This window comes from Barbus barbus (assembly GCF_936440315.1).
Source record: "Barbus barbus genome assembly, chromosome: 8".
In the NCBI taxonomy this organism is placed as follows: Eukaryota; Metazoa; Chordata; class Actinopteri; order Cypriniformes; family Cyprinidae; genus Barbus; species Barbus barbus.
Genome location: NC_136736.1, coordinates 30,887,839 through 30,943,998, shown reverse-complemented (window position 1 = coordinate 30,943,998; position 56,160 = coordinate 30,887,839). Strand labels below are relative to the sequence as shown.

The 56,160-nt window shown below is 35.8% G+C and overlaps 1 protein-coding gene across 2 annotated transcripts; it reads left to right on the top strand.

Moving 5' to 3' along the window:
- Nucleotides 1-16,737: 16,737 nt before the first annotated feature.
- On the top strand, nt 16,738-54,166 carry LOC306874396 (E3 ubiquitin-protein ligase HECW2-like; the record flags this gene model as incomplete). Of its 2 annotated transcripts, none has more annotated exons than XM_079424413.1 (29): nt 16,738-17,071; nt 21,499-21,606; nt 22,869-22,963; nt 25,299-25,374; nt 25,901-26,070; nt 26,567-26,709; nt 27,029-27,129; nt 28,062-28,741; nt 29,406-29,721; nt 30,745-30,846; nt 31,011-31,161; nt 32,252-32,352; nt 32,494-32,618; nt 32,863-33,048; nt 35,745-35,879; nt 44,248-44,347; nt 44,524-44,620; nt 44,700-44,783; nt 45,700-45,809; nt 46,832-46,952; nt 47,033-47,146; nt 47,410-47,562; nt 48,027-48,125; nt 48,336-48,465; nt 48,570-48,716; nt 50,145-50,259; nt 50,476-50,561; nt 50,654-50,766; nt 51,839-54,166. In XM_079424413.1, 29 exons carry the CDS (start codon nt 16,738-16,740, stop codon nt 51,948-51,950), a joined length of 4,404 nt encoding a protein of 1,467 aa, XP_079280539.1. In that variant the 3' UTR covers nt 51,951-54,166. The 2 variants fall into 2 exon arrangements, with proteins under 2 accessions (XP_079280539.1, XP_079280538.1); XM_079424412.1 differs by having other exon boundaries at nt 35,745-35,897.
- Nucleotides 54,167-56,160: the final 1,994 nt, after the last annotated feature.

Sequence of the window (56,160 nt, the reverse complement as noted above, 5' to 3'; positions counted from 1 at the left end):
AGTTTTGAAATTTTGTTTTATGCATTTGTCATTTTTATTTAATTTCTTTATTTTTTAAATGTGTATATGTAGTATTTATTAAGTTTTTGCTTTTAGTTTTGGATCTGTTTTTAGTTGTTTTAATACTACTATTGTTTGCTTCTGTTGTCCTCATTTGTAAATCGCTTTGGATAAAAGTGTCTGCTAAATGACTAAATAATAATAATAATAATAATAAAATGAGCCAGTTGCCTCATGAGATGATTTATTCTGCTTTGAAACCAATATCTGGTAGATTTGATTTAAGAAGGCAAAATAGGCCATTGAATATAAAATGATCTACAATTGACATATTTTGTGTTCTGTTGTCATTTTATGAAACATCCCGTTTGTTCTAAAGACATTATAGTTAACTAGAAGCATAAAAATGCATTTTCATGACATGAAATAAAATAAACGTTAACTGAAAGTTATATAAACATATGTAATTTCAGCTAGTTGCCAAAAAATAACATTTCTTATTTTCATTTAGTTTAGCTTGATTTACTAAAATCACAAAAACTAAAACAAACTATATAGACATAAAAAAGTAAAAGCTATTAAAGTATCTCAGTTATACTAAACACTGCTGTTCACATTGATTTGGGAGTAAAATGCATGTTTGTCTGTTTGGTTTACTGGGTGGACGTCTTGTTTGCATCACCACGAAAGTGTGTGTAAGTTAGACGTTCCTTGCTTCAAATGCATTGCAAGTTGGTTTCTAATTTTGTGCATTTCTATGTTTACATGATCCGGTTTGCTGTTGAATCCTGGGAAGGACGTATGTGATTGTTCCTGCGTCATTGTGCTAACCACGTAAGCTTAATTTGTGTGTTTTATTTTTGACTGTGTGTGTTTTTGTGCACAGAGCAATCACAGGAAGAAGTCAAGGCTCTTTCCTGGTGTTTCCTTGAGCAGAATGCATAGCGCACACACACTTAGACACAACTTACATCACTCTGTACCCGAAATAGAGTATGCATCATGGCCTATTGTTCATCCAAACAGTGCGGTCACACTGATGTGGCATTTCTCAGCCTTATTTGTGAATACGGGCCGAAATGTTTGTCTGATAAACCTAGATGACCTTTATTGATTTATTAGTCAAAAGTCAGAATGCCTTTGGGATTATTCTACAGCCAGATGGCTTTTGCACAATAAATCAGCTTTGGGAAATTTTGCTGCTCGGAAGTAACTCTTAGACTTACAATGTTTCAGTTAAGTATGAGCTTTGTCTCAGATTGCCAGATGTGCCCAATTGAGCCTTCACAAAGAGCTTGTTTGACAGGCGGTCTGCCATCTTGCCTGACAAACAAATCAGACAGGAGAATAGATTAACTTCAGTGGACTTGAGATTGAAAAATGTTGTGTGTATTTCTGTGGTTCCTCCTGATGTTCATTCATGTTTATTTCGTGCTATAAGTAAATATGTGACCCTGAACCACAAAACCGGTCATAAGGGTCAATTTTTTTTTTTAAATTGAGATTTATACATCATCTGAAAGCTGAATAAATAATCTTTCCATTGATGTATGGTTTGTTACGACAATATTTGACCAAGATACAACTATATGAACATCTGGAATCTGAGGGTACAAAAAAATCAATTTTAAAGTTGTCCGAATGAAGTTCTTAGCAGTGCATATTACTAATCAAAAATTAAGTTTTGATATATTTACAGTAGGAAATTTACTAAATATTTTCTTGGAACATGAGCTTTACTTAATGACCCAATGATTTTTGTTATAAAATAAAAATCAATAATTTTGACCCATTTAATGTATTGTTGGCTATTGCTACAAATATACCCCAGCGACTGGTTTTGTGGTCCAGGGTCACATATGAAAAGATGATTGGCTTACATGCCGCTTGAACTGAGGCATTACAGCAATCTATCACGACACATTAAAGAGCCACAAAACTGTATTTATTGTTTGAATTTCTTAAAAAAATGTCAAAATGTGTCCGTTTCGTACCAGAAGAAACCTGCTCTGTCTTGTCTGTCGGCGTTTCCAATTTGCTCCGCAATGTATTTTTTGCAACGTGAGAATGTGTAGTGTGAGAGCGGCATGGCTTATCGGGCATAGCAACACTAAAGGTCCTTGCACAATGAGTCCAAAATTTTCATATGCATGTTTTCGTATTCGTCATCCTTTCATATCAAAATGAACCTGGTCAGAATTTTTTTATGACGGACGAAAGTTTCGGAGGCTGTGTGTAAATGCGATTGACACAACAGGAAAAAAAATGTCAGATGAGAATTTCAGACTCAGTGTGCAAAGACCTTAACTAAGAAGGGGCAATTGGCTGTTGTTATTGCCTTGCAAAATAATATGTTCTACTTTGAAACAAATATATATTTGATTTACAGAGGGTAAAAAAAAAAAAATAGGTCATTGAATATATAATAAACCACAATTGAAATTGCAGGTTGTAATTTTTTTAAACATCCAGTTTAAGTGACTTAAGTGCTTTACAAAGGTAAAGATTCATAATCTGTACGATAGGCTATAATTCATAGTCTGGTGTTTTTATTGGAAAACACAAACAAGACAACTGTGGACAGTAAAAGTATGGCGCTATAAAATAAACGTGGATAACATCTCCTAGATAATAGGATTTGTAAAATATAATTAGAAATGTTTGAGTAGATATTGAAATCTTCCTTTTTTTCTTGGCAAATCTGAGCACAGTTTAAGACATTTTTGACTGAAAATGACTCTTTTCTGAAACTCTAACGGCGACAAATATGTGAGATGATTTGTTTCTGAGAAGCAAAAGTCTCTTGTTTTCTCTATTTCTGATCAGTGTTAATTTAGTATAATTGAGGTACTGTTACAGTTTGTAATAATATTTTGAGTTGGTTTTCATTTTTATATTTTGTGTTTTTGTTTTCTAGTTCTAGTAATTTTGTTGTGTTTTTGTCATTATTAAATACAAATATTTTCTATTAATTTTTATTTCAGCTTTTGCTTTAGTTATTCCAGTGCATCAAGTTAAACAAAATAAAAATGATAAATGTTGCATTGGCAACTAGCTAAAATATAAGTTTAATGTTTTTATCTTTCATTTTACTTAATTTAAACGTTATTACTGCAAATGACAAATTAAAGAGCTCTCATTTGTGTATTTTTACCCTCTTTTCTCATTCTTTGTCTTTTGCCAATTCACAGTTACTCTGAGGTTTTGTTGTAGCAGTAGATAGAAATCTGTAAAAATCTTACAAAACGAGTTAAATCCATTCTGTCCTGCAGTATGGTGACTCATAATAACAGTATGCATTAATAAACGGACATTAGTACCACTAGGAAGTGTGTTAACATGCTACATTACCTATTGTTTGGCTGTGAATGCCAGTTGGCATGCCGAAACCCTTCTCAGATATGGGTCAGTGCTTTGGCATGTGAGTGGCCGGGATGTGCTGGCTCATCTATAAATAGTGTCACCCTCAACGCTGTATAAATAAACAGTGAAATGATACGAGGTGTTGCAGTGCGGGGGCTAGTCTGCTTTGAGGGAATGTTTGCTCCTAAAACTCGAGCTTATCTACACTTGACCTGAGAAATGTAAATACAGACAGGAAATGTGACGCTAAAGCATCAGTAGCTGTTTTTCTGTGTAGTTTTAAGATGAGTTTATTTGAATAACTATACAGTGATTGCTCTCATTGCTGTAATATGACTTGATAACAGGTGAAAAATATGTACGTTCTATTGATTTAGTAGTTATTTTGGTAATTTTGGAGGCCATGTTTTTATTTGTTGTGATTAAGCTATAGGTTCACCCTAACACTTGTGAAAAAGAAGTACACATTAGCATACTTTTAAAAAAGTGGACTTATTATAAAAAATTATGTACTGTACATTTAACAACACATTCAAGTGCAAACTATATGTCATGTTTTTGGTCACTTAATTGCATGTTGTATATATTGTAATGTGTTATAGTTTCAAGTTCTATTAAATGCTGACAAATGAACTTTAGTGTGTTTTTTTTTTTACCTAGGACTTAAGTACATCTTCATATGTAATTTCATAATTCTATTTTTACCGCTAGGGTATTTGCATAAGGCAATCTGATTGGCAATCTGATTGGCTGACGCCTGCGTTCCTATGGAAGCCTATGGGAGTTTCTCAATGGCTCTGGTGCTGACCATGGTGCTGACGCGCCGTCATAACAGCCAATCACATACTTTTCTGGTGCTGCATGAACGGGATTGGTTAGCGTCTGCACTAGGGTATTTGCATAAGGCGATCTGATTGGCTGACGCCTGCGTTGGCGCTTGAAAAGTTTAAAAGTCTTCAACTTCTGCCGCGTGCAACGCCAGTGAAGCGACGCGAGGGACCCACAATTCAGTTTGGCAACGCTTGACGTCACTCCATTCAAAGTAAACGAGAGGCGTTGACGCCGATGCCCTGTGTGAATGTGAATATTTTTATTTATTATTGTTAATGTTCTCTTATGCTCAACAACTTAAAGCTTTAAAATTATTCACTTTAAGGGGTCTAAAATAAAGAAAAGAGACATTTAATAAATTATAATAAAGTGCTGGACATTTTTTGTTACTCCTTTATTATACTGAATGTCCTGTGGGTTTTTTTTTGTGTTTTTTTTGTACTTGAGTGCAATACATTTTGGTTGAAAAAATGAGAATCGTGTAAGAGAATCGTGATCTCAATTCCCATGGAGAAAAATCGTGATTCACATTTTAGCAAGAATCGTGCAGTCCTATTTAATGGTAAACTAAAGTATGCTTAAATCAGAATCAGAATGAACTTTATTGCCAGGTACTGTATGTTTGCACATACGAGGAATTTGTTTTAGTGACAGTAGCTCTACAGTGCGACAGAATGACAGCGACAGGACAGGACACAGATAATAAATAATAATAATGTACAAATATACAAAATGGACAATATGCAAAATAAATAATTTTGAGTTTCATGTTTATTGTTAAGAGTTCAAGTGTTCATGAGATGGATTGCCCGAGGGAAGAAACTATTCCTGTGTCTGGTCGTTCTGGCTCTCAGAGCTCTGTAGCGTCGACCAGACGGTAACAGATCAAAGAGGGAGTGTGCTGGATGTGAGGGGTCCAGAGTGATTTTACCAGCCCTTTTGCTCACTCTGGATAAGTACAGTTCTTGGAGAGTGGGGAGGGTTGTACCACTGATTTGCTCAGCAGTCCGGACTACCCTCCATAGTCTTCTGAGGTCAGATTTGGTAGCTGAGCTGAACTAGACTGTTATTGAAGTACAGAGGATGGATTCAATGATGGCGGAGTACAACTGTTTCAGCAAGTCCTGTGGCAGGTTGAACTTCCTCAGCTGGCGAAGAAAGTACAACCTCTGCTGGGCCTTTTTGACAATAGAGTCAATGGAGTCAATGTGAATGTCCCACTTCAGGTCCTGAGAGATGGTGGTGCCCAGGAATCTGAATGACTTCACTGCAGTCACAGTGCTGTTCATGATGATGAGTGGGGGGAGGGGGGTTTCTCCTGAAGTCCACGATCATCTCCACTGTTTTGAGCGTGTTAAGCTCCAGGTTGTTAAGACTGCACCAGACAGCCAGCTCCTTAACCTCCTGTCTGTAAGCAGACTCGTCACCGTCCTGGATGAGGCCAATGACTGTGGTGTCATCTGCAAACTTCAGGAGCTTGACAGAGGGGTCTTTAGATGTGCAGTCGTTGGTGTAGAGGGAGAAGAGCAGTGGGGAGAGAACGCAGCCCTGAGGAGCTCCAGTGCTGATGGTTCGGGTGCTGGATGTGTATTTTCCCAGCCTCACTAGCTGCTGCCTGTCTGTCAGGAAGCTGTTGATCCACTGACAGACAGAGGTGGGGACAGAGAGCGGAGTTAGTTTGGGCAGGAGGAGGTTTGGAATGATAGTGTTAAAGGCTGAGCTGAAGTCCACAAACAGGATCCTCGCATAAGTCCCTGGTCTGTCCAGGTGTTGCAGTATGTAATGCAGTCCCATGTTGACGGCATCATCCACAGACCTGTTTGCTCTGTAGGCTCATTTTGTGGTGTGTTCTGCCGAATGTTCAGAAGTTCTTCCCTGGTGAAACTGATCTTGTTTGACAAACATAAAACAGGAAAAACTAACAAAAACACTAAAACAACTGGAGAGCCAAGCACAATGGCTGCCATGTGTGGCACCATCTTGAGATAACTCATTTCTAATGTAATTTTAATTAAAAATTTGCCTTTGTGTATTTACATTTGTAATGATGAAGTTGCAATTTAGTAACAATTTAAATATTTTAACTCTCAATGTCATATCTACTGACTTACTACAGTTAAAATTATAATCAATACTTAAGTATGTTGTTCAACACATCAAAATAAGTGTACTTTTTTAAAGCATGACAAGATTATTAAAATTGCTATAAACTGCACTTTAAAGTAAAACTTATTTTTTAAAGCAAATTATTACAAAATGCACTTTTTAAAATGTTTACTCAAGTGTGTCAAGGAACATCTTTAAGTACACTTAAGTGGCCTTTTGTTTCCTTAATATTATATTACCTGCAAGTACAGTTTTTTTTTTTTTTTAAATATACTTTTAAGATTTGAAGTCCACTTCAAGTGCACATTCAGTATAATTAAGTGAATTTGTTTCTAACGATGTTCTCCATGGTCAAGTTAATTTAAGTTAAGTTAGTTAAAGGGATAGTTCACCCAAAAAAGAAAATTCTGTCATTAATTACTCACCCTCATGTTGTTCTAAACCCGTAAGACCTTCGTTCATCTTCGGAACACAAATTAAGATATTTTTGATGCATTCTGAGCTCTCTGACCCTCCCATAGACAGCAGTGTAATTTACACAATCAACGTCCAGAAACGTAGCAAGGAGATCGGTAAAATAATCCAGGTGACATCAGGGGTTGAACCGTAATTTTACGAAGCTACGAGAATACTTTTTGTATGCATAGAAAACAAAAATAACGACTTTATTCAACAATTCGTCTCTGCATCACCCTAGTAATTTTAATTTAATTTAATTTTAATTGTTTTAATAATTTTAATTTACTTATTTATTTTATTTAAACTGTAATATCAGTGACTTAATTTAACTGTAATATTTTGGTGGACAATGTATGGTTACAATGGTAAATTTTGAAGTTTATGTGGCCATTCGCTCTGCTGAAGCCAAAAAAATATTTCTGAAATGACTCACGACATCTGTATACATTGCCATTTTCTGCTGCATAAATGCGAACCTTTCTGCAGGAAAGCAGAACACATGCAAATAATGAAGCCTGTATATTGATGATCAATTAGCGTGGTGCTTGTGTCGTCCCATCTGGCCAGCGTTTGGCCTGAGTGCTCTGAGGTTCAAAGGTAAGGTCTTTCAGTGGAGGCATTAGGCAAGATTTAGCCGTGCTGCCTCAGACCGGGAGCGCTGAGTCAGTCATCCGCTTCCTGAACGGCTTCGGGAGGAAGTGCTCCGAGGAGGGGACAGGATGTAAGATCATTAGCTAATACATCTTAGGTGAGCTGACTGTTCCTGGCAGAGTAACAGCCACAGGCGTCGGCGCCACAGACAGATATCGCCCTCCCCATTACCTTAGGCGTGTTGGCGCGTTCCAGTTCCCAGCAGTTGAAGTTGTATGGGCCGTACTAACTGGACAGATGAAGGGGTACGGTTTATGGTTACTTGTTCAATTGTTTATTTGGTTGTCAATGGTCTCTTTCGCCTGTGATGCTGGACAAAAAAATAAAAAGTAGCTGTTTGAAAGGCTTTATCTCATACTGAATTTATAGAGAAAACGATCTGTTGTATTCATCCTTTCCCCAATTCCTAATGGCTTGCTTATAGTGGACATCTTTGACTAATCTCTACTCTCAGTGATTGAGAGCGATTTGTTGGTTGATTTTGAGCCAAATCTGGATTAGTTCAGCAGGGCTTCAGACCACAAAACAATGGACTTTTGTCATTGTGAATGACAAAACTGAAATTCATGGATATATATATATATATATATATATATATATATATATATATATATATATATATATATATATATATATAATATTTATTTTTTTTATATTTGACTTACCTTTTTTTTATATATTTTCTGTTTTAATTTTAGTAATTAATAATTTTAGTTTTAGCACAATAAATTTAGTTTTAGTTGTTTTTTTTCAATAAGCTTTTGTCATTTTATTGTTTTTTTTTTTTTTTTTGTATTTCTATATAGCTTTGCCATTTTATTTTTATTTTTGTAATTTTAGTACTTTTTTCAGTTACTTGCCATGGCAATGTTATCTCTGATTTTATTCTATTATTTTTTTGTTTGTTTTTTTTGTTTAGTTTTTTATGATATATTTATATAGATTTTTTTCTCTGAGGTTAATTTCAATTACTTAAAATGATTTTAATAGTTTTTGTTTTAAATTAACTGTAACACTACCCCTAGCTTCATCACATCATGTTTTACAAGTACAAACTATTTTTAGCAATTTATAGCTCTTACAACTCAGAATTTGGATGCATATGGTATATTTAGACATATACTCCTAAAATTTCCAATAGTAATGCACAAAAAGCATAAAAAAGAGGATATTCTGTTTATTATTTGAGAAAGATAAAGTGAATTGTAATCCAGAAAGATAAGAGAGACATATGCTGTGTAGTCTTGGAAAAACATGTTAGGAAGAAATTACAGCGTAATGAAAAATCTCAGTAGTACAGGTGGAGGAGGCAGAGATAAAATATGAGATGGCTGCAGACTGGAGTCTGTGCAGTTGTGTTTGTGAAGAGAGATCAGGCCACTGAAATGAGATGAGACTGGCGTGGTAATACAGGGATTAATAGAAGAGTTCTGTCACCGCTAAATCCACCCATTCATCCGCTAATCCTCGCCCAGCGTTCAGACACACACCTACTGTATGTGTGCCAGCTAGCATAGCCTATAGCTTCACATGTGGAAGCAGACATGTTGTCAATGAGCTGAAGTATACACTGATTTGTTTATCAGAAACTAATCAGAAGTCGTGGGGAGATTGACCTTTGTTCTTGTTTTCATTATTGGGCAAACTACTGAAAGGTTTTATGGTTTTTGTTTTCTGCTGAAGGCAAATATTGCCCCCCCATTAATTTAGGCATGTTTGCGCAGTCCAGTGACCAGCAATTGAAATTGTATATGGCCTGTGCTTACTGAATGGATTGAGGGGTAAGGTGTAAGCATAGATAACAATAGCAGAGATAGACCTATGCTATGTGCATATGTATTTTGAGACTTTGGCCTATCCATATTATATCTGCAGACTTAGTTTTAATTATCCCAAGTCGTCTGCCTGAGGGTAAAGGGATAAAAAGATCTGGCCGGATGTGTGGAATCTCGAAGAATTGTTGAGCCTTTTCTCTGCAAACGCGAGACATAGATGTCATCAATGGTGGGCAGATCACAACCTATAATATTTGAGGCAGTCCGCACTATATTACGAATCTGACTTTTTTGTTGAACTGTGGAGCTGCCAAACCACACTATTATTGAGAATTATTATCATGACTGAGAAATCATTAATAATAAGATCAGTCAATAAAATAGCTTTGATATCTGTAGCAACACTGCTTGTTTTTCACCAACAGTCGTGTTTAAAGCAAATCCAGGGACTTTTGTAAATGTGGCATGTTTTTAAATAGATTCAAAGTCCTGCTCTGTGTAGTTTTGGTATGTGTGGGACATCAGGAAAATGACTGACCTAGTTTTCCCTTAAAACGTCACCCTTTTGATGGTATCCCAGCCATCTCAGCGTGGAGCGCTCTGGTGTGAAGATATCCTGCTGACCATCACATAAAGCGCTCACATCAGAGGAGTATAATGAATGAGATATTCCGGTCAGCTCCTCTGGTAGTGTGAAACTCCTCTTGATCCTATTTAGTTTCACCTGCTACCAACACCTACTGTGATGCTCTCAGCTATCTGAGACTAACTGATGAGTTCAAGAGGAAAGGAAAGGCACCACGGGAGGGACAATGGAACTGCATCAGAATTTTGGAAGGCTCTCTTTCTGTATTTCATCAGTACTCATTAGTAGCCTAAGTGTATTTGTAAAGTGAACTTTTGCGTTTTAATGCACATATTGGATATTTTGTAATGTATTATATATATATATAATGGATATTTTGCTTCCCTAGCGTCTTCTTTCAGACTAAAAAACATTCAAATTACAAATTTAAGTGTTTATTTAATTAGAGGATTCTAATTCGAGTTGCATCTTTAAAGGAATAGTTCACCCAAAAATGAATCAGACTTTTCTAGCTTTTTGTTTTTGCCTTTGGTTAGGTTTCTGGCATGTCTTCCTGCTCAGAAAAGCTGAAAAGAAAACACGCTGCCAGTTTGTTATGGACTGTCTGAGTCTGAAACTGTGTCATCCAGGAAACTGTTTCAATTTGTAACCAGTTTCTACTTAGATAGCTAACTATTTGAATGAGACCACCTCCAAGCCATATATGGAGTCCAAGGCAGCAATTCACGTGTCTTATGTTGAAATGCCCATGGAAGAGAGGGGCTGGCGATAGCTCATTATCATTTAAAGAGCCATGCACCGAAACGGCTCGCTGCGAACAGAGGGGTTTTTGACAAGGTTAAAAAAGGTATTTTAAAACGACCATTTAGGAATGTTAACAGAAGTGTTAACAACGTATGTTACAGACATTTCATGAAGACTCTAAAGAGTCATACCAACTTGTGGGTATCCAATGCCCCCTTTCAAAATAAAATAAAACTTGTTTGAGGGCCCTGTGCCAAAATTAAATGTTGCATCATAGCCAGCTCTATTATGCTTCAACGGCGTGTTTTATTCCCCTGTTTCTTCCTTCCTCTTGTGATATGGCATTGCAGGCCAAATCTATGGTCATCACTGGCCAACTTTGGCTAACAGGCCCTGGTTTCAGATTTTCTGCCATAGCAGAATCATTTTGTTTTCCCAAAGAACAATATCGAAGAACATTTTAAGCATGAAAAGAACTCTTTTCCACTATAGGGAACCTTTTGTGAAATGTAAAGCTTCCATGGATGTTAAAGTGAGTGTAGTTGATTTTGAAATTATGCAGTGCACATCCCTTCTTGCAACAATGGGCATTTTGAAAACAAAATAGCTGCTGAATTTAAAAAGTTCATATGTTTTGTAACAGTAGTTCCCATTGCTTTGCAGAGAGTGCTTCACCATTTGAATAAGCTGCCACTTTGTTGTATATTATTGTGGTATCATCGATTTTAGATTGTGTTGAGCATTTAAGATGTTAGTCATGCTCTTACTGGACATCTAATCGGGCAGTTCTTGACCACTGTTCACCAGACCTGAAATGCTGTTTACACCAGCTTTCCAGAACAATAAATGTCTAATATTTGGTTTCCCAACAGTTTAACTAACCAACGGCCAGGTAATTTGATTAATTTATCTTTAACATGCCATTTGAATGCGTATGAGATACGAGTAACAATGCATTCCACTGTCTGCTGTTGCTGTTGTAAAATAGAGCAGTCGCTCCTCTGAGGATTTGCTCTGACAGCAGCGTACAGATGAGCTGTTGAAGTAATGATGAAAAGTTTCATTGGAAGCTTTGCATAACTGTGACGAGGGCTAATTGTAGCCGTAAAAAAGGTGAGAACAGAAAAAACCCTGAAATATCTGATGCTGTCGGGGAGTACAACACATCGCAAGCGCGTTAATGTGACGTCTGAAAAGCTGTGGTGAATGTAATCTGTATCTATATTAAAAATAAAAATAAAAAAATCATTAATACACCCTCAAGTTGTTCCAAACCTGTATATAGATATACGAAAGAATGTGGGTAACCAAACAGTTCAACTAACAGTTATAGTAACCAAAAGAATACTGTGGAAGTATTATTTAGTTACCAACATTCTTCAAAATATCATCTTTTGTGTTCAGCAGAAGAAAGAAGCTCATTCAGGCTTGGAGAGGGTGGAAAATGTTGTTTAAAATTACATTTGCTGCTTTTTTGATGTACAAGAAATTTGTAATTGAATCATTGTTGACTGATGATTAGGTAAATACAACAGATAGTCATCATGAAAATATAATTGAAATAAAAGAGAGATTTTTAAGGTCTTTAACCATCGTTTGAATGTCACCACATCCAGCCAAGTGTACTGCAGCACATTTAGACTGGCTTGCGTGTTGTGTTTGACTGCATGAGCGATCCTGCGCTCTTGAGAGTAAGAGTACAAACGCGCATGCTTCACTGAAAGGTAAACATACTTCACCTGTCACCCCTCAACCTCCCCTCTTCCCGTTTTCATTGATAGTGACATTTCCCAGGAACGTTCCTTGCTGTCACACATTTAAACAATGCAGCAGAGATGTGTGGGAGAGTGAGTGAACAGCATGGCATTTATATAAGCACCAGACCGCCCAGTGGGACCTTCTCAACTCCTGCTCAACAGCCTCCCTTGTCCATTTTTTTGTTTATTGCTCACACTAAGTCACATTTACAACTTTGTATTCACATGGTTAACTAAACTGCCTGTCGAAACAGTATTACACTTCTGTTCATAATTTTTTTGACTGTCTTTAAAAGAAGTTTATTTACAAAACATACAGTGAAAATGGTAATATTGTGAAATATTATTACACTTTAAAATAACTGTTTTCAATCTTTATATATTTTAAAATGTAAATTATTATTCAAAGCTTAATTTTCAGCATTACTCCATTCTTCAGTGTCACATGATCATGTAAAACATTTATTTTTAATATCCATGTTGAAAACCGTTGACAGTTGTGCTGCAATATTTATGTGAAAACTTGTTTCATGATATTTTGATTAATTGAAAGTTCAAACTAACAGCATTTTTTAAAATAGAAATCTTTGGTAGCATTATACATGTATTTTTACTTTTTATCAATTAAATGCATCCTTTGCTAAATAAAAAATAATAATTTATAAAAAAAAATATATAAAAATATATATATTTTTTTATATTTGCCTGTGCCTTCCTGTCTGCTCTGATCTTTATCAAAATAAAGGCAAAACAATATTTTTATTTATTTGTATATTTGTACAGATTGAAAGAGAGAAATATGTGCACATCTGCACATGAGATTAAGGGGGAAAAAGCAGCTCAGGAGATATTTTAGTGTACAGCATCTGAAATGTGACTATTTTTGGCATGCTTCAGTATCACCGAGCTTGGAGTTTTCTCTCCAGAGTATTTAGAATGGCTGTGTAATATTCGCCAATAATGTTTTTGTCATGATTTACTCACTCTCTTGCCTTTACAATCCCTTGTGACTCTTTTTATCTATAACCCGAAATAAGAAAAGGAACATTTGTTGAATGCCGTTACAATATAACAGGAATAAAGCTTCAAAAAGACAGAAAAACACCATAGAAGTGTCATACGAGTATTGGAAATATAATTTTTTTGCACTCAAAATTTGTGAACAAATCGTGATAACCAGTTCTGTACACTTAATGAGTAATTTACAAGAACAAGTCTTAAAAGAATAATTTGTTTACAAATCACATCTTTCTTGAACAATCATGAATGCACCAAGAGCAAAGGCGAGTGTGTAAAATTTCAGTGAATAATGACCATTTGAAGCTTGACATTGCCAGTCTTCATGTGCTTTCATTATATCTAAAATGTTCAAACATCCTTTTGTGTTTCACAGAAAAAAAGGTTTGAAACAACATGAGTAAATGATGTCTAAATAATGCCATCTCTCTGCACCAGACTCACCATGTAAACAGAATTTGGCTGCAGATGTCATTAAAGTGTGATGTTTATGATCTAATGCCTTGCTTGTGTTCTTATGTCATATCTGATATATGGTTTTCATTTTCTCTCTCTCTTGTTCTGTCTCCACTGTTATGTAACTTCCACTACACCGTCTGATCTCGATCACACTTTCTCTCCCGAGTTTCATCGCTTTCTCTTCTGTTTCTTAGTTGCTCCATCTGTCTCTGTTTCTTTTCATTTCTGTAGATCTGGGTAATTGGATCCATATTAAGCCAGTGCACAGCGATTTATCACAATGGCTTCACTCTGTCAAAAGCAAATGACTTGTGGTGTATTTGAAAACATAAAGAAATTAAACATTTTCATTGTTTAGAAATAAGCCAGAGCATCTTTGGTTCTTTTTATTGGCAGAATTTAACTGATCCCCTCGTGAAAAAAAAAAAAAAGCAGTGGTGTATTATGGTATTAGATGCAATACCTTTGATATACCATGGTATTGATTTATCACCACATTCACATATAATGGTATTTACTTCAGAGGTTGGGATGAGGTAGTGACTGTAGTCTGGTCTACAGACACGGAGAGGCAGCTCGTGGATGATTTTGGCAGTAGTATAGAAGGCTCTTGTGTTTGGTCGTTGGCCAGGACGTGCTGAGGTAAGCTGGGCAGGTCGCATCGCTCTGTTTCACACCCTTTTTGAAATTTGCACCGACAACTTGAGCAGAAACATCTAATTTAGGAGCCGCTGGGGAGATGCACGCTTATCTACGCTTTTAGAAAGCAGGACTGAGATAGATAAAGGAAGGTAGTGTAATCTGCGAAGTATAAAAAAAGGATTACCCAGTGATGCTCCTGGGCAGTTTTATGAGATTTTTGATTTTTTTGCTGTTGCTGTGGATTTTAATATGAAGTTCAAACTCATCCATCCATTCTCCAAACTGCTTATCCCATGTAGTGTTGCAGAAGTTAATTCAGCACAATTAATTTATTGTTGACTTTTAAAATATATTTTATATTTTTAGAGTTAGAGACATGCAAACTTTAGAAAAATAATATTTTTGGGACTCAGACAGTTATGTTCTATGCAATTGTGTTGATTGAAAATCACGAGATACATTTCTAGTTTTAACATTATTTGTTCTTCAGATATTACTCATTAAAAGAAAAAAAAAGTATCCGCTGAATGCAGAGTGACCCACATTTGGTTTTTGACCACTGAAAATGTGTGCAATTGTCCAGTTTGCTCATGGAGCCACATTGAGATCTCCATATCTCTGGGAATAAACCATTGAGGGCCTTTAAAATGAAGATACCAAAAGGAAAGCTTGTTAAGAAACAGAATCTAGAAGGGTATGAAGATATCTTTAAAACTTTTTGAGTTACAGGCATGCAAACAAAGCAAAATAAGTGCTTTTTGCCATTTTTGAGGTGTCACCGTTGACATATAACGAAAGAAAAATGGCTGAAGTCAACAGATTTTACAAATAGAACGACCAATCTCTGTGTAAAAATAAAATAATGATGCTGTCAGCTTTCTAAAGTCATTTTTACACCCCTGTAAATTGGTTCAAAATGGATTTGAGTAAATTCATAAACAAAATCTGTATTTTTTACCTATTCACAACATTCCTTTTCTCCTGTTTCTTTTAGGGATCACTCATCCTGCCTTTCTGTCCGCTGGTACCTGCCCCATTGACCAAAACCCAGTGTGGAATTGTCTCAAACAATCTCCTGGACCTGAAGGCAAAGTGAAGATCAGATTCCTTGCATCCCAAATCCAATTTGTATTCCACTCTTGGCTACTACAAATGGACAGGAACAATCCAGCCTGCATTAAACCAAAGGAAGCAGTAATGTCCATAGCAGATGATTTGGACAGAAACTGTTATGATACTGAGAAAGATTTTATATTCAGTTCATTTTTGTTTTGCAATGCTTTAGTCCCTCTGAGACTCTGAATATGGACCTTTGTTAGTCCTGACTGGTATCCGATAGCCTTTGAGTGGGGTTTTCTTTTCTGGATTGGATGCTTATTTGATACCTCAATGGCATAAACGCAAGGCTGTTGGGTATTTCAGAAGTGGGTTATATAATCGTCTGTTTAGTTGCCAAACCCCAATTCCAGAGAACTTGGAAAAGGAGAAAACCTCATCAACTAGTGCTGTGAGTGGGTTTTGTTGGCCTATTTGGGCCTAAACCCAAATCTCAACCTTGATTTAAGGCCACTTGGCATCCAAAAACAACCTCTGCATGACTTCCACGATAAAGACTTTGAAAATGAACTTTGAGAGACCTAACTGGTATTAGATGTTCTTTGAGGCCCCAAAAAACCCACAATCTTCTGAATTAGTTGTGTTTAAGATACCTCGTTAGGAATTTCAGAAGTCAAATGCATATACTCATGATATTGGATGCCACTTTCAGAGAACTTAAGGAAGGAGAAAACTTCTGCTAACTTGGGCTTTTGCCAACAGGCCAGTCTTGGGACAGAACCCAAATCTCAGACTTGTTTTAAGACCATTTGACGCCCAGAAACAACCTCTGTATGACTTCAAAGACTTCAAAAATGAAGCTTTGAGTGATCTGGCTGGGATTGGATTCGCTTTGAGGTGGGTTTTGGAGGCCCAGCAAACTTTCAGTCTTCTGGATTAGTTGTGTTTAAGATACCTAGAGATCATAAACCCAAGATTATTAGGAATTTCGGAAATCAAGTATATATACTCATCATTTCAAATGACACCGCCACTTCCAGTGAACTTAAGGAAGGAGAATCCTTCCGCCGACTAGGGCTTGTTGGTGCTTATTGGTCCAAATCCCTACCCCTTTCCCCCTTGTTTTGGCCGTTTGGCACCTATTTCTTACCTCCATCTTATCCCGACCTCCACCATTCGTCCCTCGCTGGCCACGGCAGTCCTCCCTCCCCGTTCCCGCCCCCACCCTCCCCCTCCTCATCACTCAACCCCTTCCCCACACCACACATCCCACCCCTCCACCCAAGTCACCATGGCCACCGGTACTACCACCACCGCCCGTGAACATCTCCTGGTGGTGCGGAGGCGCACCCCACACATGCGCTACACGCTGAGCCCGGAAAACCTCCGCAGCCTTTCGGCGCAAGATGGCTCTGGGAATGGGGGAAGCTCTAGAGGAGGAGCTTCCGAACTGATGGGCCTGCAGCGGGCCAACAGTGACACGGACCTGGTGACATCGGATAGCCGTTCCTCCTTAACGGCCTCTACGTACCAGTTCACGCTTGGGCGAGGGCAAAACCTGGTCATCTCCTGGGACATCAAGGAGGAGGTGGATGCCACTGACTGGATTGGGCTGTACCACATTGGTAAGATGTTTTGAGGTGTGGGAAAACTCTCTATTGAACGTAATTCCTTTAAATGGAAGGTAAACGTATATTTACTTACTGTTACTTAGTTTTGTATTAATTTTTATCACTGTATCACCGGTTCTTTCTCTTCAGTAATGGAAAACAATCTTTTATAATGCACAATGCATAATTTCAGAATGTAATTCTTACTAATATATATATATATATATATATATATATATATATATCACTTGATTGGACTTAAACCAAAATATGATGGATGCAATCAAAATATAAGACTATTTCTAAAAGTGAACACTGAACAACTAAATCACTCCCATTATAATCAACAAAGTAATATAAACCAGACATTTCTATGCACAGTAAATACTGTTATACCACCCAGCCCAACTGTGACCTACTGTGTGGGTTTAATATGTTGATGAAGCAACAAAGTGATTGCAAATTAATGAGCAAATGAAAACAGATGAACTGCTGACTCTGATTTAATTGCATTGTGTCATTAGCTACGTTTTATCTCGTCCTCTCCTCCGCACTTGCGCTGATGGTTGAATCTAGTTACTCAGCACTATTTCTGATGGCTTTGAGAGCCCATAACTGCCGTAGTTTTGATTTGTAGAGGAGAGGTGGGAGGATGAGCAAATGTGTCCCATGACACACCAACCAACCATGAACAAACTCAACCCACCAGTATCCCTAGATGCATATAACAGCAACTACAATACAATTAACCATTCACTGACTTGCAGTGAATTATACACACATTTGTTATGTTCAGAGACATCATTTAGAGTAATTGCAGGTAAAGTGCGACACTATTGTGTTTGATATTTCTTCCTATTTCCTCTGTATGTAGTGATATAGCTATTTAAAGATCTTTAATTAATTAAAATAGTATTGTGTGATGGGCTAATCCATTTGGCATCAAAAGTTTCTTTAGAAAATACAATTTAAAATTAATTTTGCAATATTTCTTTCTGGGTCTTGTGCCTTTAAATTGCACCCATAAAAACCCATGCATTTTTGTTATGGTTGTAAACTAGGGACATTTTCCTTCTTGCATATAAGAAAAATGATACGTTATAGAATTTTCTCAGCTAAAGTAAAGCTTTAGCTTGAATCAAATCAAGCTTGATCAAGGCTTCAGAAATACAATCTCTATAGATTTAGCTTCTTGGAAGTGGGAATTTAGTGGTGCGTTCAACGGTAAGGATACCTGGAATTGAGCATCCTGGTGTGCTATTACTTTTCTGTGATCTGTCTTTCATTTTGCAAATGATAAATCAGGTGAAACGTATTTTGAAGGGACCTGAGTCCTATCTAGAGACCTGAATATTAATATCATAAAACCGCTCAAGCACCCACAACAGCAAGCAGTCATTACTCGTGTATTATTTCTCAATTATACAGTATATTATATATGGTAAAAGTGTCAGTAAACAAGATTTTATTCTCATTCTTGCTGTAATCTGTGTTATGTACAGTAGTACGAGCGCAGGGTTCAGGATCTGTTTGACTGTCATGGTCAGTGAAAGCCGATCCCTCATACTACTATAGCCGGCTTCATGGGGCCATCGATCAGGACTGGGGAATTCCTCTGTGGTCTGTCCCAGAGAAAGGCCTCCGCTGAGGGATTGTGCCAGCCATCGATCCGCTCAGATCCTCTGGAGTTTCATTCAGTCTCATTTTCCCCACGGGAGTGACCAGGTCCTGATTTATGACCTGTGTTACACACAAAAAGAACAACTGCCTTAAAGCAATAGTTCACCCAAAAATGCAAATATTTAATGAAAATGTACTCACCCTCAGGACATCAAAATATAGATGAGGTTTCTTCTTTATTTGAACAGATTTGGAGAAATGTATCATTACGTCACTTGCTCACCAGTGGATACTCTGCAGTGAATGGGTGCCGTCAGAATAGAAACATCACAATAATCCACAAGAAATCCACACGATTGCAGTCCATCAGTTAACATCTTGTGAAACGAAAGGCTGCGTGTTTGTAAGAACCATATCCATCAGTAAGATGTTTTTAACTGTCTCTTCAGACCAAAATATGAGTCCATAATCCATAATAACGCTTCCCCCAATGAAAAAGTCATACAGTCTGAATCAGAAGAGAAATATGCACAGTTTACAAGCAAAACTTATAAAAAAAAAAACATTGTGATTGTTTTTATCAATGTTTGGACTCTCATTCTGACGGCACCCATTCACTGCAGAGGATCCATTGGTGAGCAAGTGATGTAATGATACATTTCTCCAAATCTGTAAAAAAAAACGTAGAGGTGTATGTATGTAAAAATGTAGAAATGTAAAGGTAAAACCTGTTATGCATTATTAAAAAAAAAACAATTATATATATTTACAATATGTATTATTTCTTACTTTTAAAATATCCTTTCTATTTTGGGGTGAAATGATGATTCAAGAGTCACCCATAAATTAATTTGCAGTTATAAAGTCTTTTTAACATTATTAACAAACAAGGGTCACAGACAGCTGTGCATGTCAAATTACATTTAACATGAAATATTGAATTAATCTGCTTTATCTTTGTTTATTTGTCTTTTTTTTTATCGTGTGCTCAGAATATGTCCTGATTTTACTGTAAGGCATTTAGCTGTTTTTTCCGGGAAGCTGGATGATGCAAGGCAATCACTGCCCTGGAGTCAGAGATGGTTGATTTTTACATGAGTCATGTGACACGGTCGGGTGAATTGTGGCTTTTTGTAGACGTTCAGTAACAGAGGCCCAGTGTCAGCGCTGTGATATAGTTTCAGGTGAGCTGCTGTAGATCACAGTAGACAAGGCTGGTCTATTCACTGAGGGTCTGACAGAATGAAGAGTGTCCCACAATTACTGATCACTAGCTGCCGTCACACCTAGAGAGAAACAGGGGCTGTAAACCTTTCTTCAGAACAAACTCACTTCTGAATGTCTGCTGCTTGTTCATAGTGTGGACAAAATACTATGGAAGTCAGTGGCTACCAACAATTATATAGACGCGGATGTTTGTGTGAATGGATTCTGGATCATATTGTGCTACTTGCTAGTTTTTATTTTTTTTCTGAATGCATAGGTTTTCACATCTTACATTATAGACTATATTTAACATTGACTGCATTAGATATATAGCTTGGAGTTAAAAAATTTAAATTGAGTCATACATGCACTTTTATTATTATAATCATTTTTGGGAAGGTTTTTAAATGTAAATGTCAGATTGTTTATTTAGTGTATATAGCATGTCTTGAAGCTTTTTCCCCACACTATTCTGATTTGCTTTTCAAATCCTATCCTATGTCTGGACTGTCATTTTGCAAGTGCTAAAATCAGATCTGTTTGTTCAGACAGAGTTTTCTGTTTGGTATATTGTGTATATCTGATATTAAAAACATGCCACATCTTGAAAAACTACTTGAAATCAAATCTGAAACACTTTTCCAATAATATTTATTTTAATCCAGTTTCATAGCATATACAATGGGGTAAGAATCAAATTGGCTACAAATCAGATTCCATGTGTTTATTTTATTTTATTTTAGAATATTTGAGTCATTGCTACTTGTCCTAATAAGGCCTAATTCTCCCTCATGTGGACAAATTGCTTAATTGGGAGTTTTGTCATTAGATGTTATTCACTCTTTTGTTCAGATACTGTTTGTCCAGAATTAGAGGGCGGAAAGGGGAAAAAGATTGTGTCACAGAGAGATAATCAGCAGTGGGTCATTGGGTCTCTGGTTTATGGGGCTGTATTGATTATAAGGCTCAGACTGGAAATTGAAGCTAATGTGCTCATGGACTCAGTTCACCCACAATACATCCTGTCTGCTTTGAATCACTGCCAATCAATTCATTAGTGCCGTCTTTGCCACTAGATGCTCTGCTTGTACTCGAGATTAATCAATATACATTTTCCCACATCTGATTAAACTTAATATTTTTTTAAAATAATTTTCTGCATTGAAAAAAGCTACATTGTATATGTTGATTTCATGTATATACATTTTATGGTGCATTTGTGCTTCTATTTACTATGCATGCATGATTATATTGAGCTATATTACTGTTCTCTGTATGGAGTAGCATTTTTGAGAGAGCCAAACAGATGGGAGCAGGTTGGAGGTTTGTTTGATCAGGGGCATGTTGAGTTAAGGAACAGGAAATATCAACTAGGAACATGGTCCCTTACCTTCAGGACAAACATTTTACCATTTGCTTGTTCTCAAGACCCTTAGAAAAGGCTTTAAGCCCTTCAGAGAATAGGCCTGAGGTGTGGCACAATCGATCAGCCAACCCTATGTTGTTTCACAGCCACACATTTATAATGAGATCTATTGACTCCCGGTGGACGCCTTTCCTCGCAGTCATTTATTTATGTATAAGACAAATATTTACACGGTTTTGTGCCGACACAGATGAGACGTGTCCTGCGAACGTCTGGGATTCGAAGAACCGCGGGGTGAACGGCACTCAGAGGGGCCAGATCGTCTGGAGGCTGGAGCCCGGACCGTACTTCATGGAGCGTAAGTGAGAGTTTGGAAAAATATGCACTTTCTTTTTCAAGGAGCAGGGATTCTCTTTGGATTTCACAATGTTTGTAAAGTTGTTGGGATCAAATGTTTGGTGCACTACCGTTCCAAGTTTGGAGTTAGTAATAAATATAATGTTCTTGATTTCTCAAATCAGCATATAAAGAAAGAAAGAAAATATCATGGTTTAACACAAAATATTAGGCAGAACAACATTTTCAGCATTGATTAATAATAAGAAATGTTTCTTGAGCAGCAAATCAGCATATTAGGATGATTTCTGAAGGATCATGTGACACTGAAGACTGGAGTAACGATGCTGAAAATTCAGCTTTGATCACAGGAATAAATTACATTTTAATATATATATATTCAAATAGAAAACATTGTTTTTAAATTGTAATAAAATTTCACAATATTATTTTTATTGTATTTTTGATCAAATAAATGCAGCCTTGATGACAATAAGAGGCTTTTTTCAAAAATACCCCACACTTTTGACCAGTTGTGTAGTTATGGAGAGTTTTGCCTGAGTAATACATTTGAGATAAATCTGCCTCTATACATTATGTAAAAACAAAACAAACTATGTTTGAATGCTAAGGACACAAACATGTCCTGTTCACCTGTGCACCGCGATATATATTTCTGTATTGTATTTTTGTGTGTTTTGTTTAGGAGCAAGTGAAGCTGAAAACAGATATAAAATTGAGAAACAAGCAAAATAGTTATGATCTTATTCACTTAACAAAACTCATTTAGATGCAATGAATGTCATAAAAAAATTATGGTAATCATGTTTGAAATGCTCAATGTACACTGTATTTTTACAGTTTACAAGCGAATACTACTTTAGGTTTTCTGCTTAATTATTATAATTTTTTTACATTCAATTCAATGTGTTCCTAGCTATTTATTTGTAAGATTTACAAGCAATTTCTGAGTGAAAATAGTTTCTATTTCCCCCCAGTGTAGCAGCCTAGGAATTGAAAACATTTTGTTTCTCGGCAGACTGATAAATCCTGTGCACATCGATTCCTGGGAATTACATAAAACCAGCCAATCAGATTACAGCTTGCCTTTTGAGAAAGCTCTTGGCATTTTTGTGTTCATTATGGATTAGATGGTCTATGAACATGCTGCCTGAGACTGAAACAATGATAAAATATGTTATTATATGAGAATAATAATGGAGATATGTGTTTGTTTATATTTCAAATATTTGAGAAACATGATCTTGTGTTTATATTTCTCAGCTGAGACCAAAATCAGTTTCAAATATTACCATGGAGTGAGTGGAGCGTTGAGGGCCACGACACCCTGCATCACCGTCAAAAACCCTGGAGCTACAGTAAGTCTGTGTTGAGTTTTGGATTTAAAAGTGTTAGCGGAGTTGTTGAGCTGCAAACTGCTCCAGTTGATCTGGCACTCTTTGAATTATGCTTAAAAGGAGTATTTTCACTCATAATATCTGATTTTGTCACATGAACTTGAGAGAAACACATGAAAGCATCACTCATCGAAATGGCATAATGTTACGTTTTCATAACAGTAGATTTGCCCCACTTTTTAACCCTTTTTTAGGTGTTTTATTTGTCAGAGCTGTGGCCTAGAGGTTAATGGACATGTTCCAACACACTAGCTATGGTGCTTACTCGGAAAGCCAAGGTTCAAATCATGTTTGTTATATTTACATTATATTTATTTTTGTTATAAATAAAAAAAGGGACAAACAAATAGATTTATTTTAGAGTTGTAGCACAGAAAGTATGGAGGCTCCAATAACAATATATATTATATGTAAATATTTTTTTTTTATACTGACTAATAAATAGATGTTTAAAAATGTAGTTAAATGTAACAACAAACAATGCATATTTAAATTTTGTAATATTTTGTATTTTAAATAGATTTTGTTGATATTTACTAAAGTTCCAAAGTTTGGAGTCAATAAGATTTTTTGAAAGAAGTCTTTTCTGCTCATCAGTGCTGCATTTATTTGATTTAAAAAAAAGAAATGCAGTAAAAAAAAGTAATATTGTGAAATATGATTACAATTTAAAATAATAGTGATGCAAAGCTGAATTTTCAGCATCATTTCTCCAGTCTTCAGTGTCACACGATCCTTCAGAAATCATTCTAATATGCTGATTTCCTGCTCAAAAATATTCATTATTATCATCAGTGTTGAAAACACCTGTGCTGCTTAATATTTTTTTGTAGATATTGTGATCATTTTTGAGGATTCTTTGATAGTTAGAAAGTTCAAAAGAACAGCATTTATTTGAAATGAGAAATATTTGTAATATTGCAAATGGCTTGACTGTCATTTTTGATCACTTTAATATTTATTTCTTAAAAAAAAAAAAAAGTAGTGTAATTAAATTCCAAGAAATATACTTAACTAGTCTAACCAGTATTTTAAAGGCTTTTTATGGTTCTTAAGCAACAAATGGACTTATTGTATTAATATAAATTTCATTTGATGTTTGTGCATATAGGTTATTTTACAATGCTTCGAACCGGCAAATTCAGTAGATATATATTTCACATCTTCACATCATCTCCACCTGCGTGTGTTTCTTAGTCTTTCTCTGCCTGCGTGTCTGCAAGCTCCATTATCAGGCGCTGGAGTTTGACTGAACTCCACAGAGTCGTATCATGTTCACAGGCATGCAGGGAATGCACAGGAAGTAGAGAGTGCTCTTTGATATGCTTAGCGCCGGGCTGCCGACACGACGCCATAGAACTAGTGCAAAGGCCACATTCCACCCTCTGTGACATGAGCCTGAACTTGAACCCCTAGAGTTAACGGACCGATTCATTCGCAGAGCATTACTGAACTTATCTTTGAGCTATTGAAAAGAGAATGAATATGTCCGATCATGTGACTGTGATCTGAGATGTGCTAAAACAAGGAACTGTGATTCCTCAGGCAAATGGGACATGGTTACAGATGGGATGGAGATATTTTCTCACATCTGAATTCTGAACTTACATTTTGATGTTTTGATAAAATTACTCTTGCTGCTTGCTACTTTGTATGGTTTGTATTGATGCAGAACACGTTTTTGAGTGAATACACACCCAAAACAATTGACTTAATGTGAGTTAAATGTGCATTGGCTTAACATATGGAAATTATAATGTCTCAGTCTCACCATCGTTCAGAAGTCGTCATTGGGCTCTGTGGCTGAACGAGAGAGCCTGTAATCATAAATCACACACTGCCACGTTAATGAGCAGGAACATTATAACATCATTGAATTATTCACGACCATGTTCCTGAACCTCTCTAAAACTTAACATGATAACCGTAGTTTCAACCAGAACGCAGCTGTAAAATATATTAAAATTAATAAATATGTGGAAGAAATAATAGTGAATAACTATTAAATAAATGGGCTCTCCTTCAAGATTTATTTATTTATTCATTTATTGAATTAAAATGGTGGTTTAATGCCAGATTACAACAGTTTTATTGTAATCACTTCAGCTCTGTGTGATATTTTGGCAGAAACTACTTATTTGATATGATTTCAGATATTAATCCAGGTCTGGCTTGCTTTCTCTGGGCCTTATAAACTCTCTCTCAAAAAAAGAGTGTATAGTGAAACTAGATATTTGATATAAACTGAGATATTTCTCTATCATAATGTGTAATTGTGTTATGCTGTCCTCTACAGGTCGGGGCAGAGGGGCAGGTGGATGGACAGTCGGTCACCGAACACTGCAGGAAATTGGTCAGCTTTACTCTGTCAGGTAAGAACGGTTGATATTTACTACACCTACTCTCATTTTAGTAAAAGAGACCGAGGATTTCTATATGAAACAGTTTTTTTTTTCATATATGAATTTTGTAAGCTAAAAGCCCTTTGAGAGGCAGTAGTGTTTTTTTTTTTTTTTTTACAATCCTTCATTAACCATGGTAAAATCATTGCAATGCACAACTTCAAATAGCATATTGCTGTTTATAACACTTCAATAATGGATGCATTACATGCAAATAATAATAATCTTTTTTAGTAACAAAAAAAAAACATTCATGCACCAAGTAATATAGATAATTTGCCTTAATGTGTTGAATTTTTAAGACAAATTTACAATGATTTGAAATGCATCTCATTCTAACCGAAATATACAATCTGACATAAATTGATGCGTTGTCTTCATAATGAAAACTCCTCTATATATCTGCCCTCTTGTGGCAATGAGCTGCTAGTGCAGATGATAGATATAAATCATTTATTTATGCTGCTAGCTCACCTTGTGTGTGTGTTTATTGCAGATATCAGGGCTCAGGGTCTGAAGAAGGGCATGTTTTTTAATCCGGACCCCTATCTGAAGATGAGCATTCATCCAGGCAAGAGGAACGGCTTCCCTACATTCACTCACCACGGCCAGGAGAGACGAACCTCCATCATATCCAACACCACTAACCCTGTGTGGCACGGAGAGGTAATTCATGGACTGGGGTGGTTAATGAGGTGTGCTGTTTGTGTTCACTTCTTCAGCGCTTCACCTCTGGATGCTGTCAGTCCACTGTGAGGAGCTGAGAAGTTAATGGGATGTAACCAAGTAGGGGTGACTCTGAAACCAGATGTTTTCAGTAAAAGCACAGTGCCCTTGAGCAAACCCATAACCTCAGATTTCTCCAGAAATTACTGCACTATATGTTAGTAACATCTCCTAAATGTAAATAATTTTCTTTATTATAAAAACATAGTGAATGGTACTAAATGATAACCATGTCAATGTTTTTACAAGGTACTTTTAAGAACTCTAAATATACCTTGTGGAAATGTACCATGGTAATGTAAATAAGAATAAAGCTTTGTTATCTTATATAAGATTGAATATACTGTAAGATTGATTATTATTTTACTTCCCCTGCACAAAAACATAACTGTAAACCTTAATTTTCATACTACATTTCTTTTCTCCTGGCCTGCAGAAGTACACTTTTGTTGCTCTGATGACGGACGTTTTGGAAATCGAGGTCAAGGACAAATTTGCAAAAAGTCGCCCGATCATCAAACGCTTTTTAGGTCAGCTGACAATGCCAGTGCAGAGACTGCTGGAGAGACATACAGCCGGGTCAGTATTCACTAATGAAATATAGCTGCGAGGATCTATTATGTATGAGCTTTTATTAACAGAGTTAAATCCTTCAAGTATCTTACAGTTCATTTTTGTCCACAGATGTTTATGTAAACATAACTTGTGTAATAATTTTAAGAGGTAAATATTATTGTAAAAAATAACTTTTTTGCATCCAGTAGATACTTTATATGTGTTAACTGGCACAAAACTTATTTAAACAGATGCTTTCTTTTTTTGTTAACAATATTATAAACAGATTTTATTACAGGAAAATAATTTTTATCTGTGTGATTTTTCTATTTTTGGAAAAAAGAGATCAGCATGTGAGCTATACGCTTTGTCGTCGTCTGCCCACAGAACATGTGAGTGGACAGCTTCACTTCAGGGTGGAGATCACCTCCAACGGACATGAAGGTACTGATTACAGTATATTTATTTATACAATCAATATCACTCAAAAGTTTAAATGATTTTGAAAGAAGCCTCTTATGCTCACCAATGCGGCATTTATTTGATTAAAAATACAGTACGAATGGAAATATTGTGAAATATTAATGCAATTTAAATGAACTGTTTTCTATATTAATATATTTTATTAAATAAAATGTATTTCTGTGATGCAAAGCTGAATTTTCAGCATCATTACGCCAGTCTTCAGTGTCACATGATCCTTCAGAAATCATTCTAATATGCTGATTTACTGCTCTAGAAACATTGATAATTATTATAACTATCAAAGTTGAAAACAGTTGTGATGCTTAATATTTGGTGGGTTTTTTTTTTTGTTTTTTTTTTACAAATATTGTTTATATGAAATGGAAATTTGTTGCAACTATTATGTCTATATATTTTGTAAAATTACAAATGTCTTTATTGTCAATGTGATGCATGTCGCCTTTTTTAATGTCTTTCAAAAAAAAAAATGGCAGTGTGGCAGTATTTTCAAAAGTGGAGTTTTTACTTTTTTATAACTATTTCTGTCCCTCCTGTCCAGGCTAAACTCTTTTTCGACAATTTAACCTTTAACATTTTACAGCTTTTACAGTTACATCCTTGCCAATTTCCACTTAATGTATAAAACAGATATTTCTGATTCTAAAATCTGATTTATATTACTTGGTCAATATGTATATTTATTAATTTTATTTAATAAATTAATTGGATTATTGGATCCCTTTTGTGTCACTCCTCAGAAGATCCCTTTTCAAGGTTCTTTTATAAATATATAAAGTTCAAAAGAACAGCATTTATTTGAAATATAAATCTTTTTATGAATATAAATGTCTTTACTGTCACTTGATTAATTGAATGTCTCCTTGCTGAATAAAAGTATTATGCTTTTGTAGATGCCATGGGATCTCTGTTGGGAGCCTCCTCTATGAATGGAGATCCTGGGAGCCCATCGGACGACGAGGATGTTTTGTATCCTTCGCCTCGTATGGCCAGGGGCCCCTCGCCCACTGGCTCTGAAGGGTCCCTTCACGGTGACTCCTTTAGAACTGATGAGTGCATGATGGACCCTGATGAGGATCGGCTCTTGAGAGACGGGGCCCCAGACTTGGCTGAAGGAACCCCAGGCCACACTCATCGTCAGGCCTCGCTTAATGACTATCTGGATGCTATTGAGGCCCCTAAGGGCCCCGGAGACAGACCTCTTGGGGCTGCCTCACCTAAACTCCGCTCCAGTTTCCCCACCGACACACGCCTCAATGCTATGTTACATATAGACTCTGATGAAGACGAGGAGGGACACGCCTCCCGGGATCCAGCATTGACCAATGGCACTCAGCGGCCTGAGAGACACACCTCCTCTGAACAGGACAAAGGGGAGGGTCCCGTCAAAGAGAGGCTCGAGTCGGAAGCGGCGAGCAGTGCCACAGATACAGAGGCCACGGCATCAGGGTCGAGCAGTGGCACCACAAAGAGCCAAAATGGAGGTGCAGAGGATGGTCAGGAAAGAGCTGCTGCCTCTGGAGACTCGACACAGAGATCCAGCAGCTCTCAGCGGCCAGATCCCAAAATACAGGTCTGTAGGGTCTGGCAGCTCTATTCTATTCTATTCGATTCTATTCGATTCTATTCTATTCTATTCTATTCTATTCTATTCTATTCTATTCTATTAATTTAACCTGTTAAGGGAATATTTAATACATTTTAATACATATATATATATATATATATATATATATATACATATATATATATATATATATATATATACATATATACATATATATATATATATACATATGTATATATATATATATATACATATGTATGTATATATATATATATATATATATATATATATATATATATATATATATATATATAATAAGAATGGTTATTTGTGATTACTATTACTATTCTTAACATGGTAAAATATTGAATAAATTAATGTTTTATATTTTATGATAGATTAGGATATAATATCGATATATAATAAAATATATTTGAAGATATTATGATTTATAATACATTTTATAACATCAAACTTTATTTTACACCTAATTAAATTTAAAATAAACTAAAGTTTGAATCTTACACATTACACATTATCTGTCTGTCTGTCTATATTTTATGTATATTTTATGATGATTCAAGCATAAAACTGCATTTTCTGCATTTCCCAATTTGTATTGTAATGTTGTTCTTCCTTTGCATCATTGCACCTAATCCATTTCTTCCAGGATGAGGAAGCAGTTGCACCCAAGGCGGTCACTGGGGATGAAGGATCATCAGAGGCAGCTACAGTCACAGAGTCCTCAGCATCGGCCAGTAATGCAGCTAGTGAAGGGGGCGGAGCCACAGCAGCTAAGCAGCCGGAGCAGGGGAACTCCAGTGAGACAGCCAATGAGGAGGAGGAAGATGCCGAAATCTGGCAGAGGAGGCAGAGTCTGGAAGCATCAGGGAACGCATCGCCGGCTGAAGGGGTGGAATTAACCAATGAAGTGAGAAGGGCAGCTGACGCAGAACAGGCTGCCACAGTAACAGATGAAGAAACAGGTAACTTCCTGCGTTATTGATATAGTAAATCAGCAATAAGAAGGAATAAGGGAACTTCATGACAGTGGTTATCAATCCTCCATTAGGTTTTACCATCAGTTATAACTTTTCTGCACATTAAATCAAAAATATAAAATAACATTATTATTATTATAATAAATACTATTATAATATTAAAGGGATGTAAAAAAAAAAAAAAAAAAAAAAAAAATATATATATATAGCCTATATATATATATATATATATATATATATATATATATATATATATAATTACAAATATTATTATTGAAAGAAATATGAACTGTTAAGAACATTTTTTATATTTATTTTATTAAATGGCATGAATTTGTTGTTTTTAATGCTGATGATAATAGTAATAAATACAATAAATAAAAATAATAGTTATTATTAAAATAAAATATTATATAATATTATTAAGAACATGAATATTTATATTAAAAGTAATATTTTTATATTAAAATGTAAAATAGTATCTCTGATTTGTTGTTAATAATAATAATATTAATAACACATATACAAAATTAATATGTCACCATAAATTAAATAATTGTTATTATTAAAATATATTGTTATTTAAATATTAGGAAGATTAATAATATATTTATAATATAAAAATATAAAATAGTATATCAAACAACACTACCATCAACAATAATAACAAAATAGCAATATGCGAAAAATATACATATTACAATAAAGAAAAATAATAATGAATTATTCTATTGTTAAATATATTATTATGTGAATAATAATAATAATAAAATATTGTATTTTAATATTATATAAAATAAGGTTATTAAATTATATTTAATAGTCAATATATTATTAATCAAATATTAATTATATTCAAATAAAATATAATTAACATAATATAATGATATAATGGCTTTATATAATAAGAATAACATGAGACTCTATGAATAATTTGTGTGTAATATATGTACAGTATGTTTTCATTGATCTTTCACAACACAAATAACCAGTTTTGCTCTTCTGAAGGAGCCAGTGCTCAAGTGAACGGTCATCAGGAAGTGAGATCGCTTCCTTCAGTCCGTCACGACATCAGCCGCTATCAGAGAGTTGACGAGACTCTTCCACCAAGTGAGAGAATATTTTTATCTTTGTTTGAGATTCACCCAGCCTGTCCTAAAGGGGACATAATCATGGAAAATTTGATTCACTTTTTGATCTTTTGAAATGATGATCATTATATTATTATGTTTGATTATAACATTATAAGTGGACTTTAAATGTGTATGTTGTAGACTGGGAAGCTCGTATAGACAGTCACGGCAGGATTTTCTATGTGGATCATGTGAACAGAACCACCACCTGGCAGCGGCCCACTGCTCCACCTGCACCTCAGGTCCTACAGAGATCCAACTCCATTCAGCAGATGGAGCAGCTCAACCTAAGGTCAGTATGTTTACACCAGCAGATATCTGTCAAGATGGCATGAAATCAGCTTTGATTAGAGTGACTTCTAACAGGAGGAGAGTTTTGAGAACACAGTGACCTTAAGTTCCAATATCTCGGGATTTATCTGAGTCTGAAATGCCATTTGTTAATCCTCGCTTTTATGGAAAAACAGCTCTTTAAAAATGTCACCCAGCAGTCACCACAGCAACCTAATTTGTTCTGCCATTATCATGCTCTATCAAAACATCTCTCACGCTCTCTCATCCGCTTTCTCTCCGTCAACTTGATTTCAATTTATTTTGCTTGATTAGCATGCATTTCACTTGCAAAAGCAATTGTAGCATAGCTGTGTACAGCATCCAAAGTGAACAGTTCGCCAAGCATAAAATGTCAGTGAAAATGAGTCAAATCAAGCTTTTTTTAAGTCTAGGAACGTATGTGGAATATTCCCTTCTCAGCTAAAAATAATGCAAAATGCAATGTCATGGCTGGCGAGAACTATATGTGACATACATTTTTTTTCGGCACTAATGTAATTTAATTTTTAATTTAATTTAATTTAATTTAATTTAATTTAATTTAATTTAATTTAATTTAATTTAATTTAATTTAATTTAATTTAATTTAATTTAATTTAATTTAATTTAATTTAATTTAATTTAATTTAATTTAATTTAATTTAATTTAATTGTATCCCTTTTATTCCATCCAGTATTATTTGCTTTAAATTAAATAAAAATATATATATATATTTAGAATAACTTATGTTTACCTTTAAGAAATGATATTATTATGCTGTGTTGGTGCTAAAGAAACATTTCTTATAATCAAGTTTGTTTACAATTTTTTTTTTTTTATTTAATAAACGTTTTTTTTTTTTTTTTTTTTTTATTTAAAAAAATAAATAAATTAAATTAACACGTTTTTTATTTATTTAAAAAACGTGCTGCCTAATTAATATATATATATATATATATATATATATATATATATATATATATATATATATATATATATATGTAAAAAGATTATCATGTGGAAAAAATTAATAAATATACCAATAAATGTATCTCTTTGTTTTGTTCAGGTATCAGAGTATTCGGAGGACAATAACCAATGAGAGGACAGACGAACAGGCTGCAGAGATGCCTACAGACGAAAACGACCTGCTGCATCCCTCCATACCTGGTACTCTCTCACACACCACATGCATGCTCTGCGTTTAGATGAGTCTGCTTAATTAGATGCAAGAAAATATGCAATAGAGAAAAACAGATCTTTTGATTTAAGCCAACATACACATCACACTATGGTTGTCCTCTCTTTCAGAGTACCGTCGGGACGGCGCGGTTGGACCCGCTAGCTCTCGCTCGCGCTTGTCTCTGCTGCTCCAGTCCCCCACCGCCAAGTTTCTCACCAGCCCGGATTTCTTCACCGTACTGCATTCCAACCCTGTTAGTCTCCAAACACATGAATTATTCACACTTTTTTTTTACCACAAGCCAATTTTCCAACCCTTGAAGGAATTTTGTGGTTGTGGTGTTTTTTCACAAACCCATCATCTGGTTCCATCATTAATTTTGGCGACCATTTCTTTCGAAAGTAAAAGTAATTTTGTTGCATTTGTACTTTTTAGAACGCAATTAGCATTGCTTAAACACTACGAAACACTCTTGTCTGTTGATTTTTCTTTCTCAGAGTGCCTACCGCATGTTTACAAGTAACACGTGTCTAAAACACATGATCAGTAAAGTGCGACGGGATGCGCACCACTTTGAGCGCTACCAGCACAATCGAGACCTGGTTGCCTTCCTCAACATGTTCGCCAACAAACAGCTGGATCTGCCGCGGGGCTGGGAAATGAAACACGACCACATGGGAAAGGTCTGAAAACATCTTATTTGCATTCTGTGTTATGTATCGCTGTCTCTGTCTCTCTTTTCAGCCATTTTTTCTACCCCCTGCTTTTAATTGCACTGTGTGTTTCTAAATAAAATTAAATGGGATTTATTTTTTTGGCCATAAAATTAAATATGAACATAAAATATGGCAAAATATACACTATTCAAAAGTTTGTGGGTGGTAATTTTTTTTTCATGCTTTTGAAAAAAGGCTCATATGCTCATCAAGGCTGTATTTATTTAAATTAAAAATACAGTAAGATGGCAATATTTTGAAATACTATTAAAATAAATGTTTTCTACTTAAATATATTTTAAAATGTAATTTATTCTTGTGATCAAAGCTGAATTTTCAGCATTATTACTCCAGTCTTCAGTGTCACATGATGCTTATGAAATTATTCTAATATGCTGATCAAGAAACAATTCATATTTTTGGTTTAAGGATTCTTTGATTAATTAAGACGCTTTATGGAGTTGCTGATTTCCTTTTGCAGCAGGACTTTAGCACCTGCCCACAGTGCAAAAACACTTCCAAGTGGTTTGCTGACCATGATATTATTGTGCTTGATTGGCCAGCTAACAGACCTGAACCCCATGTGGAATCTATCTGATATTTTCAAGAGAAAGATGAAAAACAGTCGATCCAACAATCCAGAGTCATATATACAGTCATGGCCAAAAATATCTGCACCCTTGGTAAATATGATCAAAGAAGGCTGTGAAAATTAATCTGCATTGTTAATCCTTTTGATCTTTTATTTAAAAAAATTCACAAAAATCTAACCTTTCATTGGATAATAAGAATTTAAAATGGAGGGGAAATATCATTATGAAATAAATGTTTTTCTCTAATACACATTGAACACTATTAACAGCATCCTTTTATTCAATACTTTTTGAAACCTCCATTTGCCAGTTTAATAGCTCTTAATTTCCTCCTATAATGCCTGATGAGGTTAGAGAACACCTGACAAGAGATCAGAGACCATTCCTTCATCCAGAATCTCTCCAGATCCTTTAGATTCCCAGCTCCATGTTGGTGCTTCTTCTCTTCAGTTCACCTCACTCATTTTCTACAGGGTTCAGGTCAGAGGACTGGAATGGCCAGCAGAAGCTTGGTTTTGTGCTCAGTGACCCATTTTTGTGTTGTTTTTGAGGTTTGTGTTTGGATTATTGTACGGTTGGAAGATCCAAACATGGCCCATTATAAGATTTCTAACAGAGTCAGTCACTTATTGATTTTTTTATCTGTTGGTATTTGATAGAATCCATGATGCCATGTGTCTAAACAAGATGTCCAGGACCTCCAGCAGAAATATAGGCCCACAACATCACAAATACAGCAGTATATTTCATTGTACACATGGGGTACTTTTTATCCCTGTGTTCACCAAACCCATCTTGAGTGTTTGCTGCTAAAAAGGTCATTTTTTTATTTCATCTGATCATAGAAGCCAGTCCCATTTGAAGTTCCAGTCATGTCTGATAACTGAATATGCTGGAGTTTGTTTTTGGATGAGCTAGGATAATGTTTCTTGAAACCCTCCCAAACAACATGTGGTGATGTAGGTGCGGTTTGACAATTTTTTTTTAAGGTTTTCTGATCCCGAGACTCAACCTTTCTCTACAATTCTCCAGCTGTGGTCCTTGGAGAGTCTTTAGCCACTCAAACTCTCCTCCTCACCGTGCATTAGGACGATATAGACACATGTCCTCACATGAGGCAGTTTCGTAACATTTTCTGTTGATTGGAAATTCTTAATTATTGCCTGATGGTGGAAATGGGAATTTTTTCTTAAAGCCACTTCACTAATTTGTGAAGCTCAATTATCTTTTGCTGCACATCAGAAATATATTATTTGTTTTTTCTCATTATGATGGATGATTAAGGGAATTTGGGCTTTGTTTTCCCTCCTATTTATATTTCTGTGAATCAGGAAGCCATGGCTGGATAATTTCATGTTCATAATCACCCTGGAGTGCTCAAAATTGTGAATATGAATGGGAAAATACTTCAGAAATATTTTACTCATAAGAATTTCTAGGGGTGACAATAATTGTGTCCAACGTGTATTTGAGAAAAACATTTATTTCATAATGATATTTCCCACCATTTTTTAAATAAAAGATCAAAAGGATTAACAATGCAGATTAACTTTCACAGCCGCCTTTGATCATATTTACCAAGGGTGCCGATATTTTTGGCCATGACTGTATGTGTGTGTGTGTGTGTGTGTGTGTATATATATATATATATATATATATATATATATATATATATATATATATATATATATATATATATATATATATATAAAATGTATAAATTAGAATTCTAATTTATATTATTAATTACTAACTTGTATTGTAAGTGAATTCATATTATATTCATCAGTGACTAGTTGTCAGTTGCCACGTAAATTCATTTTGATCTGTCGGGAAGTGCTTTACAGTAATATGCTTATAATGGAAGCTTAGCAGGAAAGCAGATATACTGCAGATAAATGTTTAAAATATGCTTTAAAAGTACAACCGTAACACTTATTGTAAATATTTTATGTGTTAGTGTTTTTACTGGTGCATTCATGTAAGTGCTTTAGCATGAATATAAGCGTCATGTTTGTGCTTTTAAATCCCTCAACCTTCTTGCTTGACATGATTATGTCTTCTCCTCAGCCTTTCTTCGTGGACCATAACTGCAGGGCAACCTCCTTCATAGACCCACGACTGCCGCTGGAGAGCGCCCGACCCAGCAGCCTCCTCGCCCACCGCCAGCACCTCAGCCGCCAGCGCAGCCACAGTGCAGGGGAGGTGAGCATACAACGCCTGGTGAGCCTTCCAGACACACGCCACTAGAGGCCTCCTCCAATCAGACGCTTGAGATTCAAGCTTCTCCCTCATGGTTTGCACCAGATATCACTGCGGAAGGGATTTGAATAAACCTCTAACTCTAAGGCTCTTTTCATTTGGCCAAACGCTCACAATACCCTAGAAACCAATTTAGTTTAAATAGATTTCCAAATGTTATTGTTTTTAGGAAATTAATGCATTAAATTGATCTCAGATAAACAAATTGATTTGATTCCAAATAAATGTTGTTGAACTTATTATTTAAAAAAAAACATCCTGAAAATATGCATCATGGTTTTCACAAAAATATTAAGCAGCACAACTCTTTTCTACATTGATAATAATAAGAATGTTTTTGAGCAGCAAATCAGCATATTAGAGTGATTTCTGAAGGATCATGTGACACTGAAGACTGGACTAATGATGCAGAAAATTCATCTGTACATCACTGCAATAAATTGCAATTTAAACTATAACAAAATAGTTATTTTAAATTGTAAAAATATTTCACAATATTACTGTTTTTACTGTATTTTTAATCAAATAAATGCAGCCTTGGTGAGTGTAAGAAACTACTTTAAAAACAATATTCTTAAATCTTTATCTTTATTTAAAATGTTAAGAATAGCTTGGGACAGTAACCAGATATACTAATGAATGTTTTTTTAGTTATAGCAGTTTCACATAAATCTTTACATCATAAAATATTATCTGCAGGTTTCTCACTAGGGAATCTGATCTTCTGTCACTTCGTGGCCGTGTGGAGAACAGATCGCCCTCTCAGGCCTCTTTAGATATGCTGATTTATTTCATAATTAACCCAGCATGCACTGTGTCATTTTCACATCAGTCCACCCACAGTCCCCTGTGTGTGTGCGCTTGTCAGTGGGCCATATGTGAATGCATGTAAACATATTTTGTCTAAATATTATTCCACTAATATTTTAATCCTCTGTCTTCATAACATAAAAATGCAAATTAGCCCACTTAATTAAAAAAGTCCCCCTCCTCAAATAAACTCCTCGGGAATAAAGGCCAGGAAAGTTTTACAATCCACTCAGTTTTAGCAAAAGAGCTGTCAGATCTTTAGTCAGAGGGCCCTTAATGAAGCTTTCGTCTTTAATGTACACTCACTAGGGAGCCAATATCCAGTGAATTATGCAAAAGCAGCCGAAGCCTTGTAATTCAGTATTTACGCAAAAATGACAATGTTGCAGCTTAATGAATTAATATATTGATCTTTCCTTGAAGTTGATAGTGTGTGCGTATAATATTTCAATTAAAGTTATATAAACAAATTGTTGCATATTTAATATATATTGGGGCTGTCAGTCGATTACATTTTTTTTTTTTATCTAATAAAAATTAATTAATCGAATTAATCACAATCGCAAAATAAATTTGACTGTGGAAATACCCACAAAAAAATTCTTTAAAGCTATTTTTATTTATTACACATAATAAAATTAACATAAACTATGGAACACAAAAGAAGATAATTTGAGAAACATCTCAGTATTGTTTGTTCATACAATGAAAGTAATTGGTAACCAAAACAGCTTTGTTACCAACAGTCTTCCAAATACCTTCTATGTTCCACAAAAGAAAGGTTTGAAACGACATGAGGCTGAGTAAATGATGACAGAATTTATTTAGACATTTTTTGGGTGAACTATAGCCTACCTTTATTGTTTTTATCGTTGTTGTTGTTGTTTATTATCATTATTATTAATTAAATGATAGGCCTACTCTAAATATGAAACTAAATCTGCCAGCCAGCAGGTGGTGGTAAATATCTTCATTCGATTCGTTCAGGAATTCAGTAAACGGCTCTCTTTATGAATCTTTGAATCATTGATTCACATGATTTGTTCAAAATGAGGATTCATTCAGAAACTAAACACCGCTGAGGATCACGTGACCCTTCGACGGCGATGCAGGCTTGAATCTTTCGCTCTGCTCACTTTGCCATATTTTGTATGATCCTGTCAGTAATATTTGAACCACTCTGCATTGGACCTGTCATGAGTGCTAAGGCAGACAAAGGGGATCGGAAAAGAGAGATTGAGCAATCGCCAATGAAGAAAAAATTCAGAGATTCTGCCATCTCCAGAGAAGACCTCGACGAGGCTATTGCTAGCCGCATCGAACTAGCATTTAAAGAGCAACAAAATACATTGAATTCGGTTGTGAATTTGGCAGTAAGAGAGGCGATGGACTCTGTGCTGATTCCAGCATTACGCGAACTGCGTGAAGACATAAAAGCGACCAACAAGTCTGTTAAAGAGCTAAGAGAGGAGTTTGAGACCATAACTACCGCGGCGAAGCAGACACGTGACCGCGTAGATTCTGTTCAAGCAGCTGCACGTGAGGATAGGAGGACAGTCACGGGCTTAAGAAATCAGCTGGAGCGACTCACCGAGAAGGTGACGGATATGGAGGACAGGTGCAGGAGGAACAACGTACGACTGGTGGGGCTGCCAGAGGGGGCTGAGGGATCCGACGCGGCTGGTTTCCTCAGAGTTAATATTTCTAAGTGGATTCCTTCCTTGAAGGGCCGTGACATTGAGATCGACCGGGCACATCGCGTGTATGACGGAGGGAGGGGCTCCGATCGGCCGCGCACCCTCATCTTCCGTGTACTGAGATGGCATGACAGATCAGATATCCTGAAGGGTGCTCGAAAGGCTTATCCGGTGAAATGCGCACAGAACAATGTCACACTGCTATTTTTTCCCGACTTTAGTCCAGCTACAGTGATCAGGAGAAAGGCATTTGGTCCGGTTCTGAAGAAGATGACGGCGCTTGGTCTCCAGCCCTTCCTCATCTATCCGGCCGTAATCAAACTACGGCACAAGGGGGAACAGAAAAGCTTCGATTCCCCTCAGAAAGCGGAGGATTTTATTAGCTCCCTGTCCCAGCAGAAGACGTATGCCGCGGCTCTGCGCGGGGGAACGGCGGCCGCTGTTTCTCCAGCCCGGGAGGAGTTTGATGGTCGGGATGAACATGGTCCCAGCGGCTTAGGAGCGGATGATGGCAGAACGGACATGGACGCTGACTAAACTAAATTTGGTTTTGCTTTTTTCTTCTCTCCACTTTACTACTGAGATATTGTTCCTAACTTCCTATATATCGGGTACAACGATCTCATTGCTGGCAAGATTGACACCCCTTCTTTCTTTTTGGAGGGGACTAATGGGGAGTTGGTTTAATTTAAAATAATTTTTTCTGGCAGTACGAGCTTTTTGGGAGACATGTCCTGCGTTGGAGTGGATCGGTCACGAACCATCACTATTTTTTGTTGCTCAGTCAGACCTATGTTCTCGGTAATGTGCGGTCTGAGTTGTTCCTTGTTTAAGGTTGTAAGTTGTTCGTGTTTTTATGTGGTTTTTACTTTTTACAACAGACATTTATACTTTAATTTATTTTACCTTATTTTTAAAGGGATTTTCCATCTAGGAGGTTTGGTATCTAAAATACACGTCAACATTTACACGCTATATATTCAATGCATACTCTAAATATTTTATCACTAAATGTGAATGGGTTAAATTCTGCTGTCAAACGAACTCGTGTGTTAGAATATTTACATCGTAAATCTATTTCCTGTGCCCTAATTCAAGAGACACATTTAAAGCAATCCGACGTGGCACGTTTCCAGAATAAGTATTACAAATTAGCAGCCTTTTCCTGCGCTCAAAATAAAACTAAGGGGGTGCTTATTCTTGTTAACCGGAAGTTAAATTTAACAATTGAACACCTTGGTAGTGATGAGAAGGGTAGATTTGTTTTTATCCGATGCAAAATATATAATAATAGGTTAGCCTTGGTCTCTATTTATGGTCCGAATGAGACAGACAGTGCATTCCTTTCACAGATCTCCAAAACTCTGCTTGAGCAGATTGATTGCCCTCTAGTGGTGGGTGGGGATTTTAATGCTGTCATAAATCCTGCTTTAGATAAATCTCAATCTGATACAACAGCCAATCCATCCTCTAAATTACTGAATAAATTTATCACTGAGCTTAACGTAATCGATCTTTGGAGAATTCAGAATACTAAATCTAAGGACTTCACTTTTTTCTCTAATAGACACAAGACTTTCTCTAGGATAGACTACATATTTCTCAGCCCATCTTTAATTTCGTCTGATTCCTCCATCTCTATATTACCAATTTTATTGTCTGATCATTCTGCAGTGCTATGCAGTGTTCCTCTTTCCGATGTTAAAGCCAAGTCCCCTAGATGGCGCTTTAACATATCATTATTAAGTAATCAGACTTTCATTACTTCTTTAAAAGAATATATTAAGGAGTTTCTTGAAATTAATATGCCCTCTGGTGTGGATCCTCAAAAACTGTGGGAGACGACTAAGTGCGCTATACGAGGTTTCTGTATATCTTTCTCTTCTACTCTTGCCAAAGCGAAAACCCGCCAGTTTACACAATTAGAAAATAAAATCCAATCATTACAAAACCTACAAAAACAACATTTTACGGAGCAACAGGCTACACAGTTGTCCTCTTTAAAGGAAGAATACGATTTGCTTTCACAATCAAAGGCGGAATTTATTTTACATAGGACTAGGCAAAAATATTATTTTGAATCGGAGAGACCTAGTCATTTATTGGCTCTTAGGTTGAGAGAATGCGAGTCGAAGGCATATATTAGCGCAATAAAATCATCGGATGATCAGGTCACCACAAACCCTGTGGCAATTAATGAAATATTTAAAGGTTTCTACACAAATCTATATAAAGCCGAAACAGATTTTGATGAATCAATCTGTAAGCAGTATTTAGATAAATTGGAACTGCCTCGGATCTCACAGATGGATAAAGAATCTTTGGAGGCCCCATTAAGTTTGGAGGAACTCCATGTCTCTTTAAAAAGCCTTCAGAAGGGCAAATCGCCGGGCCTAGATGGTCTCCCCCCAGAATTATACTTAGAAATTTGGGATTTGGTAGGGACACTTATGCTTAATTCATTTAATTTTGCAATTGAACATGGGGTATTTCATAGAGATCAAAAAACATCACTGATTTCATTACTTCTTAAAAAAGGGAAAGATCCATTAGATTGTTCCAACTACAGACCAATTTCGCTTATCTCATGTGATCTAAAAATGTATGCTAAAGTTTTTGCTTCCCGTATGGAGAAGGTAATTCATAGTCTGATCAAGGAGGATCAAACTGGTTTCATCAAGGGGCGTAATGCATCTGATAATATGCGTAGACTCCTTCATATTCTTGACTTTGCAGACTCCCACCCAACCCCTTGTGCAGTCTTTTCACTTGATGCAGAAAAAGCCTTTGACAGGCTAGAGTGGAATTATATGTGGGCAGTTTTGCAATGTTTCGGCTTCGGTGAACAATTCATTTCTATGATTAAGACATTATACCACTCACCTGCAGCATCAGTCATAACTGGTAATGTTATTTCCCCCCCATTCCCTTTACAGCGGGGAACGAGGCAGGGCTGTCCGCTTTCCCCCTTATTGTTTTGTCTATCTCTTGAACCCTTAGCACAAGCCATCAGGAAGTCTGAAGTATCGATTAAGATTCATGATCATAATCATAGTATTTCGTTATATGCTGATGATATTATTCTATATTTAGACCACTTTGATGTTTCAGTCCCTAATATAATTAAGGAATTTGATCATTTTAGTAGCTTATCAGGATATAAAATAAATTGGAGCAAATCTGCTTTAATGCCAATTAACAATATTAAAGTTAATTCTTCTATTCCCTCATTCATCCCTATTAAGGACTCTTTCACCTATCTGGGCGTTACCATATATAAAAACATTCATAAAATTGCCAGGGACAATTTTAATAATATTTTAGTTAAGGTCAAGAATGACATTCAAAGATGGAAGAATCTTAACGTTTCCCTCCAAGGAAGAATCTCCACTGTTAAGATGAATTTGCTACCTCGATTTAATTTTTTTTTCTCTATGCTACCGCTTTCTCCCCCTCCAGGTTACTTTAAGGAGATCAACTCCATAATTACGAAATTTATCTGGAATGATAAATGCCCCAGAATTAAACTTACCACATTACAACATCCTAATAGCGCAGGAGGACTGGCTGTACCAAACTTTGAACTGTATTATTGGTCGTTTCAGCTTAAGGCTCTTCATACTTGGGTTGATCCTCAATCCACAGTTTCTTGGAGAGTGATTGAAGCTGACAAGGTTAAACCAAATAGACTCCAAGATATTTTATTTACTGGCACAGGGAAAAAAGGGGATAATTATAAATTTGGTCCGGTTGTGGCCAATTCTATTAAAATCTGGAAAACGGTTGAACGTCGGATTGGAGGACCCTTCAAATTTTGTAATAGTACACCTTTATGGCACAATTTTAATTTTGTATGCGGAAATCGCCCATTTATCCAACCCTCTTGGTCTTCTTTAGGTGTAAACACGTGCGGTGATATATATGATAACCAAGGCCTATGTTCATTTCAGACGTTAAGAACTAAATTTTGTCTACCAGCATCTGCGTATTTTGTCTTTCTTCAATTACGTTCCGCTCTCAAAGCGTATGGCGTTCCTTGGTCTTCTCCCGTTTCCTCTCATCCTATGCGGGACTGGATTGCACCATCTGCTGGTCGGCCATCTGCTTCCTTAATATATAATAAGATCCTTGATTGCATTATAAAACCTCTTTCTATTAAAACTATTTGGAATAGGGAATTATCTGACCTTAATTTATCTGTCAACTGGGAGAGGGTGTGGTCTAATCTCAGTTTAACATCTAAAAATCTGGCGCATCGTCTTATTCACTTCAAAGTCATTCATAGAGCATACATAACTCCTTACAAAAGATTCAAAATGAAACTACAATCAAATTTCAACTGCCATATATGTAATACTACATCATCGGGTACTTTTCTGCATATGTTTTGGGAATGTCCTATCACTAGCAATCTATGGACACATGTAAACCTGGTTTTATCATCCTTACTGAAAATTGATTGGTCAGTTAACCCAAGTTTGTGTCTTCTTAATGATGATTCTGGTCTTTGTATAAGTTCGATGCAAAAGAGAATGTTGTTTGCTGGTTTTACAGCTGCGAAGAAGACAATAATACAGAACTGGTTTACACCGCATATGTGTTGGAAAACATATTGGATCCGTAGCCTCTTGCAAATAGTGTCTTGTGAATGTACAACAGCACGAATCAATGGAGCCAAGCCTTCTACCATTGATGCTTGGCAGTGCTTTCTCTTTGAAATACGTGACTGTATGGAGGAGTGACTTCTATGGGTTTCTTTTTTCGGTCCTTCCTTTTCTCCCTCCTTTTGACTGGACTTTGAGATGTTGAGTATGTGTCTGTTGTTTTATTTTATTATTTTATTTTATTTTCTTAATATATTGTTGTTTTTTTTATGTTGTGTTATGTATGGAAAATAAAAAAATGTTGATAACAAAGAAACTAAACACCGCTGTGCTGCTCGGAGACAGACAATTCTGCTATGGTTTTAAAGGAAATTATGTTCTCTGTGAAACTGAGCAAAAACAGACAATGTTGTGTTTAAAATACAACACAATATCAACTTCGTATTTACTGAATTGTTGTATAAAATCACATTTAAACATATTCAGGACAATCAGCACTCATGTGATATTGCTCTTGCCGCACCTGTGATATCGATGATATAAATATGAGACAAAAACACATACAGGGGCATTTTTGCATCAATATCTTGAATTTTATGGCATAACTGCATTTATGGATTTGTTGCCCTGCATCATATTTGTCAAAAAATGTAAGATGATGTACAGGTCTGGGGGCGGGTGCGTTAATTGCATTAAAATATTTTAATTGCGTTATTAATTAAGTTAATGCGTTAAACTGACAGCCCTAATATATAAATATATATATATATATATATATATATATATATATATATACACATACACACACACACACACACTAATACCTACATACACACAACTAACTAAATGTAATTTAATATAGGAGTGTATAAATGCATATTAAAATGTGTGTATATATATATATATATATATATATATATATATATATATATATATATATATATATATATATATATATATATATATACACATGTATTGTATTGTATATTTTATTCATTTACTGTAAATTATAGATAGATAGATAGATAGATATTATTTTCTATAAAGCTTTTCTATAATGTGTATTGTAAGTTGACTTTATATATAAATTTACATATCAAATGGAAAGGCATTTATTCCTGCGATTCAATACATACTGTGTGACGTGGTGTGGATGTGAAGTACATAATGGTCACTTCCTGTTTTGTTTTTGTGCTACAGGTGGGCGATGACCCTCGGCATGGTGGACCCGCTGTACTGCCACGCCCCTCGAACGCCTTCACAGCCAATCGCAACCAGTGTCAAGATTTAGTTCCTGTTGGTGAGTCGTTACAAGTCAAGCTTCATCAGAACATTTTTTGACAGAATTTGTGTGTTCTTCTAGTTAAATCCTTCATAATCCATTGATTTATAAAAATGTGGTGCCACAAAGGTGTTATAACTTTGGAAGAGTCTTCGTTTGACATTTCACCAATTGCTTTGTTCCTCTCTTTATAGCCTATAATGAGAAAATCGTGGCATTTTTGCGGCAGCCGAACATATTTGAGATCCTTCAGGAGAGACAGCCTGAGCTCATTAGGAATCACTCACTCAGGTGAGACTCAGAAATATTACAAAACAAACCTCAGTCCTGAGCTATTGATTATGAAAATGTTGACTTTTCTGATCTACAGGGAGAAGGTGCAGTTTATTCGTAATGAAGGAGCGTCGGGTTTAGCTCGCCTCTCCAGCGACGCAGACTTGGTGATTTTGCTCAGGTACTTTTCCAGTGATTACTGCAAATTTTACCCTGCTAAACATGGCTGTAAGAAAATTTAGTACGGTTTAAGCTCAAAACAAAACTGCAATACATTCTCTGAAATCAAATCTAACAGTTACTAATAGCGAATTTCTACTGATGTGCAAAAAATGCCTAATATTACCTAATTTGATAATGTTATTTACTTACTTTTACTTTTGTCATTTAGCAGCCGCTTTTGTCCAAAGCGACTTACAAATAAGAAAAAGTAACTAAAACTAAAAGTTACAACTCTATAAATACTATATACCCATATATTTAAGAAAATAAACAAATGAAATAAAATTGACACATGCATATAACAACATTTCAATAATAAACACATAAATGAAAAAAAACTCAATGAGTGGGATGAACCCTAAAAGTGCTGTTCTTTTTATTTGGTAAAACATATATGTGTTGATACGGCTAATAATAAAATGTGACATTCTGTAGTTTTGTCTCATATTCATCTTTTAATCATATTTGCAAATGTCTTGAGTCCACAGCTAACAGAGCAATTTTGTCTTTACTGTTCCAATACTTATGGAGGGCACTGTGTATGAGAATGAGCTGAGACTTGAACAAATAGTTGTGATCTTGCTCAGAGGCAGACAGGACTCTTGTCTTTGTGGCAGTTTGTCTGGTGATAAAGGGACAATACAAGTCTACAGATGGTTATCAAAACAAAAATACTACAAAATGAACATATTTAATGAGCAATTGAGGCATGCTCTAGCAAAACAGGCACTATTTTTGGAATCAGCACCCCAAAATTAGTATGAAACAAGTATTGGATTTCATTTTTTTCAGGATACATGTGTTTGCCTCCTAACAATTTAACACTAACAAACACTCCAAACACTAACAATCTTTGTCTCTGTTTCTTTCTATAGCTTGTTTGAAGAGGAAGTGATGTCGTATGTGCCACCTCATGCCTTACTGCACCCCAGCTACTGTCAGTCACCTCGAGGGTCTCCGGTCTCCTCCCCTCAGAACTCTCCTGGTCAGTTCCTGTCAATCACATAAAAAACAGTTCAAGAAACATTTATGAATTGTGTTTGAAAAGATGATCATAATTGCAAATGCCTACAGCATTGCTTGGGTTTGCTTGTAGAGCTTGACATGCAGTCGACCAGATTTCCTGGGTATTTTTTTTTCAGTTAAATGCCAATGCTTCAAATCCGCTATTTGGGATTTGATGTGTAGTTGGAGTCCAGGGTTTCTGGTTAATCCCTGCAGGCTGGTTTTTAACCGTTATACTGACACTCTGATTTTCACAAGTCTGTTTGGAGTGTGGCGGACACCACGGTGCCAGAGGGGAATCATGGTCTAATTCAACATTATCTGACTTTAGTCACCGCTGACACTGAGGGATTACACTGTTCACTGCTTAGAGGGGGTTCTGCGAATTCTCCTGCTTTTAATTTTTTTTTGCTTGAATAAAAACCATTCTGATAAACTGTAACTGGACTTATACTGAAGAATAAAATTGTTTTGGACCATCTCCAATTAAATAATAATAATAATTACTATTATTTATTTATTTATTTATCCCTCCACATATTTTTATAGTTCAAAGGTTGTTCTTTTATATCTTAAGAAAACAAATAAATTTTTAACCCTGTCCCATATAATAATAAATATTATTATTAGTAGTAGTGGTAGTATTTATTTATTTATAAAATTATTTATTTAGTAAATAAATACTACCACTACTACTAATAATAATATTTATTATTATATGGGACAGGGTTAAAAATTTATTTGTTTTCTTAAGATATAAAAGAACAACCTTTGAACTATAAAAATATTTATTTATGTTTAAATTAAATAGTCTGGCTTTAGGAGAAACGTCTGATATATAAAAGACATCTCATTTGTCGTCAGATTTGACAAATAAAACCTGAATTTTTCTACATAATCTATACATTTTCTACACATGTATCTATGTTTGATAACAAGATGCTGATTTTGAGTCACTTTTTTAGCCGTACTGTATTATAACTATGATCTGTTCCCTTTCAGGTACGCAGCGAGCCAACGCACGGGCCCCTGCACCGTACAAACGGGACTTTGAAGCCAAACTTCGGAATTTCTATCGCAAACTGGAGACTAAAGGCTACGCACAGGGTCCAGGCAAAGTCAAGTAAGCATGTTGTGTACCGTACCCTGAGGTCTTCATGTGTAACACATTTTCACACTCATGCCGACTTGTGCTTGTTTTAGGTTGATAATCCGCAGAGATCATCTACTGGAGGACGCCTTCAATCAGATCATGTGCTACTCTCGCAAAGATCTACAGAGGAGTAAACTCTACGTCAGCTTTGTTGGAGAAGAGGGGTCAGAGTTTCCACAATTTGAAAACATAACCAGACTTTTATAACAACCATTATAAAAATATACTTAATTAAATTGTTGAAAATAAATTAGTCTTATATCCAAAGCCTATTATTGTGTTGTAGTATTAATAATAATAATGTTAATAAGTATTATTATTATTATCATAATTTTAATGATGACTATTTATTATAATTTTTCCCTTTTTTAATTAAAATTGATACTTTTGATACTGAACACATTGGTTTAATTTTGCTCCCGTTCAGACTGGACTACAGTGGCCCTTCACGAGAGTTTTTCTTTCTGGTGTCACGGGAGCTTTTTAACCCATACTACGGCCTGTTTGAGTATTCAGCCAATGACACCTACACCGTCCAGATCAGCCCCATGTCTGCCTTCGTCGACAACCACCATGAGTGGTGAGTGCTCATTGTCTTCTGATTTGAAGCTTGATTTGTTTTGATTGATGCACATCCAATATTAAAAGGAGGATTTAGATTGTGCTTTGATCAGCCTGTTTCTATAAGATGTTCTTTACGGCAGTCGTGGCCTAATGGTTAGAGAGTCTCGGGCCGGCAGAGATTGTAGGTGGGGGGAGTGAATAACCAGCGCTCTCTCCACCCTCAATACCACGACTGAGGTGCCCTTGAGCAAGGCACCGAACCCCCAACTGCTCCCCGGGCGCCGCAGCATAAAAGGCTGCCCACTGCTCTGGGTGTGTGTTCACGGTGTGTGTGCACTGCTGTGTGTGCACTTTGGATGGGTTAAATGCAGAGCACAAATTCCTAGTATGGGTTACCATACTTGGCCACATGTCATGTCACTTTAATAGACTGAACTAGCAGAAATGTACCTCGATGTTTTAAACATGTTCTGTCGTCAGGTTTCGGTTTAGTGGTCGTATTCTGGGTCTCGCTCTTATCCATCAATACCTACTGGATGCCTTCTTCACACGACCCTTCTACAAAGGCCTACTGCGAATGTGAGTTAAACATTTCTGACACTTTATTTTTTAATATATAGACAGTTATTACAATTCTAAAAGTTTTATTTTTATTCTAGCTGGAAAAAAAAAAATTATGCAGGGACATTATTTGAATGTTATTTAAATGTGATGCATATTGGTAGATAAACACATCACATCCATTATTTCATGTTCATATGTATTTGTTGATGTGTGTGTGTTGTGTAGACCGTGTGATTTGAGCGATCTGGAGTATCTTGATGAGGAGTTTCATCAGAGTCTTCAGTGGATGAAGGACAATGACATAGAGGACATGCTGGACCTGACCTTCACCGTCAACGAGGAGGTGTTCGGACAGGTCAGTGTGTGACTGTTTGTGTAAGGTTGCACAACCTCTCAGCTTTGTCTCACAGAAGCACATGTGTGTGTGTGTGTGTGTGTGTGTGTGTGTGTGTGTGTTAGATCACAGAGCGCGAGCTGAAGCCTGGCGGTGCAAATATCCCCGTCTCAGAGAAGAATAAGAAGGAGTACATCGAGCGCATGGTGAAGTGGCGTATAGAGCGCGGTGTCGTCCAACAGACGGAGAGCCTGGTGCGAGGCTTTTATGAGGTACTGAAATCAAATCAGCACTCCAGTAGCTTTCAGTCACATAAAAACATGCCACTTCTGCCATGTAGAGTTGCCCTGAGATATCCCAGAATGCTTTTTTTATTGAATTTCTGTTTGATAGATTTGGATCGTTGTGCAATTTTGGTTTCAAGTGCTTTCACTTGCTTTAATATAGCAAGACGACTTGCTTGTAAAAGTTTAGGATCAGTACTATTTTTTATTTTTTTTTAAAGAAATTATTACTTTTATTCAGCAAGGATGCATTAAATCGATCAAAAGTGACAATAAAGACAATGTTACAACAGGTTTTCATTTCAAATGCTGTTCTTTTGAGCTTTCTGCTCATCAAAGAATTATGAAAAATGTATAAAATCAGCATTATTTCTGAAGGATCATGTGACACCGAAGACTGGAGTAATGATGCTGAAAATTCAGCTTTGATCACAGGAATACATTAAAACAGAAATCAGTTTTACGATATTTTTTATCAAATAAATTCAGCTTTTTTGAGCGTAAAAGACGTCCTTCAAAAACATTTAAAAAATCTTACGACCTCAAACTTTTAAACAGCAGTTATTAGGGGAATAAATTCAATAAAATTCACATATGTGCTCATGCCGCTCTTTCTTTAACATAACTGGCAATATATTAAGAGTTAATTGTATTAAATATTGTTAGTTGAATAATGTAATTGAATAATATAATTTAATAACATTACATCTCAAATTCTTAATAATATGTTTTAAGTAGTTACAACTACATAAAATCTTGAAAGCATTTACAGAATATTTCATGATGCTAAAGGTTATAGTCATAACCACATAATATCCACATGCTATAATGCAATATTAAACAGCAAGGGTCAAAAAAGGGTCAGTTTTCAAATGTCAGCGTTTATGTTAGCTTTTCATTAAAATTTCTTGATTAAAAGCCTGCTCATTATATGATTGTTATGCCTGCTTCCATCATAAAAATCAACTTAAAGGAACAGGATCACAATATAAAAATTAAATCATTATTTTTTCACTTTTATGTGCTGTTATTTTTTATCTGTGGAATAATTATTAAAGACTCATAGATTTTTTTCTCTCTTAATTCTGTTTGTGATTTTTTTTTTTCATATTTAATTAGCATCACTGACAAAAGATCAAGCCAGCCAACGAGGAATGAAATGCATTGTTAAAAATCCTATATTATTTAGTGTAACCTTGAATGAGAACGAAGATGAATGAATTAATACAGCACGGTAGGTTTAATGTATGATTGAGTTTTGTTTCTGTAATATCTTCAGGTGCATCATTTCCTATAGTTTTACCCAACAGGAATACAAGGATTCCAGTTATTATATTGAAGAAAATGCAGAATTTCACATCATATTTCACAGCGCTGGAACGAAGCAGATGTTTTCTGGTTGTGAACTGACTGCAGGTTGTAGATGCGCGGCTGGTGTCGGTGTTTGATGGGCGGGAGCTGGAGCTGGTGATCGCTGGGACGGCGGAGATTGATCTGGGAGACTGGAGGAACAACACCGAGTACAGAGGAGGTAACCACAGACTGACAGATTCATAATAAATGATCCCCATATTTGGTAGATCACCATCATGGTAGTGTCCAAAACTGTGGTAAAAACATGGTATCAAGATATGATTTATGACTGAAATATTATCTGCCAGATAGACTGAGGGCTTTTACAGCGTCTCCTAGCCCTAAAGGTCACATTTTGAGTTTATTGGAACAAGTTTATTGGTTTTCCCTCCAGGTTACCATGACAACCACATCGTGATTCGCTGGTTCTGGGCGGCAGTGGAGAGATTCAACAACGAGCAGAGACTCAGATTGCTGCAAGTGAGTGATGAAAGAGAATCACAAGCTCTTTTTATAAGACAGAGCACAGTCTGTGTGCTTGCCCTGGGGCTGAAATGTCTCTGTTGTCTCAGTTTGTGACAGGGACGTCCAGTATCCCGTACGAGGGCTTCGCCTCTCTCAGGGGCAGCAACGGGCCGCGCCGCTTCTGTGTGGAGAAATGGGGCAAAATCACGTCTCTGCCCAGGTAATCTGAACTCAACTCGAGATCCTGTTTATAAAACTACTCCATGTCTGGCAGAATTTATTTATATTTAACCTCTACATTTATTTGAATCATCATTGTAATGCATTTCTTTGTTTGATGCCCACCACTATATTTAGAGGGGTAGCTATATAAATGTATAGAGTATAAATAAATACAGATTGGGTATTTTTTTTATTTTTTATGTTTTTGAAAAAGTCTCTTCTGCTCACCAAGGCTGCATTTATTTGATCTAAAATACAGTAAAAAAACTGTAAAATATTATTACAATTTTAAATAACTCTTTTCTATTTTAATATATTTTAAAATGTAATTTATTTATTTGATGCAAAGCTGAAATTTCAGCATTATTACTCCAGTCTTCAGTGTCACATGATCCTTCAGAAATTATTCTGATTTAATGATGATGATTTGATGATAAAGAAACATTTATTATTATTATTATCAATATTGAAAACAGTTGAACTGCTTAATATTTTTTGTGGATACTGTGATCTTTTTTTTGTAATATATGATGAATAGAAAGCTGAAAAAACAGCATTTACTTAAAATATTTTTTTTTTGTAATATTATAAATGTTTACTGTAACATTTTAATGCATCCTTGTTAAATAAAAGTATTAATTTATTAATAAAATGAATAAATAATACAAAAAATAGACCAAACCTTTAAAAAAATACTTTATATGCATCTATTTATAATGTTTATTGGTTTATGTCTATGCATTTATAAATTGGTTTCATGCTTATTGTGTTGGCACTGAATTTAGGAACAAAAACAGATGGATAACAAAAATTCAGTAAAATAAAAAACTAAAAAAAATAATTGTTAGAATTTTACAAACAATCTACCCCCAAAATATCACAGTTCATGTTAAATGAAGTTCGATAATGGCACATTTGTCCCAAATAAACCCTTTTTTTCCACATATGTCATTGCTTATGTGATCCACAAGATGGTGTAATCCAGCAGTTCATAATACAGTGGCTCAAAATTAGTTTGGAAATGTATATGATCAGAAAATGAAGTTTCCTGTCTTTATTTGTCCTTATAGAGCTCACACATGTTTCAATCGTCTGGACCTCCCCCCGTACCCCTCGTTCTCCATGCTGTACGAGAAGATGTTGACGGCAGTGGAGGAGACCAGCACTTTCGGTTTGGAGTGAATGTTGATTTTTGCACTTTGAGCTGATCAAATATACTTCCACGACCCGTCAGGAAGCGCAAAGGAAGCAACCATCTAAAACAGACACCAGAAGCACTTAGACGGATATTTTGTACACCATATCACTTATAAATACTTCCTCGGAAAGAAACACACAGACAACGGACTGATAGAAGTGCAGATATTGTCTGAATGTTTCTCAGACGCAAGCATTGATCGGCTCTGGATGAATCGAGGAGGACGTGACCAGCCAAATGCAAAGCTGAGTTACTAACTGATTAAAATGAGGAACAAAAACCCAAAGGACTTTGATATTCTCTCTCTCTTTTTATCTATAAAAAAAGACTTTTCTACGGAGCATCAAAATGCAGCGTGAATGAACAAATACTGTGTTGTGAAAGCTTTTTCAGATCGCCTCAAACACTATCACACATGACAGCGCTGCCCTCTATATTGAATTGAAATGTATATGTTCTCTTCTTTTTATCATATTTATACATTAGTCTTTCTCGTATGTTTTTTTGACACCGTATGCTGTCCAAGTAGCCGTCATGTCAGATTTGTGACACGTTTGAATGAATTTGGTTGTTTATATACTCTCACACGTGATGTTTTCAAAGGGCATGTTACACTGAAGGGCACTCGCAGACACGCTACAACATCATGAATGTGACCACTATGTGCAAATGATTAAAAAAAAATCAACAGTAGAAGAGGATTTTTTGACTTTATAGTCCAACCTTGGCCTTTCTGTTGTCCTCGGATAACACGATTTTATTTCTGATGATATTTGAAGAAAGAGAGTGGTCACATACCCACTGAGTGAAGCTACAGAAACACTCAAAGTCAGCATGAAATTAAAACATGGGCGCACTATTTGTGTTACTAATACGCTTCATTGTGGTATAATAACGTTTTATGATTTAAATGGAGTAAAATAGCTTGCATTGCCATTTCATGTTGACTATATTATTATTTCCATATCCTTATATAGCTTTAGTGTGACATTAATGTTGCTTTTTTGAATCTCCTTTTCATTTTTCAGTGTTTTCTTGTATGATTTGAAACTGTAATATCAAGCCTGCAAAACCATATCAATACATTCCAGACTTTTCCATTTGCGTTAACTCAACCCAGCCTTTTACGAAACACTGCCGTGGCTGCGGGACGCTGGATTGTACTCTAGTTCTGAATGTTTTGTAAACTAAATTTTGTGTAAGGAGTTAATATCGCTTCCGGTGAAAACTGCCATGGAGCTTTGGAATTTTGGAATAGCGATGAAGACAAACACGAGCATATCATCTTTGTCAGTTCGTTTATGGCCGGCTAGATCATTAATACAAACCAGATAGATCTTCGTTTTTTTTGTATTAAGGCTTTTGCAGTGGCGTGCTGACATTTTTGCTGAATGTACCAAAGGTTTAGGGCTGCCGTAGACTGTCCCAACCCTCTTTTGTCCACGTTTTGTTTGATTATAAAAAAGGAAAACATTTATTAAAAAAAACAAATAATGATAATAATAAAAGCCTTGTTTTGGATGCCCCAATTTTTCCTCTTAATTTGACTTTTTAGAGTAGCTTTTTCACGATGATGTTGTTTTACACAATATAAAAAGACCTATAAGATGGGGAAACAATTGCGCTTTCTGTTTTTGTTTGAAGATAAAAATGTTTTTAATATGTATGTATGGTATATCTGGAGATTTAATGGAATAGTTCAGCCAAAAATGAAATTTCTGTTATTTATTCACCCTCATGCCTTTCTAAATGTATTTCTTTTTACGTTTGTGGAATAGAAACGTTATTTCACAGATTGTCCAGACTGCTATTTTCCATACTGTGAAAGTGAATAGAGACTGGGAGTGAATAAAAGCAGCATAAAAGTCCAGTGTTTCTTGGAAGAAAGAAAATCTTGTGGATGAGGGTGAGTAGATGATGTCAGTATTTCCATTTTTGGGAACTGTTCCTTTAAATGTTCCCTGCCTTTCAAAAGACCAGAAGCTTCAGACTGAGATCACACAGAAGTTCTGGCTTTCTGCTAATGTTCATTACTAGAAACTTCTGCTTTTGACTTTCTGTACTACTTTAGTTTTGCACCGTTCACGTGCTCTGAAAACATGTGACTGTTGATTGGATAACAGCTTTCAGAGCTCCACATTTGGGTCTTTCTCATTTTTGTTTCAGCACAGATGATTGTATAAAGCTGTTTATCTCACAGAAAAATGCCTCAGAGTCTTGATTCCATTTTCAGATGGGTTATTACTGTTTTTAGGTCTTGTTTTGATGAAATGATTGTTTATTCAGATGAGTCAAATTTTAGTTGAACCAAGATCAAAATTCCATGTCTTTTATTTTTATTTCAATGTAGTTTATTTATGTTTATTTGATAGATTTTTTAATTGTTATAGATAAATGTAAAGTAAGTAAATGCAAAGGTTTGCCACATATTTTTTAATCTAAAAAATCCATCACCAGTTAATGCACGTATGCTTTCCAAAAGACCCAATAAAATGCTATAATAATAATAATTTTCAAACTAACAGACAATTGTGGGGGTGGGGGTGGGGTGGGGGGGGGGGGGGGGGGGGTAAAATAAAACATAAAATTTTACAGTAATTTACTGTAGCTCAATTAATGACTCAATGATTCAAAACGAGGCTTTTTTTGTTTCACAGTCAATGACATAGTAATGTTTTCTGTAAACATGAGCCTAAACAGCCTTGTTATTAATAAATCAACAATAGACATTTAAATATTACATGCACAAAATATGGTACTTGCCTCTGCATTATGAAGATAAATGGTGAGCATTGACATCATCCTGAACAAGCAACTGGAATGCTACACCTTTTACTGTAGCCATGCTAAAATATTCATATGAAATCAAAGCAATGCATCATGAAACTAAATTCATAATTGCATGCATGTCTATTTGTGAACAGCAGATGGCAGACCACCCATACGGTTTCCTTTCAGAGGGTCTCCAGCCAAAACAGCACCAGAGACTTTCAAATGTCCATCTAATCTGAAATGTTTATTAACCTCTGAATCTCGCTGAGAGAGAGCTCAAAGCTCCTTTATTATATACTGCACAATAATGTCACTTTGTTTCAGTCAATCTGACAATATGGCAGTCAGCAAGATGAATGAAAATAGATGCTAATTAGCACCTTCCGCTGTAAAGCGCACACATCCAGCACTGGGAGAGAAGTGAGTCTTTGCTGCATGAAAGAGCGTGCTGATGCGGGCGTTAGAAGCGCTCTTGCCGCACAATCACACGGGCCTTGATTGGCGGTTGTGTGAACGCGAGGCCCACTGCTTCTGTTCAATGAGGCAGTATTTTCAGGGTCCCTTTGAAACCTATTTCAGCTGTTTTATCTGTTCAGTAGTGCTTTGCTGACACTACCCATAAAGCCTTGTGCTTTTAGTGTGACATGGACCATGCTCTATTTGTGTGTGTGTGTGTGTGTGTGTGTGTGTAAATTGAGTGGGGGTGACCCTGAGCTGTAACAGCTGGTGTGTAGGATCCCATGGGACGTGATAAACTCATCCGATATGTAATAATAAATCAGGAAGGTTACTCTTTTTTTTGCTCAAAATACTATGGTAAATGAACTCACTGCTGGTATTGATGCATCAGATGTGTGTGCACAGATTCACAATCACTGACAATTTTGACTTGTCATTCCGTGCACTCCAATATCTCACAAATGTGCACGTACAGATGCACATGCACAAACATATTGAGTTATTGACCTTGAGGGAGTAAAAAAGCTCATAGTGCCTCCAAACGATTCCCTGCAAATGATTTCGCTCAACAGAATGATGCATCTTCCGCTCGGTGGAGGAAATGACAAGCCTAAATAATCAACAAAATCATATTATTCAATATTTAGGGTTAGGGTTTAGATTTTAAAAATTGGTTATTAAAAAACTCAAATTGTTCAATTACAGATCAAAATGTTGTCTGGGATGTGTTTTTTGTAAATGTCTAAATGTTGGTTAAAGTCAAACTAAATCTTGTCGTACAATGAATTAACAACAAAAGACCAGAAGTTATTATGGTATTACCATGTTTTTCACCAGTCTGATATACTACGGTATGTGATAACATACTGTATAGCAATAATTCTTATTGAAATAATATTAATAAACTAATATAATATTCATATGATATATATTAATAATATGATAGTACCAGTGTATAGCTGT